Raw genomic sequence first — 72,089 nt, forward strand, 5'->3', positions numbered from 1 at the left:
GCCCATATTAGCCAGCACTTTTAAAAGCGCTGCTAAAGGGCTATATTAGGCAGCGCTTTTCTAAAAAGCGATGTCTAAGGTCTTTTTAATTAAAACTACTAAAAAATAGAATCAGTTCTTATTTTTCAAAAAAGGGTTTTTCCCTCTCACGAAACCCTTTTCCCTCTCACGAAACCCTTTTCCCTCTCACGAGCTTTTCAGAAATGACGGGAACAATTACTTCAAGAAAAGCCGTTTTGGAGCAGCAATCGATGCTTACACTCAGGTTCCCTTCGATTTTCTTCTTCCACTATCGTTTACCCTTTTTTTTAGGTTTACTTTTTTGAAATGTTTCGATTTTGACTAACCGATTTTGTTTTTTATCGTAAAGATGAAAACATTGTTCAGTTCCTTACATGGGTTTTTTCTTTTGTTGTTGTTTTTACAGTCAATAACGTTTTGCCTTAATTTTCCGGTTTATTATACCAATCGTGCTCTGTGCCATCTCAAGCGCAAGTATGTGTTTTATTCTTCTTTTGGTGTTATTTTGTGTTTAGGGTTTTTGATTTTTGTTGTGATTGGGATTGTGGTTTTTTATTAGGGTTTTAAATTCGGTCTGCAATTGAAACGGTGGTTGAAACATTGTGATTTTGGAGGGTTTATTGACTGCAATTGGGTTCACATTAAATTTTGTGTAGTATTGAATATTGAATTGACTGTAATTTTGAAGCCCCTACTTTTTGTTGTGTTTGGTTTGTTTGTAGTGAATGGGAGAGGGTTGAAGAAGACTCTAGAAGAGCAATTCAGCTGGACAACAATTCGGTTAAGGTTATTGTGGTTGATCAGTTTGTTGTTTTGTAATTCCTTTTGTCTCACTTGTTGTTGATTCAATGGCTTCATTCATCAGTTAGTCGTATTGAATTTCATTTTGAATGAGTTTCGAATGTGTTTGTGTGCCAAACAGACCCTAAGTTAGTTTCACGAGTTCATATGATCTATTCTTTTCAGAATGATCTGGGAACTGTAAATGACTCATTTTATTCATTGGTTGCTTGCATAAATGATAGTTGGACTTTATACTTTGCAGACTATTTATGGGTTTCACAGAGGTGCAAAATAGGTTGTATTGAAGTGCCACTTTAATTAACAAGCAACACATTCTTTTCCTTTAACTTTCTTACTAGTTATTGTTTTTTTTTTCAACTCTACAAACCCAAACTTATACAGGTTGTCTTAGTTCGAGAAACAAGGTTTGTTCTTATTTCTTTTAATAGAAAAATTGGCTAGTCTGGTCTTCATATCTTTTTGGCTTAATATGATGCGTATCAATAATGAAATTAGAGAATGCGTATCAATTCTTATGTGATTTTGATTGCTTATTAATGTAATTGGTTTTATGTGTTTAGGATTATTGGTTTTGATCATAGGAAATCAGTTCTTACAAATGTTCCTTCTGCAAATGAGTATCAAGAGAATGTTATGATTAATGTTAACCTTAACATGAGTAGCTCCAGAGCTGTTTATGAATACTTTACCAACAAATGCAAGGATATTAAAACTTCTAATGTAAGTAAGTAAGAATTTTGATTCTTTTATTCCATTTAGTTTTCTTTCTTTGCGTCTCATGATGTAATAATGGTTGAGATTGAATGATGTTTGGATACTGTTTAAGGGTCCGGTTTTAAGCTTGGTGAACTCGAAAGATAAAGACCGTGTGGAGAATATTCTTAGGTACATTGAGGACGGGGATCTTCGCCGATGGAGCTTGCCTGATATTAAGCCTTTTAACATTGGACTAGGTGAATAGCGGTCAAGGTTTAGCTGCATTTCAAACCCATACATGTTTAAGCAGGTATGATTGATTATCCTTCATGTTTGTCTTTGTGTTTTCTTATTATAGTTGTTTCTAAATGAAAGTTTAGACTTGTAAGGCAGTAAACAACTTGTACCCTTTGGTTGTTGATATCTCATATGTTTGTTTACTGTGTAGGGAGTTTGTGCTGATGGGAACTCTAACTTAAGTGATGAAATTGGCATGCTTCTTAGCGTTAAAAACACTGCTCTTGGTCTGAGGTGAGGTAATTTACTTCGAAGATTTAGTAAATTTATGTTTGTATAACCTTGTTAGAAGGATGTTCTTTTGGAAGATCGTCTAATAGTAATAAAAGTTGGATTAGAATGCTTCTTCTGGTTGCTTGCTAAATTTGACTGTAGTAAGAATTGTGATGGTTCTTAGGGGTTAAGTGAAGAATCAAAATGTTTTCCTAACAACTTCTTATAGACATGATTGCCTACCAATTCTTATTGTGGATTTTAAATTTTTCCTTGGAAGAATTATCAAATTTTAAAATCTGATCCACCGAGTGATTTCATCAATAACAGGCCCATAGGAGCTGTGATATTTTTGCAACGGAATAATCTTAAAATGTGCTTGCGCAACTCTGATAGTGCTACCGATACTTCGGAAGTTGCTAAGGTATGTACTGTTTAGTTCTATATTTTTTTGTCTTACTTATTTGATATTTTTAACATGCTGACATTAATGAGTTTTCTGCACTGTCATCATGAAGGCATATGGCGGAGGAGGTTATGCAAGTTCGAGCTCCTTCATAATCAGGATGGATGAGTATAACCAATGGATTTCAGCAAATTCGTTATGATGGTTTGTGGATTTGAGTATCTATCTAATCTTGGTTGGCTGTCATCCAAATGGGTTTCTCTTTTGTGTATCTTCTTGATTTTGGTTTGTGACATTCTTAATTCTCTGCTTTGGGGTACAACTGTAAAATGTCTTTGTAAGATGACGGTCTTTGTTATAAGCCTTTAACATAATGTGCAGCTGTTTGAATATTCTTGGAGCAAACCTCAACTTTATTTCATATTTAGATTTATATATTGCATTATGCCGAGTTTTGTTTAAATCAAACATAACTTTGGGGAATCTAGTTCATTAACTGCCAATACATGTAAATGTCTTGTTTTAAGTTAATTTTGGAAGGAGATTCTATGTCAAATTATCGACTTTAATACACGTGCATAGTATCCAGAGTTGAGGAAAGCAATTTTTATATAAGGGGAATAGACAGCGCTTTTAATGAAAAGCGCTGTCTAAAGTTGAGGAAAGTGCTGCCTAAAGGGGGGAATAGACAGCGCTTTTAAAAGGCTTTTTCTTAAAAATTTTGTTTGAGAAAAGCGCTGCCAAAAGAGGGCCTTTAGCAGCGCTTTTTATAAAAAGTGTTGTCTAAAGGAGGCCTTTAGCAGCGCTTTATAGGTATAAGTGCTGGCTAAAGGGGGTCTTTAGCAGCGCTTTCAAGGTGAAAAGAAGCGCTGCCTTTACCTACGGCAGCGGGGGAATAGACAACGCTTTAAAGCGCTGCCTAAAGCCAAAAAAAAGCGCTGTCTTTTTACTTGTTTGGCGTAGTGGTAGTCTCTCGAACAATCTCAGGTCCAAGTACTACACTTTCTCAAAATTCATGCAGCATAAAGGCGTTCTACATCTTCGACCATACAACGCTTCCAAAGGTGTCATTCCAATACTAGAATGGTAACTGTTATTATAAGTGAACTCTATTAATGACAGATAAGTATCCCACGAACCTCCCTGCTCAAGAACACATGCTCTCAATAAATCCTCCAACTACTGAATAGTCCTCCCCGTCTGACCATCCGTCTGAGGGTGATACGCCAAACTCAACCTCAACTTAGAACCCAACGTTTCTTGCAAACTCTTCCAAAAATCAGAAGTAGACCTCATATCTCTATCCAAAATAATACATAAAGGAACACCATGCAGCTTTACAATCACACTGGTATAAATCTTCGCCAGCTTTGATATTGGAAAACCGATGTTAATAGGAATAAAATGAGCCGACTTCATAAGCCTATCAATAATCACCCAAATCGTATCATATCCTCTTGAAGAATTAGGCAATCCCGTCACAAAGTTCATTGAAATGCTATCCCATTTTTATTCATGAACTTCCAACGGTTGCATCAACCTTGCAGGCTTCTGATGTTCAACTTTCGACTTCTGACAAGTTAAACATGCATACACAAACTTCTCTACATCACGCTTCATCCCAGGCCACCAAAACAAATTCTTGAAATCTTGATACATTTTAGTAGCTCCTGAATGAATACTCAAATTGCTTCTATGACTTTCCTCAAGAATTATCCCTTTCATCTCCGCATCATCAGGAATACAAATTTGACTACAGAATCTCAACACACCTTGCGCATCTAACTTGAAATCATTATTCTCAGACTGATCGATCCCAACCATCGAATCTACCAATTTCACATCTAACTTCTAAGCTTCTTTGATACTGTCCAGAAAATCATTATTAATCTTCAGCATTCCCAACATAACACTGTGTGGTGTCACCTTGCAAATCAAGCTCATATCTCGGAACTGCTCAATTAATTTCAACTCCTTAACCATCATTGCCGACAAATGCAAAGTCTTTTGGCTTAAAGCATCCGCCACAACATTAGCTTTACGTGGATGATAATTCAAACCGAAATCATAATCTTTTAACAACTCCGACCATCTTCGTTGTCTCATATTCAATTCCTTCTGATCAAATAAATACTTTAAACTCTTATGGTCACTAAATACTTCAAATCTATAACCATAAAGATAATGTCTCCAAATCTTCAGTACAAAAACAATTACAGCAAGCTCTAAATCATGCACATGATAGTTCTTTTCATGAGTTCTCAACTGCCTTAACGCATAAGCAACTACCTTATTATTCTGCATAAGCAAACCTCCTAATCCCACATTGCTTAGATTAGATATCTTGACTAGTTTACTTCATTATATAAGAAAATAATTTGTTTCATTCCAAAACACATTAAAAATTTAGAGTTTTTCCTTCCTCACTCTCATAACCGCGACTCTTGAATTGTCAAAGCGCTCACTTATCTCCCTTTCGTTCTACCAGTTGAATTTTCTGAGTATTTTCTTGAATTCTCTTTAGATAATTATGTTAATTCCTCCTCGTTTGAGTAAAAATCATTACGACTGATCTTTATACTAGATACTTAGAATGGTATTTATACCATATTCGACCTTTTTTTGTACCATTAGATAGTGTATTTCTAGACCGATTATCTACCGTGCAAGTAGTAATCGTATAATATAGAACTAGAGGCGTCGTGATTGAGTTATTGCTTTGCACAACTTTAAAAAGTGATATGGAACGTCTTAAAGAAAGCGACCTAGTCCGTGACTCGATCCGATAATTTTTTCAATGACCATTTTTTTCGAAACCGTCTAAGACAAAATTGAGTCATAAAATGATGGTATCTCATTGAGTTGGAAATAAGTAGAATGTCACGGGTTTGAACTCACGCCTCTTAATCCAGCTACCAATTGAATTGACTTGACTTAACGGATCGTTGGTGTCTTTTTTTATTTGTTGTATTTTAGCACAGTGGTCTTTAGACAACCTTTTATCAAAAAAAAAAAAATACAAAGTTTTTTGTTTAAAGATATGAATACTAAATGAGATATCCTTCAACTAAGATGAAATAAAAAAGACAGAAGCCAGAGACAAGTAGCATCTGCTTTTAAGTTTTTAGCTACTGATGCAAGAACCTCCGCACTCAGCAGCAAAAATTACAAGCAAAATGTATTATTGAAACTTGTGATCCACTACATCATTTTGAATCGATCATGATTCTACCATTAAGTACTACAACACCATCTTTTCTTTGAAAACAATCAATCCAAAATGAGATCTACGCAACCGAACCAAACCTCAATTGTTTGCTTCCTTCTTTGCTCCTGAAACATATTAAAATATTTGATATAAGAAAAAAGCATGGTAGTTTCGTCGAATTTAAACAGGAAGATAAGATCGGAAAAAAAAACTAACCACTGGACTTTTCATCTATAAAGTTAGCAGCTACGTCAGTGAAAAATGGTTTTGTAGCATCTGCACAATCAAGAGAACAAAAAATTATGTGATATCATAGGTAACAGGTATTGAAAAGTAAAAAAAAAAACTAATTACTCTAATGATGGATTGAAGTGAATCTTATAAGCTATATATAGTTAATGGTGTAGCATAAAAGGAACTGCATGGCTAGATTAAAGTTTTCCGGCACATTCCATAAGAATGTCATGCGATAAACATAATTTCTGTCAACTATGAATCACCCTAGTCCTCAATAATATGGAATGTTGTTCAAAGGTTTGCTTACCATGTTTCATGGTTAAAGCCGGGTCATGCTCCCTTAGACCACCAATAACTTTTGCCGGTATTCCTGCCACAATGCTTAAAGACAAAGCAAGCAGCGTTACAGAACAATAAAAGAGTCATCACCTTGTAATATGAAAGAAATCGAATTGCAAGGACTAAGAATTTATTAATAGATAGTTAGATATTCGTTAATACCTGCGTGGAGGGGCATCTTTTAAAACAAGGGAGCCAGCAGCGATCATCACACCTTCACCAACTTTTATATTTCCGAGTATAGTTGAACCAGCTCCAATGAGTGCCCCTTCGCCTATTTTAGGATGACGATCACTTGTATCCTTCCCCGTGCCTCCCAATGTTACAGCCTGCCAAATCATACATATATCATCTAAAGAGCATAATGAATCTACGAGTTTAAAACTTCGTTAAAAAAAAGTTTTAGACATAAATCTCTTGCAGTATTTAAGTATCTGATGAAGCAATTTTGTAAAAGTGAAATTAGATAAGCTTTCAATATTGTGTAGAAAAACATAAAGCTGTTGAGTAACTATTTTCCTCTTATGCAAGAGTCAATTTATTAAACATGTGATGTATGAAATTGTGAAAGTACTAATTTACTTGAGATTAATAACGGCTTCAAATAACTAGATAATAAATAGTACAATAAAATATATTAATGAAAAACACACTCACTTGCATCAATGAAACTCTGTTTCCAATAACAGCAGTTTCACCAATAACCACGCCTGTCCCATGATCTAATAAAATTCCCTCCCCGATTTTCGCAGCTATATAAAAAACCATAAAATGTAAAGTTCAACAATAGTAATTAAGCAATAACCAATGACCAAAGAGCTTTCAATATCTTCAACGGAAGAAAACAACATACCAGGATGAATGTCAATTGCAAAAACCTGCGAGGGAAAAGACAAGGACTTGGATTATCAGTGACAGAAACATAAATATGAAATCTTCATGTTTATTGGATTTATCAAGTTTAACCAAATAGTAAGCTACCTCGTTGACACGGCTTTGCAAAGCCTGGGCCAAGATTGTGCGTCCCTGATGCCACAATACATGCGCTACTCGATGGACTTGCAGCGCATGGAAACCCTGTTGCCAGATCACAGTTGAATGTCAGTCCTATGAGGCTATTATATGCATGAAATAGCCACATGTTGAAGACTTAAACACTAAATCCACAATAAAACTCTCTGGATGTTACCAAATGAACACAATGATACCCAAGCAAATACAGTAAATTGAGTGCACAGCAAGTTAGTGGGTGTCAGGCCAAAATGGAGTAGAAAATTGAAATACTATATGTGGTAGGTCCCTGTAAACATGTGGTGCTAGCATTTTGTTAATATAAAATGATTTGAGAACAACTTTTTTCTTAAAGTTAAAAAAAATTCCAAATAACTTTTACAAAAAGGGTATGGCAGAATTATTTATAAAAAAGTTCTTTATCCCTTTATAATGGAAACTAGAACAAAGTGCATTATGAGCCACAATAAAAAAACAAAGTGCATAATTAGAAGTAAAAAGCAATAATAAGTCTGAGTCAGAAACAGAAAGTAGACTAAAAAAGCAAAGAATTATCACCTTCATATACAAAATTGCAGTGCAATATGACAAACATGCAGGGTCCCTTTCTTTGAATGCCTGTTTACAAACACAAACAATAATCAAATCATATCATCATTCATTCAAGACACATCAATCCCACCTTCAAACACTCCCAATACAAAATTAAAGAATAAAGCAAAATTAGAGATAAAGTCTCGAATTCGACTTTTATCTTTTTTTAGCTTAATTCCACTCATGCCTTCAAATTGTTCGATTTTGGTTTCCACTTTTTCTTTTAACGGTTTAGACCCGTATTTCTTTTTATGTCAAATGCACATTAAAGCTACGTCAATTATTGTCGTGAACATGCCAAATCACAAACATAAAAGGACAAAATCACTCGCGACAAAAAAGTGGAGACCGAAATCGCGTTATAGTTGGGGCAAACGTGCAATTAAGTACTACCACTGATCCTATTTTATATGAGAAAACTTACTTTTTCAATTCATTGAATAATCAATGTATTAAATGAATATATAATAGAACGGATACATTGACTATTCCATGAATCTAAAAAGTAAATTTTCTCTTATAAATAAGTCTGGAGAGAGTATTATTTTAGACTACCTTGATCTTCATAAACCCTTAACCAGACACACAATGGATTTAATTAGCCTAACAAACAATTAAACGCGTATCCAATTGAATCATGCCTTAGATCACGCATAAGATATGATTGAATAGTATACATAATACTAGACCACACATAAGATATGGTTGGATAGTTTACATAATACTAGATTACGCATAAGATATGATCGGATAAGTATACATAATACTAGATCATGCCCGATTTAAACTCAAAATTCAAGTCAGTAAGACCCTAGTTCAACTGAAAAAATACGAATACCATTAGGTTGAACATATTATCCCGAGTTCAACCACTTCATTTCTTGACAAACAAAACACTCAAAAGTCTAACATTGTTAACCTTAGCATAAAATAAAACGACGAAACTACCTGAGCATCAAGGCGAATGGATCGCTGAATCCCTTTGTCATGCATGATGACATTGGACATTATGTCCATGAGCTGAGTAGCCAAAAGAGTAGGACTCTGAAGCCTATTCGCAACCACAAAAGCCAGTACCTGCTCCAAACACTCATGTGACAGAACACTAGCATACAAAAAGCTACTCAAAATCGGTTCCTTCTCAGCCTGCAACAAAAATTCAACACAAACACCATGATCACAATACTGAACTGACCAAAATGGTAATCGAGAGTAAAGAAAAGAATGAACCTCGAGCTTAGCTTCATGCTTAACCGCTTCCCAAATGGGGTCCGACCCGTCGAGGATGGAATGAGGAACCGGGTCGGGTAAACCCATAGCGTAAACAGGAAAAACTTTGTCGAGACGGTAAGAGGGAGAGAGAGGGTCAGGGAAGGGTTTTTCAGAGACCATTTTGGGGAGGCGAGAATGGTAATTGTGGCGAGATATGCAAGCCATGAGGGGAGGGGTTTAAGAAGAGTAACGGAAGTAGAGGAGGGAGAAAAGGGGGGTGTGAGTAAGAGAAGAGGTGGTGTGAGAGTAGTAAGAAGGAGTGAAGAAGAGTGGTGAGTTTGGAACATGATGAATGTTTTGGGAAATGGAATGTGGTGGTAGCTTGAGGTTACACGCACACGGAGATAAGGGGAAAGAGAGAAGAATAAAAAGTGTGTATGAAAATAATGAAACACAAAATGAGGCACGTTGAATCGATGCGCTTTTGTTAACTTGGTTGGTTACTTTGTGTTTTTTTATCGATTCTCAACGCTTAATCAAATCAAAAACTCATACTCTTTCTCTTCAAAATTAAAATAGATGAGTTAAATGAATATGACATGTTGGTTTAGGTTTATTTATGTTTGGATATGATGAAAGGAATGGAGTGTAATGAAGCGAAATAGAATGGAGCAGAATTAAGATACAATTTTATTATTTGTAAATTTTATGATAGAATAAGGTAAGTTGTTCATTCCGTAAGAAAATAAATATGGTGATAAATGATGAAATAGAATGTAATACATATCATTCAATTCTGTTCCGTTCCATTTATTTTTAAAATATTTAAATAATGAAATATGATTTTATTTGATTTCATTCCGCTCTGCTTAATTCGATTCCATCTATCTAAACAAAATCTTAAAGCTTAATATTAGTATAACATCAACATTCTTTAAGAATTTAACATTTATTAGAAAGTATTAAGTCTTTTAAAATATTACTATTTACTAATAAATTATCTTTTTATCCTTTCTTAAATATTAGTCTTTTTAATATTAGTAAATATAAGATCTATTTGTTTAAGTTTTCTTTTAAATATATATTCTTAAATGTTGTTTTAGATATTTTATCTTTTTGTTATAATTTTTTTAATATAAAAAATTCAAAAAATCATATATATTTATTCAATTTTTACAATACAATATCTTAATTTATTACTCAATTTTCATTTTTTTTAACCATTGATAAGTGAATTTAATAAATATATTCATGTTTCAATCTTCAGGTAGCATTGTTTTCATAATAATTAGTAACATAATGTTTTTAGAATTTATAAATCACAATTACTAGAAAGTATAAAGTCTTTTAAAATGATATTTATTAATGAAGTAACTTTTTATCCTCGCTTAAATATTGATCTTTTTAATATTAGTAAATAAATAATATCCCATAATAAATTTTTATTTAATTTTTCTCCCAATTGTTTATAAAAATATATTTTTAAAAAATAATTAGTCATATTTATTTTACACAAATATATTAAAAAGTAGTTAGTCACATTAATTTTAATAATAAAATTTATTTTATTTATTAATATGACTAATTATTTTTTAAAATATTTGTGTAAAATCAACATAACTAATTTCTTAAAAATATTTTTAAACAGTGTTCATAAAATATTATGAGAAATCTTAACCAAAACTTAATTGTAAGATATTATCATATTTACTAATATTAAAAAGACCAATATTTAAGCGAGTATAACAAATTACTTTATTAATAAATATTATTTTAAAAAATTAATACTTTTTAATAAATATGACTAATAAATTCTAAAAATTCTCTTATATATCAATCTTAAGTTGATTAAGTGGTGGTTGACATTGAATTTGGTAGAAAGAATTAGAGTTCAATTCTTTATAAATATGATTGGAAGAGAATTAAAACCTGTTTGATATTAAAACTGACCTCTAAATTAAATTAGAGATCAAATAAATCAGATATTATAATTAAAAAACAGTATATTTCTATAATTCATAACCTATTGGCCGAATAATAGATTAATAATTTAAGGACCAAAATTAATATGAATGAATGTTTTGGTTGGTTGTATGGTTATACTTTAACTCTATTTGACTTGATAGTTGATAAGTTAAGGAGATATTTTATCTTGATGTATATTTTGTATTGACATGAATAATGATGGAGGCCATTTTCTCATTTTTAATAATTTGGTTGGCTTTTTAGAGATACATTTGATGCAGAAATTAATAATATTTTTTTAAAAAAAAAATTGTGAATTTATAAATATATAAATAAAAATATATACAATTGTGAGAGATTAAACTATAAACTAGACTTATACATTCATTTAACTCAAATAAGACATATCACACACCCATAAAAATTGATATTATTAAAGTAATGAACATTTGTAATCTACTAGTTTTTGGTCAAGAAATGGAATATGCCAATAAAACTGCAAAATGATGATGAATATGTCTCTTATTCGAGCAGTGTGAGTGAATGACACTTTATGTTGGTAATCTGATGCTAATCTGAATGACTGTCAAGTGTGAGCTACTGTACAAAAGTGGTTGCTTTTGTTTTTTAGCTCTTCGATGATTATGAATGTGACCATGTTGAATGTGGTCTTTATCACGACCAAAAACATTCTTCAAATAAAGACAAAGGGTCTTCTTCTTTTACTTCTTCTGCGGCGAACATGATTAACTAATAGTGTCACATGGCAAAAACTACACCGTACGAGAGTCATGTTCGCCAGATGAATTCTTTTCACACTAAATTTTTTGTCGTATATTTTTAATTATTGCTTTTATTTCGGGGAGTGTTGGTGTTCAAACCTAAATTGATTTGTTTATGAAACAATACTGTAAATTCATAATAAACTACTAATTGATATTACACTTTAAATTGTTTGTTTAATTGATTCAATATAAACTTTGTTTTAACAAAAATCCTCATATTATTACTGTCAATTATTGGGTTTGGGCCATTGTTAATTACAAAGAGGTTTTTGTCACTAATGGCTTTTTGAGCTAAGTATTGGGCCTGTAAATTATTGTTCCTGCTATGAGTCTATTCTATGTCATAATTTTTGTCATTCTTTGCTATGAGTTTCTTCATGTCCTTGGCTGTGGTTTGTTAGAGATTAAGGATTTTATCTGGCTTGGTGATCTCATTTTCAGTTGGTTTATCTTTCTCTTCTTTTTTAAATGGTGAATATTCTTCTATCTCTTCATGCTTGATGTGGGGTGCAGTTACGGTGCATAGATAAAAATCTATGCGCCGTGCATAGAGTATTATTGACCATTGGATCATTAGATCAAATTATAATTATTACTCAATACTCAATACTCATTACTCAATAGTCAATACTCAATACTCAGTACTCAATACTCAATACTCAATATTGGATTAAAAATATGATCCAATGGCTTAGATTGACTTATGCATGGTGCATAAGGAAAATCCTTATGCATATTAGCCAATGCCCTTGATGTGTATTTTAATCTCTTTTAGGGCATTATATGTTATCCTATGGCCAGCTAAATCTTCTGCTTCACCGATTGTGTCGACATTGAAGGTGGCTAGAAGTTTTGTGATTAGTGGATCATATGTAATCCTGCAGATGGATTTTTCCTACATCATGTCATGTGGTTGAAAATGCTCTCTACCTAATTTGTTGGGATCTCTTGGTTTAGGTGCATAAGGGTACTACATCTTCCCTGATTATATAGCCATGGTTTATGTTCCTTGGGAAGAGGATTCTAGTGAGTAAAGTAGTGGAGGATCCTAACTTTTGGTTTCAAGTGAGTAGCTTTGAAGGGTATTTTCTTCTTTTCCATGGAATTGAATACGAGGTGGTTGATGATGGTGTAATGCTTAAACTTTTTAAAGATAATGGGTTTGTCGAAAGTGTATGCCATTCCATCAGAGGGACACTCAAAAGTTCTCCCAAAGTGGTCTTTGTGGATGGCAATCTCCATACCTCTTACAGATGTTCTTAGAGAAGATCTTACAAGTTTTAGATTGAGGTAAAATTCTTTCACTAAGTTTGGGAAAATCCTATCTGGTATCTTTGTGAAAAGATATTTGAGGGAAGCCTAACAGATTTGGTGACAGAGCATGTGACTTTTCAGAAGGCTTGGTTCAAGTTACCAGAGGTAGATGACCTTTTTGGATAGGATTATCCTCTTTTCTTCTTGCTTCTGGTTTATTAACCATGCAGGGAAGGTATTTGTTCTAGTTGTGTTTCTAGATTTTTGGCTTGAGGAGGCCATTATGATACTTATGACAAGAAAAAGAACTCACAAAAGTGAAGATGTGAGAAAGTATGAGATGCAAGAAAAGTGAAGAGAGGTTTACCTATTTATAGCGTGTCAAATGAGGATTTAAGTCCGTATTCCATGAAAGTATTCATTGTAGATTGTTCTGATTGAAAATCAAATCAAAATATTTCCTTTATAGGCCTTCTAACCGATTGGTTAGATTTGTGATTTTCTCAAGATTTTGTAAAAGTTTCATTAAAGTTGAGGTATTGCTTGAGATGCAAGATAAACTTGGATTTGATTTGGGAATACTCCTTCCAAGCTTTTCTAATCGGTTATCATAACGTGTTAACCAATTGGGATTTCATAATTTTGCCTCCTTGGTGCAAATTGGGCCTTTGTGATTTTTTTTCCTTAGAGCACCCCCAATTGCCAAGGTTTTCACCCCTTATCTAGCAAACAGTTAAATACTCATCTTTATGGGTTATAACATATTTTAATTTGATGAGCAAAATATTAATAAATTTTATCTTAAGGGGTTAACCAGATATCCCTAATTATTTCTGTAACATCTCATTTTTAGTATTTATTGTTTTATTAACAACTTTGTTGTTTGTTTATTTTATTAATTATTATGTGGTGTGATAATTAATTAAATATATGTTTTACGATATATTTGTGATAATTATGTTTTGGGTTAGTAAGTGTGAAAATGAGAAAAATATTAATTTGGGCTAATGTTGGTTAGAATGAGAAATAAGGGAGGTGTTAAGTATTAAGCCCATTAATTAGTAAAATGAGAATTAGTAAGGGTCTGTTTGGTTCAAATGAGGGGAAAGGGAATAGAGGGATTTTAATGGAGGGAAAGGGAAGGGAGAGAAGGGAGGAGAGGGATGTGGAGAGATTTTTATTAATTATATGTATGTTTGGTTCAAACGAGGGGAGTGGAGGGGGGAGGGTTTTGGGTTAAAAATATATTTTGTTCACGAAGGAAGGGAGGGGGTTTTATTAATAATTTACATTTTTATCCTTATGATTTTATATAACTGATATGATATTCAAAGGTGAAAATTTCATAAATAATTTTTTGGAAATAATATGTGTAATATTGAGTGATTAAAAATTTATAACTTACCACATAACGTTAAAAAAATTGAATACACTTGATACGTATTGTATAAAATAAACAAAATAAATGAATGGTTTAAAATTTTATATAAAAAATATATATAATAGAATACATAACAAAATTAGAAAAAATTAATATAAATACACATAAAAATAAAAAAATTTAGTGATTATAATTTTTATTTAATAAAAATAATAATTTAAAGGTAAATAATAATTATAATAAATTGATATAAGCAATAGAGAAAAATCACAAAAAAAAAAGAAACAGACGAAAGAAAATAATAATTTTGAAATAATAAAATAAAATTGAAGGTATTTTAATAAATATATTAATTTATTAAATCGAAGTGTGATTTGGAGGGATTTTGCTCCCGTCCCCTCCTAATAATTGAACCAAACACATTTTATTATAAATATCCCATCTCTCCCCTCCCCTCTCCTCCATTTACCTCGAACCAAACACACCCTAAGGATTTCCACAAAACTAGAGAGAAAGAGAAAGATGGTAAGAAAAGAGAAGAAAAGAGAAAAAGAGGAAAAGAAGAGAAGAGGAGAGAAAGGAAGAAGAAGAGAAACCTAGAAGCTTAAATTCTATGGTATGAGTGGATTTTCTTCATTATTATGGATTTGTATAATGATTATTGCATGGGTAGTAGCATGAAATTAAGTTGTTCATCTTTTCATGAGTTTTGAATGTTAGGTTTGAACATGAAATGATGAAATCAATGTCATGAAATCTTGTTTTTATGATGTTAAATGACCTTATATGTTGTGTATATGTTAGAATACCTTGTTTCCATGATTAAATCGTTGTTTTGGTTGGATTTTAGTGGAAAAAAAATTGTGTTGGACATAATGCTATTCACGCATGAATTTTTCTGCAGAATCACAGTCGCGCTTAGCACGCCATGTTTTGAAAAAATTTATATTTTTGATAATTGAGCTAGGTCTTTGGATGCTTATGATTTATCATGAACTGTGGTAAATTTTCTATAATTTTCTAGAATCGTTTGGTGTGGTTTTGAATCAATTCTTTAAGATAACATGATACTTGAATTTCCATGTATGCATGTTGTGAATTGTGACTACTTGAGAATAACATCGTTGAGCTATATTTTGCTACTTGTTATTTGGTGAGTGTTGTGGAGATGTTTTCATGTGTATTTGATAACATGAAATTGTGTATGTTTGTGCAAATGTGTGGTGACTTCACATGTGATGAATTGGTGAGATATATGTTGGTATATTAAGATTGAGAGATGGTCTTAATTGCATATGGTTGTCGATATTTGCATATGCATTCATTTATCAGGTGAGAAAAAGGCATTGTTTAGTAGTTCCGTTGGGAGCTATTGACTTGTCCCAAATCGTGGAGATGGATTTGAAGTTTAGAGGACGGACTTATTTTGGTGGTTATCTGTCTGGAGATGAGAGACGCGGAAAATCCATTAAGGATAACATTAATACTATATGCATTTGCATTGAGTCGCATTGGAGTCACGTGTGTCGATGTGAATTGTATTCTGATGTGATTATGTGTTATTTGTGTGATTTGTACGTTGGTGATAATTGTGATTGGATTTGTTGTGTATCTTGAATTTTTTGTGCCATGTTGTATATGCAAAACATGCGATATGTATCTAAAATGGTTTAATACATATTTGTTGGAAGTGTGGTGAATTTGTTGTTGTATAATGTTATACTTTGCTTATAATTATATATTTTCATAATGATATGAATTCTCATCCTTCTGTTGAAATGATGTTTTGTACGACATCACTTAGGTGACGAGAAGTATAGGTGCTTGTGTGCTTACGAGGATATAGTCAAGAAGCTTTTTTGTTGTTTTATCATTTTCCTAGGTAGAGATAGTCTCATGCTCTGGTTATGTAAACACATTGGGGGATTTCGTTTGATTTCATGTTTATTGTTGTTTTGAGAGATATTGTATTACTCTCTTTACATTTTGGATTTATGTTGAATTATGTGATTTGACAGTAGTGCCCAACTTTGTATGCAATGATGATATGCTATGAGATCTAATAATTGGTATCATTTTATTATTCCGCTGTGATGTGCATATGAAACATAATATTCTAATGTGTGTTATGAACATGACCAGATGCATAATGGCGGATCCAAAAACTTTAAAAGATGAGGAAAAAATAATATAAATTTTCACTATAGAAAAATATAACAAATTTTATAAAATATATAATTATAATAATAAATAAATTTAAATTACATAAAAATTTATATAAATTACATTTATTCTCTATAGATTTTTATATTCTAAAAAATATTTAATAATATTATTATTATCAATTTGTTTAGGTATACTTTTTAGTTTAAAAATCTACTATCTAATTTATGTGAACTGTCAGAGTATAGTTCACCTAAATTTTCTTATAATTAAAAATATTTATTTATTATACTATAATTAAATAATCGTTTAATCATGCGTCTTTCATTTCTCTTCAAAATTCATGACAAAGGACAAATTTATTTTGATAACATAACTATTAATATTTACTAACTTTTTTAACAAAGTATCAAACTAATTCTTTTCTATAAATTTACAATTGGTTGAGAAAATAAAAAATAAATGTATAAAATTTATTATTATACAAAATTGTAAATATTAGTTGAGCGGGAATGCATTAATAAACAAAAGTTATTTAATACTGGACTTCAAGTGAAAAAATCTAAACTTTAAATATTATAGAAAACATTACAGGATAAATAGACCAAAATAATTTACATTACTCTCTTAAAGGAAGATGATGATCATATGTTTCAATAAAGAGACTAATAACTAATTCGTGCTATCGCACGGGTCCCGTCTGAATTCACATCACATGTTTACCAAACCATCATTTATAATGTTTGAATTCATTCTTCAATTGATTAACATTGACATAGTTACAAATATATGCTAATAATATGCACAGAATTTTAAGCATTGATTCATACTTACAATAAATCGTACAATCGATTATCTAACTTCAATTATTTAAAACAGCTGCATGGGAAATATTTAAAAGATGAACATTAAAATGAACAGTTTACATCTTATATCTCTTAGATGCATTTACATCTACCCGTGAATCTAGATTAGTTAATAAAACTCAGTTGAATCCAGATGAGTTAATTTTAAAACTACAAATTTGAATAAAATAAATTTTCCAATTCAAATAACATTACCTTTTAAATATTAGTCAATTTTTCCAAACTTAAAATTTATAACAGTTTCCCATCAAATATCTGTTTTAAATCCTTCTTATTCTATCATATTTATAATTTTTACAAACCTACAATATAGGATAGCTCCCTCTCACATTTCAGTTCTAAACGAATATCTACACTCCATGCTATATTAAAATTTTAGTTCTAAATGAATATTTTCTCTATCTTTTTTATCTAGGAGAATTTCATAATAAAAGTTTAACTCTACTAAATTTATAAAATTTTGTAAATTTTAAAAATTTTAAATTATTTGATATTTCATTGAATAATTTTAAATAAAAATTTAAAATAAAAATTTTAAAAATGTAACTAATAATAATAATTTTAAATTTATATAAAATTTAATATGTTTGATACTAATTAAAAATTAAATTAATTGTTTATAATAACTTCTTAGAGATAATTTTAAAAGTCTAACATATTCTCATTCTTAAATGGAAACAGTTGGTGAATTCATATTCTCACTCCAATGACATTTTCTTGAAACCTTTCCTAAAATGAATTTAGTCTTGAACCTCTCTAAAATGAATTTAGCCTTAACCTACAATTGTCTATAAAATGAACATATTTTCAACGTATAATTTACGTACAACTGACTATTAATGTACTACATCTATTATTAGGTTGTTTTGCCAACAAAAAATATTCAATTTAACATAAATAATATTTTTTATTTGATAAGAAACATATATGATGATTAGAGGAATGGATTTATTTAAAGTGTAACCAAAATATTGGAAAACATTATTTGCATATTTCAAGTATTTTGAATAAACCAATAAATTTAATAGATACGAAAACATAATTTGCATATTCCTAATATAAAATTAAAATATAGCTTAAAATATTAGGTTGTTTCTCAAGGAAAAGTAATTTGTTTCTAAAAAAAATATAGTAAATTAAAATAAATTCGGTATTGTGTATTATCATATTTATATACTAACTCTCTGTCCCTATTATCCATCAATCATCTAAGATGGAGTCATTATAGTAAATTAAAATAAATTCGGTATTATGTATTAACATTGCATTGTTACAATCCGGATCATTTTCTACACATAAAGATAATGAATCTTTAGATGGAGTCATTGCAATGTTACAATCTGGATCATTTTCTACACATAAAGATAATGAATCTTTAGATGGAGTCATTGCATTGTTACAATCTGGATCATTTTCTACACATAAAGATAATGAATCTTTAGTGTTACAATCTGGATCTGGATCATTTTCTACACATAAAGATAATGATTGTAGGAAATATAAAAAAAAAAAAATTAGTCACAAAATGGAGTCATTAAAATCAAATAACATTATTGTATGAGTCAAAATTTGTTGACATAGAGCATAAAAATGGACTAAGTTTAAGACTGATTATGAAAATATAGAAAAACTTAGGTTTAAAAAAATCAATATTTCATATTAACTAAATATAATAATTGAATCCATTAGAACAAAATAGTGTAATATCATACAGTTGAATCAATTAAAAGAATCTTTAGATGTTCAATTCCCTTATTATTGACAACGCTTCAGACATCAATAATTTGAACCGCAAGACACCATATTTCTTTTGAATGGTTGATAACTTAACGCAATCAAGCTTTCTACCCAATTCCATTTTCAGTGCAAAATAAAACAGAAACAGTAAACATCATATTGAATCAAACAATATTATTGATATTATGAGCACAATAAAAAAATTGTTCATAAATGTTATAGAAACATAGAAACACCATTGGCATTCATAGAATCAACAGACCAGTTGAATATTTAATAACAATCACAAATCCCACAATTTATAGAGTTCCGTTTTCATCAAATACATGTTCTGCATCATGAATACCATTCAATAAAATCCTAACTCGTTTCAAATTCTGAATCCATCAAAATGTACCAAAATTAGTTTTAAAAAGTATGATTAGTCACCTGCGGTAGAGTTTTCAAACTTATAAATCACGTTACAGCAATAACTGGTTGAGTGGGTGAAATTTCTTCAGGAACATGGACAGACTCTATAGTGAACAATCAAAAGCAAAATTTAAAATCCATTAAAATAACACAGATTAATTTTGCAACATAAAACAACAGAAATCCTCATATCCATTCTCTTCCCCTTCACCATCTTCTTCTTCTTCTCCCTCGCCCCTGCCCTTCATTCTTATACAAATTCAAACAACGAATCAAGAGAAAGATATGTGAAACTGCATCAATATCATGAATAATTTGGTTATGGAGTTTAAATTAGGGTTTTAGAGTTGAGGGAAGAAAATTACCTGAGAAAATAGTGAAGCGGCTAGGGTTTGAAATGTATGGAACCATCTTAATATCCTCAACAGAAAACCAATGCTTTTACTCTTGGGAAATGATGTTTTGGCTAGGCAAACGTGACACGAGGGAGAATGCATCCAATTTCGGTTGGCTGCTTATATTCGGTAGCCAGCATTAATCTTGTATTATTATTTAGCGTGTAATATATAATCAGAGTTTATTGGAACAAATTTGTAGAATTAAAATAATGTAAAAACCAACAAAAAAATAGGGTTGTGCCACATCAACGACATTTAATGCCAAATGAATATAAATCAAATAAAGTTTAAATAATCAATAATACCCCTTGTAATTAGATTAACAATGGATTTTAATCAGAGGGCTTATCTTGTCTTTTCCAAGTATTTTACTTTTTATTTATTTATTTATAATAGATTAAAATCTATAGAAAATTAGCGTGACAATTTTAATTAAAGAGTGAAGAATTTTAAGATAAAAGTTTAGAAAGGAGATATTAAATAAAATAACTTAAAAGTAAAACCAAAAAAGTAAATTTTTTGTGAATAGATGTTATTAGTATTAAAGAAATACATGAGGTATGGGGGCAATAAAAATTATAAGTTATTAGCCTTAAAGAATTTTTTTTTTAGTTTGTACGTCCCTGCACATGCATTATGTCGTTTTGTTTTTTTTTTTGTTCTCTGTATTTCAACAAATGTGACACACTTGAATTGATATGCATGATATATTACCCTGATTTATGTTATATTTTACCCGGGGTTAGAAAGGGGTGTTACAATTTCAACCTTAAAATAATTCTTACCTCTTTTATCAAGAAATCTTGATAAATACTTCCTAATGGTGAAGACACCAAATGGTGTATCCTTCTTCACACATTGTTGGATGCAAGAGTTGGTAAATCCATAAAATAAATAAGACTATCACAAACATATTTATTCAACTAATCACTATGGATCATATATTTTGAGATAATCTCAGATAATTTGCTTTGATTACAACAATTGACACTTGCCAACATCGTTCATCTTCAGGATTATAGATTTTATAAATACTACATACTTTTAAAGTATACTATTGCTTTGAACGACTTTTAATAATAGTCGTCAAAAGTTCCAATCTACAAAGTGTACCTGCAAAACACTAGGGTTTTACCTCTGGTGCCCACATCATCTTCTTGGGCCCAAGTGCATTAGTCACAGAAGATCTAAGGTGGTTACCTTTATATCCTTTTAATTTATCAAAACAAAAGGGTTTTAAGTGTCGTGTTCTCTTACGGTGTGTGCAATTATGTGGGGGATACTTCTTCCCTTTATGATCAATGTCTTTTATAGTCTTTCTTTTCTTTTTAAGTTCTAGACTTGTTTTATTTATGTGAGAGCTCTAACTAGATAGCATTTTGCGTTGGGTGAACTTTCTTAGGGTTTTTCGTAGATAAGTTGTTTCTCTTGTATACTGCTTACATTCTTCTTTTGAACTTTTAAGCTAGGTTATCTATATTTTATTTATTTCTTTAAGATTTCTTAAAGATTTTTTAAGACTTTGAGTACGCTCTCTTAGTGTGGCATTTTCTTTCTCCAACTGTTTGTTAAATCTATAGAGTTGAGCATAAGATGCACTACAAGAAATTTGACTTATAGCGACAATAGAATTCCATAGGTAAAGTTCACAAAACCGTGGGTATTGACTGTAAAACCTATATGGATGTTTTGTTCCGTATACTTCAATTAACCTTTACCCACGAAAAAATTTCGTCCCAATTGTTGCACCCAAAAAAGCTCATAAGAATTAGAAGTTATGAAGTGATCAAGTTGGTGTCTCAAAGTTGTGAAATGTCAAAAACTTAGAAATATTTCTAAGTGTCAAACAATTTATTTCTTCAATTTTGATGGCTAGTTTTCTCCAAGATAAAAATTGAATCTCTTCAAGTGTTCAACATGAAAGTTGTAGAGGATTATCTCATCTTTCCATTGATACCAAGAGCGGAAATTTATAATGCTTGAGCATGACGTTACGGTGGAGCAAAGTGACCATGGTGAAGCAGATTTTTAAGCAAAATTGTATATCATTTTTCATGTCTAACCAAAGTTTGACCTCATAATCCATAAAACCCTTGAATTGCACATCTAATGCTCAGAATATTTGATATTTAGAATGCTTAAATATTACATTATACAAAGCTACCAACCATTATCCAAGAATTAGGCCATAAGTGGAAAAACCAATTTTGCCAAAAGTGTACCAAAACCAACTTCCACACTAAACCTTGCACACAGCCTTGTGAACACAAAATTTATGTTGCAAACACTCTACATAATCTCTTAATACACTCCACCACCATCAACTTTGTCTCCTTCCCACACAAAGTTTTCCATTTACAACACTTGAAACATTGACATTTTTGGACAAAATCTTCAACAACAAGCAAGAAGCATTCTCATAACTTTTGGAATCATCACAAGTTTGTTTCAAAGATCTCACAAGACCTCTATAAATAAAGAGTCAAGCTCAAGACCTCAACACACCTGAATTTATCAACATTCTCACTCAAAACTCCATTAAAGCACCAAAAAAGTCATTTTTTTTCAAAACTCGCTACTCTTGCAAGATTTTGTTGAAATCTTCATTCAAACACCATCCATATATCATCATTAACTTACTATAAACATTAGTTTCCTACTGTAACCACTCAAACACCATCATCCAACTCCACCATCTTCCACTTGCAAATTAACTTGTTCAAGGAGTTTCAAGGCATCTCAAAGCATTCTAGGCATATCATTGTGTTCCTAGGAGTGCAAGAAAGCTAGAGGATCATCATCTCACTTATATAAGTGCAAACAAGAGGAATTGGACCTACTCCAATAGGTACATGCTTTCTGCAACTTTGAACTCACTCATACATGCATTATTTTGAATGATTCTTCAAGCAAAAATGCAGTCTCTAATGTAAGGAGTGAAAGCCCTATGCTCATGAGTTTTGGTTGTGTTTGAATACTATTTAATTTTTGTTTGAATTTTTAACGTGTAGAACTTAATCTGTAAAATTAAAATTAATGAGTGATAATTAATTTAAGTTAATTACATATTTGAAATCTTCTTGAAATTTCAAGCAAAATGGTATATTTACTTTTTATTTTTGATGCACAAATGAGAAAGTTAGAATTTTGCCATTGTTGAAAAAGTTACAGTGACAAAGAACTGAGGAAGATGAAGTTGTAAATATTGTGTGCATTGTGTTTTGAATTGTTTCTCACCTATATAAGTTGTTTCTCACCTTTAGAAGTTGTTTTCCACCTTTAGAAGTTGCCTTCTCACCTTTAGAGGTTGTTTCTCACCTTTAGAAGTTGTCATCTCACCTTTAGAAGTTGTTTCTCACCTTTAGAAGTTGTATTCTCACCTTTAGGAGCTGCTTCTCGCCTTTAGAAGTTGTCTTCCCACCTACATAAGCTTTCTTCTCACCTTTAGAAGTTGTCTTCTCACCTTTGGAAGTTGTTTTCTCACCTTCAAAATCTTCTAACAGTTAGAAGCAGTTTTCCACCTTTAGAAGCTTTTAACAGTTAGAAGCAGTTTTTCCACCTTCAGAAGCTTCTAACAGTTAAAAGCAATTTTTTTGCAGTCTGAAGCTTCTAACAGTCAGAAGCAAATTTTTTTTTATTTTTTAATGAAATTTTTCTTTATTTATTTGTTTATCCTCTTTTATTTCTATGTTTTTATTATTTATTTTTTTCTTTCTGATTTTATCTATCCAAACTTGATATTTAAAAATCTCTAAAAAAATATTTATTGCTTTATTAGGTTTATTTATTCATAATTTTATTTTAAATCCTTAAATTTTGATTTTCTTTTAACCTATTTTTTCACCATGCTTTTTTATTCAATCTTTCACATTTGTTTATTTTAATTTCTTGATGATTTATTTTGTGCCTTGTTGTTGATAATTACTTGTTTGATTCACTTGCTCCCTTAAAGTACTCATTCAAACTTAATATTTGATCAAGGATGAATGTGAGTTAGACTTTAGGATTCCTAATTCAAACATGACAACATTAGGATAATTATTCTCATTCAATCCAAATTTTAGGACAATTGATGCATGACAACATTAGGTTTGTCCTCCCTCTTCAATCTCAACTCTAAGTTCATCATACATGACAACAATTAGGATCAAGTCTTACGTTAGATTTTGTTTCCTCCTTTTGCATTGCATTCTCTTGAGACTAAAACATTTTCATAATCAAAACCCCAAAACACTTAATCATATATCGAAATCTTTCAAAACTAAAGGAGAAAATGATCAAGTATCCCTTGTTTAAGGGAGCCACTTGAGATAATTCTCCTAACAAAACCACAAACCGAATCTAAATCATTTTTTCCATCTTGGGCTTTTCCATTTAAAACCTTTTCAAAAAGGATGTGTTAAATCTATTCTACACAATACAACAACACGTAAGTCTCCAAAGGTCGAGCGAAAAACGCTAACTGTTAGAATGCGAACTTAACACCATCCATAAAAAAACACCAACAAAAAAACCCTTTTAAGACGCACTACAAAACTCTGACTTCTTCATTGCACCACGAGGATACATAGGCCCAAGATGCAACGTCTTGGCGAGCTCAATAGTAAAAAACCTTTTCTTTTTCCCTAATTAAATCATTCATGCATTGCCCCTTAGCAAGAAAGTTATAGATATACACACTCATTGATTAGAACAACAATAGTGGATCCCGTGGAGTACCAGAGACATGAGGGGTGCTAATACATTCCTCTTGCGTAATCGACTTCCATACCTAGATATTTTATATGGGTTTTATCGATATTTTCCCTTTTCCTTTGTTGGAAACAGTAAAGTTTGGTGGCGACTCTTGCTCATTCGAGTTAAGTTAATCAATAGCTAAACTACAAAAAAAATTCTCGCCGCGACAAGTTCTTCCAGTGTATAGCAACCTGCCCTAAAAATTTAGATTTTTAGAGTCGCCACCTATTCTACCAGGGCGAATAGGAAACCCTACGAAGTTTTAGAGAATTCTGGGTAAGTTATTATATTCAGGTCAAGGGAAGGTGTTAGGCACCCTTAACCCTTTCCTAAGGTTTGCATTTAAGGTTTATAAGAGTATTATGGCAAGGTTTAGGATTTATAGCTAAGAAAATGAATAGGGTTAAAAGTGAGATTTAAACCTAAATTGAGATTTTGGGGAAGCGGACTCGTCTTGGTTATCCAAGTGCCTACGTACCTCCTTAGGGAGGATCAGAGTCAACGTAGTTCGGGGCAGGGTTGTACGCCTTAGAATTAATATGAGGTTGTTTGAAGATATTTTGAATTACCTTATCATAGTTTTGAAATTCGTAATTTGCAAGGTATTTTGAATTACCTTATCGTAGTTTTGAAAATCCGTAGTTTGTGAAAGGGATTTGTTTTGATGTGGCGTACAACCCTGATTATTATATGTTCCATTAATTGCGATGATCAATAGGTTTGATCACCATAATTAACAAATAAAATAGGAATTGTTAATTATTCTAATCGATTAATTCGATTATCACCATTAGCAAATTTATGTGTTTTAATGGATTATTTGAATTGTTTTGGGAATTGAATTATTTTATTATTAATCATCGTAATCAATTGGTTTGATTAGAACGATTAATAAATTAATGAAGGATTGTTAATTATCCTAATCGATTGATTCGATTATAATTATTAACAAATAAATTGTATTTTAAATGGATCATTAGTATGAAGGAAATTAATCATCGTTAATTATCATAATCAATAGGTTTGATTAAAACAAATAACGAATTTAACCTTTCATGTGCATATAAAATTATATTAGATTAAAAATTAATTTGAATATTTTTAATCGTAAAATCCCAGTTAATCCAAGCAATTTCACCTGTAGAGGAAAACCCTAAAACGAAACCCTAAGATCCAACAATGGTGAATTACGGTATAATCACACAAACAACGAATTAATTGCCCAGAATCATTCAAAACATCACCACAAACCATAATATGCAATCAAAATTAATGTATGATGCGTGAATCATAGTATTCGACCTTAGATTGTAAGTGACATACCGTGGCTTAAATGGAGATGATTTTGGGGGTGTTGATGTCGTGTGATGATCCAAGCAGCTTCAGGGACCTTCAAGGATTGTATTGCAACCTTCAGAATGCTTTAAAACCTTTCCAAACTCCAAAACCGAATTTGTGTTCTTGAGTGAAAATTTTTCTCTTTGAATAGGGTTCTTGCTTCAGAATTTCCTCCCCTTATTGCTAATAGGTCATGGTATTTATAGGGAATGAATTAGGTTTTAAAACTTGGAAAGAAAGTCCTTGATTGATAGGAGAAATATTTGATTGAAAATAACATGTGAACTTGCTATTTTTATTCCAATTTGATACCAATCTTTCCAATATCTATTTTCACGAAATTTGGTTTATTATGAGGCATAAATGATGATTGGATTTGGTTACAAATATATTCCCAATCAAATCTTTGATTTTTCCTTTATTTATCTGATTTAAATCACCTTTTTTGAATGAATAAAATCCAAATAAAATCAAATATTCATAAACAATTCGTGGCCTTGAGATTGGATGTATTTGATGACTTGAGGACCAAGATTGGATCATAAAAGATTGGGCTTCTTTGCAAAAAAAATCCAAATTTGGGCCTTATTTACTTCACATGTTTCACCCAAAAAATGTCCAAATTTGACAAGGCATATCTCCCTCAATTTTTAAGATATGGAAGATTTTTAGGACTTTTTGGAAACCTCAAGATGTCCTCTAGAAGCCACTTTGGAACCTTTTTCCCATTTGAAGATTTTATCTTGATGATATGGCCTTTGACAAAAAACTGCTTTTGGTTGACTTTTGAAAAGGACCTATAATCTTTTGTACCATATCTCTCAAATGAAGCATTTTGGCCTTGGCATGTGAGAGAAAAAGTTGTAGGGAATCCAATTTCCTTAAAAATAGGCTTTGGGTGAGAAATTTCTGATATTCTATGTGAAAGTTATGGTTGGTCAAAGTACAGTTGACTTCTTGCACCAAAACCCTAATTTAGCAACTTTTAAATCTTGTTGATCTTGAAGCTTTCCTTGATGAATCATGATAAACCCTTGATCAAATGATGAATGATACTTCAAAATATTGATATTAACAAAAAATCAGGAGTTTTGACTATAATTTGACCCTAGTTGACTTTTAGGTCAAATTAGTCGATTGTGGATCATCTGAGCAGTTGAATGAGCAATCCTTGGAATTGAAGCTTGACTTTTGACATGGAGATAGTTTGAAACATAATGAGCCATATGAAATCCATTGGAGACCTTGATTCATCAATTTTCTTAGGAGAATGCAAAACCCTAGTTCAGGAGGCCTTTGATTAGGAGTGTGTGACTTGAGTTAACCCTTGAGCCTTGAACCCTTGCAGATGAAATGAGATGGGAAAATTTTGGGGTATGACACAATGATTTTGAAAACTGTGAAAAAATGCATATATTTTACCGGATATTCCAAAATATATGGTAACAATGCATAAATTCAAACATACATTTCAAAAAAACTGTATTTAAAGTCGGATATTTAGAAAAACCCAAAAGTATCATTTTGTTAGTAATTGCATATTTTGAAATATTCGGAAGGTCCATAAATTTCGGATATTTAAAAAGCCCAGTAGGTTATACAATTTTTTTGTTTTTTTGTTTTTGCAGTGAACATTAGAGGCGCAAATGGTTAGATTGTTAGTAGATATCGTAATTTAATAGCTGATGCGAGGGGTCTAGATAGAGGAGTTGATGTGGATGACTTGCATCTTAGGGCAGGTAAAGTGGCACCGACCGACTCTTATAGGAGGCGGCTGGCTGATCGTGCTCAGTTTCGTGGACATTTTAATGGTGGAAGATGTGCCCCCATCTGGCAGAGGTGCCTCATACTTTTGAGACAGTGATTACTCTAGAGACAATTATTGAGGTGCATACTCCGCAAGCGGATGATGAGGTGCCACATGCTAATGATATGGATACCACTATTGTAACACCCTTCTAAACCCCCGCAGCAATTAAAATAAAAATCAGAGTAAACATAAAACAAGGGTGCCACAATTAATAAAAATAATGAAAACCATAAGTCATTCGTCATGCTTTATTAGGAACGATTCACAAAATTATCAAAATACATCATCGACACAGCGGAATTTCATTCAACGGTATCGTAAGACATCACCAAAACATAAACCAAATGATACATAATCCAAAACAATAAAATAGAGTATCACAAGTAACTCTTAAGTCTATCGTTCCCCAGTGTTACAAATCAGAGCATGACTCGACACGGACTACGGACTAGCCTATGAGCTATCCTCACCAAATCAAGATGCCGCTACTCCTTAATCTGAAAATATCAACATGTAAGGGTGAGTCTCATTCGAATTAACAAGTATTATACAGTCATAAGTAATGAAACATCATAGCATTATCATTCACCCAATCACAACATGTATTCAGATTTAATAACAACGGATCACACACCAAAATCAACACATCACCAAGTATAATAGACAACCATTTGATCATACTATATTATCATGCACATGAATGACCGACGCTATGCATGTGGTACCAATACATGGGCTAAACCCATCCAACTGATCTTTCATCATTTAGATACAGTCCAACCGGCACAAATTCCACACAATGGGAATTATGCCCACCATCTGATCCACAACATCACCGGGATCCATCACAAAAATGCATATGAATGAATGAACACATATGTCATACTTATAACATCACCGATCCGATGCTTTGCATCGTCTCATTACAACTCGCCATTTCATCACCAATAAGCATGCACATGTATTAACAGTCATTCAGTCATATCACATATAATCATGTCAAAAACACCACCCAAATCAATTGAAATTCAAGTGGCTACACCACCACAACAACAACACATTGTTACATTCACACATATATGTACACAATGATATAGTCCATTAATTAAATTAAATCACCATTTAAAATCAAATATGACTACTATCCATTTCATCAACTCATCACATAAAGCTTTAAATTAGCTTCGCAACGCTCAAAACGGATATACGGTTTGAAAGTTATGCCCTTTAGAAAATCTGTCAAAAATTTGCTGCCATGCGTCGACGCAAACCCCCCTTCAGGTCGACGCATTGGTTTTCTGTCACCCTCGGGTATGCGCACGCTGACCCTATAGGTCGACGCATGCTGTCACCCAGGTCGACGCAAACTGATACTTAGGTCGACGCATCCTGACGCTTAGGTCGACGCATTCATCGCAGATGCAGAATTTTTCTGCGATTTCAACAAGTTTCTCCTCCCAATTTCATCCAAATCGCACCAAAACAGTCTCATACTAAAAACATCATCAAATAACATATTATAACACAAATATAACATGTTTAGAAGTCATTTAACACCAAACCACTCATCAAATTCATCAATTGCATCAAATCAACATAAACAACCTAAATCCCCAAAAACCCCAAAAACCAAAACATGCAATCGAATCAAACAACAATCCTAATCAGTTCACTACCCCTGATTATATAATAATCACTAACCCGAAGAGTCCCCCCTTACCTCTAGAGTCGAATCTTTGAAGGTCCTCTTCTTCTTCTTCTCCTTTTCACGTATCTCCTCTCTTCTCAGACTTCTCTTTTGCCTCTAATTTCTTCTTTTCCAATTTCCCTTATTTTATGAAAAATATAAAATATCTCAATAAGGCTTACATAGTTAACACCTCCCTTTTGCTAATCACTACACTAAGCCCAATTGTTTATTTTCTACAATATTCTTCAATAATTCACCAAAAATGCCAATTAATCCAATTACATAATTTAAAATTCAATTAAATTAAATAATGGAATATGGGGTGTTACATTACTCCACCTGTTGAGAGACATATTAATGATCTCACTGCATCGGCTTTAACAGACCCGTCTGTATACACTAGTGAGGGGTTACCCGGTGGTCCCATTGACACTTATGTTCTCACAGGATATGTGGATCAAGTGACTTTCACGTTATGGCAGGGAGACATGTGTATATGACATGCCTATAATGTAACTTTATTTATTAATGATATTTTGAAATTAACTGATATTTTTTCTTTTGTTTGTTACATGACCGTAACCCACTTTAAGTCTCCACCCATGGGATGAAGCTGAAGAAGTTCTATGATGTTGTGATGCCACCATATGTGAAGGCGATAGTTGATGAGTGTGGTCTTCTTCCTTTGGTGGATTGTTCTCCAACCATACTTGGTGCTTCATTTATGATTACCTTTGTTGAGCAGTGGCACAATGAGACATATGCATTCCATATTCCATTTAGTGAGATGACGATTACATTGGATGATGTCTCATGACTTTTCCATATTTTGGTGGCAGTTAGTTTCTTCACTGCTCATATCATTAGTCAGGAGACTACACTTTTGACTTCTATACAACTCTTGGGGATTATAAAGGAGAGGTGATTAAGGAGTTTAGTTTTATTAAGGGTGTTCACTTTCACTTATCTTGGTTGCGAGATAGGTATGACGAGCTAGTGGGTCAGAGTATGTTTGAGGAAGTCGCTAGGGTATACATGCTACATCTTATAGGATGTACTATCTTAGTCGATAAGTCTAATGTATACATCAATGTGAAGTACATATGGCTGTTTAACAGCCTTGAGCATTGCAGATGGGCATGGGAGTGTGCTGCATTGACAATTCTATATGCTTCCCTTAGAGAGGCGACTGTTTTTAAGACTAGACATCTTTCCAGTTATATGAGTTTGTTTTAGGTATAAATTATTATTTCTCATTGTGTTAGTTATTTTTATCAAATTATCTCTAGTTATATGAATCTTTGTTATTGTGTGCAATGATGGATTTACGAGTATTTCCCGTCCATTTGTGACAGACAGGTTGTTGCTACCATCCTTTGATTCCCCACAAGATAAGAGACGGAGGATCAAGCATGCATATATGAGAGGTGTTGTGGAGTATAAGAAGAGGCTTTATGCGCTGATTATAGATGATGTCATATGGACACCCTACACAAAGCATAGAGCGGATATACCGGATGAGGAGATAGGGGATGCTATACTTTTTTCTGGTTACCTGCGATGAGAGAGGTTCATGGCTAAACACTTACTTGAGAGGTGATTGCGCCATTATGGATATGTCTAGGATATCCCACGACCAATCCATACTACTCTATCTGGGGGCATTGATAGCTGGTTTCATGGTAACATTACGAGCTCTACACGTGCCATTAGAGATCGTTAATTCCTTACAGTTTGTATGGATGGGTATTTGGATTGGTACCTTACTGTATCACACCCTCGCATCATTGCACACATGCAACATGGAGATTATGCTTGACTTTCTCGTGTTGGATCCTCACATGATGGATCTTCTCATGCTGATTCTGGGGTACCTTCCGATGACATGGCGCCGCCTCAACATAATGCAAATGACGCTCAACGCCTGCAGATGATAGCAGTCATTATGGATAACTTCATAGATTAGGTGAACCTAAATGGCGAGGTTCATAGTTTGGCAGCGCATGCGGCACACATTGCCCTTGGGGGCCTATTTAAACATTATTATTGTTTTTAAATATTATTTGTATATTATGTGTAGTATTACTCAGACATTTGCACAACATTGTTTATTATATAACATTTTGACACTTCCATTGATGTATGATGAACGTAACTTAACATTTGACAAATTGTTACATAACTTAGGAAAACAACAACAACAACAATAATAATAATAATAATAATAATAATAATAATAGTAATAATAATAATAATAATAATAATAATAATAATAATAATAATAATAATAATAATAAGAAAACCTAGGCACTTCCAAATGATTATGGACGTTTCAACATCTTGATTATGTCTTCCACAGATCTATAAATTGTCGCATCAAATTCGACTGGTCTCTTAGTTAGCTTATGGTGATATGATTTTCTCATAGCTTTCAAATCTTCATCGGTCTTTAACTAAATAAGGTTGTATTTCACCCGTCCATTAGTCTCAATCCAGTCTTCGCGAAACTCGATCTTTCTCACCTTTCTATTATCCGTGTCGGGCAACAAATCATTCAGCTTGGATATCAAGACAGCGAGACATGCGCTATCTGTTGGAACCCGAAACTCTACTGGAGTTTCCGCTCTGTTGAAGTACACTTCTGCCCTAGACAAAAATTGAGGAAGAAACGTTGTAAGATGTTATTTGAACAAGACCACATGACCCAAATTTATACAACTTTGGAGTCATTTAGGACCGTACAATACGATCGGTGCAATCATAGCCGTAAAAAAGTGTCGGCAAAATCGTAGTTGTTCAATTATGAACCCTTTAATAACTACTCCCTCCGTCCCAAATTATAAGAGAAATTCACTTTTTAGATTTATTGAATAATTAATGTATCTGGTCTGCATATAGACCAGATACATTAATTATTCAATGAATCAAAAAAGAGAATTTCTCTTATAATTTGGGACAGAGGGAGTACCTGATTTTTCAATAATAACTAAATATCTAATAGGTTCCAGATTTTATAAAAAATCCAGTACATCACAAATGTTCTGAATATATTTACATATTCGGTGAACCATATAATTCGTATAAACAACTGTATATTTAAGTAAGTATAAGATATTTTGAATAAACGACCGAATATTTAGGAAAGTACAAAATATTTTGTTTAAACTAATGATTTTTTTTTTTTGACTTCATTTACCCAAGAAATAACTTAGCCATTATTGAAATATGGGGTGCCAGATTTAAAAATACGGGTGGCAGGAAGCATTCTATAAATTTTTATTTGTAGGTAGGTTCAATAGCAAGGTAGTTCATAAGTTGGTCATTAAACACAACCAAACAGATAATTTAGTATGGATTGAAGAAACTCAGTCCAATTAAAATAAAATAAGTCCGATTTAATTCCAATGCTTTAGTTTTAAAAAAAATTTTTTTTGATGTTTTTCTTACCAAATTGTTTAAATATTACTAATAGTTTCTTGGTAAAAAATGAGTTTAAAATTTGTTTTTCTAAATCAATTTTTTGTTCTTTTATCTTTAACTTTTATATTTAAAAAACTTACATTTAATTCATTTCAGGTTTAATAATTCTAAAATACATTAAAAAATCATTTATAAATTATAAAATTTATAAATAAAATATATTTTTTATTTTTTTTTACAAACAGCAAAATTAAACAGAAGATGAAAAATTAAAGAAAATTTAACAAGTTTAAGAAATCGGACAAAATATCATCAAATAAAATAACATTCAGTTTATTGCTCAACATAACTCGGAGAATGAAGAATTTATTATTTCAAAAAAGTCCGTAATTAAATAATTAATTTGTCCACCGATTTGCATCAAGCACCATTCAACTTGATGTGCTAATTGTTTTAAATTATTTATCTAAGAATTTAATTTTAAAATATTGACGGTCTAAAGAAATTTCCGTCTGAATCCCAATCGTTAATTTTTAAAAGTTATTTGACTCTTAGTTTAATTTTTATTAAAATAATCTATTTAAATGATGATGATATATTAATAGTATAAATTTTTTACACCGAAAATAGATATCAATTAATCCCTTCATCTAACTCTATGGTCTTAAATTGAAAAAGTATGATTGAGATCTATGGTTACTTTATTTTATTTTAGGCAAACCCCAATATTTAGGTACCGGTACCTCTAATACAAATTAATTAAAAAAATTAATTTATTTTATAATAAAATAATGTAAAAGATGACATGACAATAATTAATATTATTTGATTAAATGAGCTATTGATGTCCAATTAAATTCAATGATACTGGAGTACTCACCTTTATTTTATTGTAAATCTGAGTAGCTAAAATTTTTGTAGAGAAAAATTGCAATTTTTTATGAAATGGAAAATCAATTTATTAATTATATATGGAAAAAAAAAATGTTTTCATTTGGTTTTTATTTAAAAATCCTATATTAAAAAATAAGAACGAATTACACTCTTTCCTTAACTAGTTCAAAATGGTCATAACTTTATTCTTCTTTTCTACACTTTCCATGGCTTCTCGAACCTCATTCGACTCTTATACTTAAAGTTACATAAAATTCAAAACCACCGAAACACACTCAAATTTTCAAAACCCTAGCACACGCCACAACCAATGGCGACGCGAAAATCCGCACCGCACTTTCTCAAACAACTCTACGCCTCTCGCCACCACCTCAACCCAACCCGCTCCGTCACCTACATGCCCCGACCCGGAGACGGCACACCTCGCGGCGTAACGCTCATCCCCGGCGACGGAATCGGACCACTAGTAACCGGCGCGGTGGAGCAAGTAATGGAGGCCATGCATGCACCGGTGTACTTCGAGAAGTTTGAAGTGCACGGTGACATGAAAGCGGTGCCAGGTGAGGTGTTGGAGTCGATTAGGAAGAATAAGGTTTGTTTGAAAGGGGGACTGGAGACTCCTATGGGTGGGGGAGTTAGTTCGCTTAATGTGCAGTTGAGGAAGGAGCTTGATCTTTATGCTTCGCTTGTTAACTGTTTTAATCTTCCGGGGTTAACTACGCGGCATGATAATGTTGATATTGTTGTTATTAGGGAGAATACAGAGGGGGAATATGCTGGACTTGAACATGAGGTTGTTCCTGGTGTTGTTGAGAGCCTCAAGGTAGTTTACCTAACTTTTTTTTTGTGAGAAAAATGTTATTTTGATCTTGAATGTGTTTGTTGTTGTTTGTCAATATAATCTTGATTGAAGTTATTACGAAAACATCACATTGTATGTTCTTGGCTACTTGCTAGTAATTTTATTAACCAAGTTGACTAAGGGAAGATACATTTGATTATCAAACAGACCGATGAAAGACACACTTGATAACCAAATTAATTAACATTTAAGAATTATTGTGATGAACTTTATTTTGTAATCAAGATAATAGATTTAAAATTAGAATTGTTACTATGAAAGGATTTATTTTCCGTTGTATTTGTATGATTTTGAACGTGTTATTGGTAATGGACTTGTAGAGATTGAGAGAATTTGTGGAGTTTATGGTTTTTGAGTACTTAGGCATTGACTACGTTTGAAATTTGAATTGGTTTATGATTAATAGGATGCATTGCTGAATTGAGTAGTTACTGGTTTGTAAGAATTGACTTGAAATATTTGATCTGTTCAACTCACAAGAAAATGGATTTCTGGATTAGATGAAATGGAAATCAGTGAGAATAATTTGTTGGGGTATTTGTGGTGAAGATTCTTGATGATTTACGTGTAATTTATGCAGAGTAGATAACTTAGAATGTACTTAGGATGTGACGAATTTTTAGACATGTTTTGCATCGGAAACCCATTGTGAACTTCTATCTATAAATTAGTTAGGAGGTTTTGGAGAGTTGATCATTTGGTTTTGAAAGAGTTCGGTTTGTAAGTTTAGCATATTTGGCTCTCTAAAGCAGGGATAGGGGATGCTATTTGGTAAAACGGGTTCATTTTACTTATGTTTCTAAGTCCTTAGAAATTGGTGTATTTGAATATAATAATTCATATTTACAGAAGTTGCCAATTCATCTGCGGAACACTTGTTGGAAATGCTGCTAACTAATAGAAAAGTAGTAGTGCATAGTAGTTAAATTAATTAAGAATATATGTTTCTTTTGTATGCAATGTGCACTTGCTACCCCACTATTGATGTCCTTTAAATGTTGTTAATTGTAATCATGCTCAAGATATATCCCGTCTACTAGAGGCTATCCTTTTGATGGAGAAGTTATGTTCCTTTGTAATCTATAAACTTTTCTTGTAATCTATGAATGTTATGTATCTCATGATGTTAGCAATTTCACATTGTGATTTGTGAGTTTCTGTTTGCACCTTATACTAAAATTTTGCTAGGTTATAACAAAGTTCTGTTCAGAGCGCATTGCTAAATATGCTTTCGAGTATGCTTATCTAAATAACCGAAAGAAGGTGACTGCTGTGCACAAAGCAAACATTATGAAACTCGCAGATGGTTTATTCTTGGAATCTTGTAGAGAGATTGCCACAAAGTATCCTGGAATCAAGTATAATGAAATTATTGTAGATAACTGTTGCATGCAGCTTGTTTCAAAGCCTGAGCAGTTTGATGTCATGGTATGTATATTTTGACCTTGAATCCCAATTATTTATCAACTTTTCGTTGATATGTTTATGAGTCCAGCACTTGTTTAAATGTATTTTTTAAATGAAAAAACATAGTGCTATTAGTTTATTGGTGATATAATATAAGCAAGTAATCCATTTGTCTATTTGTTGTTTCTTTTATTTCTTTGGGGAATTAGTGCCATATTGACATGGGTTTGTCTTTTGCTTAATTTGATAACTTTTGCCATGGAAATCGCTGAATAACCAAAGATAAGGTTTTTTTGTTGTTGTTGGTATTTTCCCCCCTTTTTACAAGGTTTTCAATTGTGGATTCAATCAAAAGATGACATTTTAAAACATATTAATAAGAGCGGAGCTAGCTATTTATTTTTCTCTGGGGGTGAAACCAAACGCATAATAAAGGAAAGGTATTTATCAAATATTCTAAATATTCATTCATTATACTCGGTCTCGAACATAAAGGAAAGGTATTTATCAAGATTCATTCATTATACTCTATCCATAATAACTATATAGTAAAAGGATTATCAGTGTCTTTCCGGCTGGGAAAAGCTAGTAATTTTTGCAAGAAAATCAACATCTGTTTTGTCTAGCTAAAAAATTTGAATTGCTTAAAATGCTCTCTCTGTAGTTTCTATAAGGAAAGAAATTGTAAGAGTCGAATCAAGACAACAATCTATCATGAGTTAAATATTTTTTTACCTTTCTGTTTCTGCTAATTTAAGTAGTTTCTGGAACAATTTAAAGTGTTGCAACATCTTGAAAGATTTGAGGGTAGAAATGTCAAACAAGTAATGTTTTAGTTGTAATATCAGATGAAGTCTATTCTTAGTGAAATCATAGAACAAAAAAACCCTGCTAACCTGCAATTATTTTCAGCATAACAATTTTTTAATGTTTGCGTTCGATATCCAATAAATATACAACATGCCACCCCAGAACATTAAAGTAAAAACATTGGGCCGAAAGAAATTAACCGCATTTGAGTAGGACATGCCCTTGGAAACAGCGATGGCATGCTAAATTTTTTAACGTAGTATCCCTAGTTTAATTTATTTATATGAAAGGATTAATATGATAAATTAGTCATCAACTTTTGTGATTTGAAACAGATGGATGTTTTATTTAATCTTTGGTTGAAATCTAATTGGAGGAGGGTTTTAAATAGCCATATTATGCTAGTTGGAACTTGGAAAGAAATATATACTTATTACTAGCTATCTCATTATCCCTCGGGGAAGTGTAATTATGGATTCACAATAATGAATACTAGAGGGACTCATATTCTGCCTTTTTTTATTAATGCCAGTATGCCACTATGAAGTTAAGAAACATTGAAAGAAGTTGCTGATTAGTATGATGTTTCTTTCTTGCAAGTTACTCATTTTTTCCCAGTCAATTTGCTTTTGGTTTTAAATTCAAAGAGAGGTAATGAACACTATTTCCACTTGCAGGTAACCCCCAATCTTTATGGAAATCTTGTTGCAAATACAGCGGCTGGCATTGCTGGTGGAACTGGTGTCATGCCGGGAGGTATGTATAACTATCACTAATGTGTTGAAATTCTAGAGCTCTCATTTGATAATGTTATGCCATTTTTTTTATCAAGCAGTACTTTGCTTCCATATAGTCATTATTTTTGTGAAATGTGTGGGAGCAGTGGCGGAGTCAGAAAAGTTATAAAGCCTGGGCAAAAATTTAAAGACCACAAATTTACATGATATATAATATATAAATAATTATCAATTAAAATAAAAGAGACTCGTCATTTTGTCAACAAAAATATAGTTTAAAATAAAAGAGATAAACATAATCTTACAATAATGGGTCAAATTAAAGGTAAACACTTCGGTATCCTTGAGTTTAGTTGAGTATTGGTACCCTTATTTAATCAAATACACGTCATTTATTACAACTATTTTATTTTAAATAAATTCAAATATTAAATTAATTTACATTTAGAGTACCGATACCCAATTACTTATCATGGGTACCTAAGAATTTACCTAAATAAAATTACGAGTGGGTACGGGGTACCTAAGAATTTACCTAAATAAAATTACGAGTGGATACCTAAGAATTTACCTAAATAAAATTACGAGTCAAGTGTCATTTCTGAGACTTCTTTGCGATGAATATTCGAATAATATCAATATCATCAAGTGACTTAAATATCTCACACTCGGTATAATCAAAACAAAACAGTGTTTATATACCAATTTAATAATAATAATACTAATTTATGAATAATCTAAAAAAACTCCTCATCAAATTAAAACATATTATTAATTTAAAATAAAAAAACATTTAAAACCACTACATTAGTTTTAAGAAAATGAAGTTGCTGATATGTTTTCAAGTTATGGTATATAACATTATATTAGTTTTAAACTTCACTATTTTAATTATGTAGTTATTTATTTATTTATAGGAAATAATTAGGTTGAAAAGTCCATTGATATTAAAAACTAAGTTGCAAAATTGATGCCTTAATCACGTTGCTGCATTGCATATGCTGAGTGAAAACATTATTCACTATAATTTCCTGTGGAGCCCGGGCATAGGCCCATGCTGGCCGTAGGGTGGATTCGCCTATGTGTGGGAGTGACTACTGCTCAGAACTGTTGAGCCTATTATTTAGAGTGTATGAATCATATTTGACTAGTTCGTTCCGATGATTATTCCTGGAAAAAAAAATTGTTCTTTGAAAACTCTGCCAAAATATAGTGATCATTAAATTAGATATTGTATATTCACTGAAAAGAAAATATAGGTGGTACAGAAATCAAACTGGAAATTCATTTATCTTCCTCAACAGGTCGCTGTCTGGAGGCAACAGCAGTAGTTTTGGGATAATGAAGTTGTCAAATGGTAGTAATAATGTAAGTAAGAGTGGAGAAGTCAGTAAATTGACATTTTTAATCTTCTAGGGAACAATTCACTTTAGACGATAAAGTAAGATATTTCAACAGTTAATGGAAAATCAAGATTCAATATTTTATGCATGTATAGTAGTAAATCATGAATCAACAACTGATTTTCTAATCAATCGTTGAGGTCATGTTGTACTCTCTAGAAAGAAAGTTCACTAAACGAAGATGGGTTGGAGCTTCTAGAAGTGGCAACGTTGTTGGCAGGATGGAAATTTTAATGAAAATATCAGAAGGCTGTTGGTCTTGTGTTGAACCTGAGGGTGTAATTTGTGGAAGGGTGTTTAGATAGAAGTGATTATTGAGTAAAACTCCACTTTATCCTTAATCTTGAATATCTCAAATCATGGATGAAATGTCTTTGCAGGAAATGTTGGTGCTGACCATGCTGTATTTGAACAAGGTGCTTCAGCAGGTAATGTGGGTAAAGAAAAAGTAGTACGACAAAAGAAAGCCAACCCTGTGGCACTCCTCCTTTCATCGGCAATGATGCTTAGACATCTCCGGTTTCCTGCATTTGCTGACCGATTGGAAACTGCTGTGAAGCGAGTCATTTTAGAGGGCAAACACCGGACCAAGGACCTTGGAGGAACAAGCACCACCCAAGAGGTTGTTGATGCAGTGATAGATGCATTAAATTAATTATATATTCATTTTATTTGCACATCTACAATATGAAGTTAGTGTTGCAAATTTTTTGCCAATTGTCCATAATCTATTGCACCCGTTGAAGGTGAATTGCCAATTTTTGGCCATGATTAATGTTTATTCTATTCATAAATCGACATGATAAGAATTTTGAAAAGAGCGTCTTCTGTGGGGATTTCCACATATCAATGTTACATTATTACCTTTACCTTTGGAAGGCAAAACATTGGATTGTGTATCACATGCCAGTCATTCCTTTTTAGTTGGGACCAAGTTAAATTCTCACGTAACAAATGTTTGATGAATGATGAGATTTTGGAATGATAGTTGATACAGACATGCAATATTCCGGCAGATGTGTTTTTGGGGGGGTCATCAGATGATAATGACTTTAGATTTTATTGCTTGAATTATTATTGTAAGTGACAATCAGTAAAATAGAATCTGATAATGTTTCCCTTTCAAATTCTCTTACAAAGAGGATTGCATTTTGTCATCTTTTAATGACCAAAAGTTCCCCTGCTTCTGTTAGAACTCAGTAGGTAATTTGTACAAGTTCTAACCACTGTTTGGAGAAATTAAATCAAGTTTCATACCATGGTAAAATCATAACATTCTATAGTTAGAATTAGGACGAAACCTTGTAACTATATTTCCTTGCATAAGAATCAAACATTTTTTGCACACCCAAACTTTTCTTAGAGAAACAGAAGCCCAATTAATTGTATCATTCAACACAACTCATAATACATAGATTGTACATGTCTTTAGGAAATAATGACATCAAAGTGTCTATTATATAACTAAATTTATTTAACATTATTACAGACTGGTTAGGCACCATGCCAACCTGAATGAGATAATTTGAATGTTTATCCAACTCGAAAGATTAACTTCTACTCAAGAGATTCCGGATAATCTCATAATACAAACCACACCCTACCTAATTGAGTCACACAACCCATTACTTTTAATCTTTTCTCTAATCACAAACTTTTGCACCTTCCCAGTTGAATTAAGAGGCAAATCACCAAACACCACACTCTTAGGAACCATATGAGCATCCAATTTATCTTCACAAAACTTGATAATATCTTCCACACTAGCACTACATCCATCTTTCAACTTCACAATTGCACAAGGTGATTCCACCAAACCCTCATCCCCAACAACAGCCACTTTCAAAACCTTTGGATGATTCAACAACACAGTTTCAACCTCTAATGAACTCACAAACTCACCCTTACAATAAATAGCATCTTTTGCTCTATCTTTCAAACTAAAAGAACCATTAGGCAACCTAACACCAAGGTCCCTAGTCCTATACCAACCATCCCTAAAAGCTTCATCACTCACTTTTGAACTCTTGAGATACCCTAACATCAAAGTATTCCCTTTGAACATTATCTCACCTATGGTTTTTCCATCCCAAGGAACACTCTTCATTGTATTAGGATCTTTCACATCAAACTCCACCATCATAAAATCTATAACCCCTTCTTCAACATAGTTAAACTTTGTAACATCATCATCAAAATCCTTTTTCCACTTCCTCACAATAACTGGACCTAATACCTCAGTCATACCATAACCGATATTCACATCGAATCCAATCTCCGCCACTTTGTTAAGAACTTCGAACGACGGTAATATTCCCGCCACCGTGACACTAACCTTATGCGAAAAAGGCTTAATCACATCACAATTTGCAATAATTTCCAAAAGGATAGGTGCACCACAGAAATGTGTCACCTTATGAAAATAAATTGCATCAGAAATATTCTTAGCTGAAAAATTATCCCTAACACAAATATTTGTTCCACCAAGAGCAGCCAGTAACCAAATGAAACACCATCCGTTGCATCTAAACATATCAACTGTCCATAGAAAAACCGGCGTAGTTCTCACGTCAAAACGAGTCATCGTCGCGAGCGAATTCAGATAAACACTTCTATGACTATAAACAGCTCCTTTCGGAATTCCCGTCGAGCCTGATGTGAAATTCACGGATATAGGTTCGCATTCATTCCTAGGCAATATAATCTTAAAATCTAATTGACCCTTTTCAAGAACTTCATCATAGATTAATGTACCTTCTGGTAAACCTTTCACTAATTGGTCATAATCTTGGATTAGCACAATTATAGGTGGAGTTAATTTTTTTTGAGAAATTAATTTTGTTGCTTTGAAGGCAGTGTCAATAAATTCATAGTCCACAAATATGATTTTGCAATGCTCTAATTGTTCCAAAATTATTGGTAATGTTGTTGCATCAAGTTTAGGATTGAGTGCAGAAATAATAGCACCTGCCATTGGTGCACCAAAATGAAGCTCATACTGTTCTGGAATATTTGGTGCCAAAGTTGCAACCTGTACATAAAAATATAAAATGATAAAAAGTGTGTTTTAGTTTTTTTAATGAAGTGATTATAAATATTCAAATGGCTTAAAATAGAGTATTTGAAAAACTATGGAGTTTCCATTTTAATAAGAATAACGTGTGTTTTATCTTATTGACGTAAATTTTGGTATGGAATGTCAATGACGCTAACATAGTGTTGAACACGGTACACATCCATTTTCCCATTTTCCACCGCTACTATTTTCTTTTAAATGATAACACCTCTATAAGGACATAAATATTTTAAATTTTTTTTTTTTGGAAATGTGTATATTCAATGTATTTGAAATCGAAATATTGATTTCTTTTGAAAATATTTTTTAAATTTGGAATCATTAAAAATATTCATAGAGTATTTAAAAATCAGACATCATCGACACATAATTGTTTAATCTAATTAGGAAAGATCACGGCAAAATTTTTATTAAAAAAATTGAACACTATTTAGAGGAGTTCAAATATAAAATTTTTTAAAACTGAAAAATATCTGTTTCTCCGGATATAATAATTATTTAGAAAATAATGTATATATTTATGATTTTAGATAATAATAATAATAGTAATATTAATATTAATATCAATATTACTCAATCACAACCGTTGAAAATACGGTTAAATATTAGTCAAAGAGGAAAATATGGATAAACACAGTTTCTGCATGACAATTGATTGGGTTGATTTATATGGTATGGTTTTACACCTGAATTTATATATTTTCCAGAAAATTTAAGGTTGATTTTACAAAATTGTATGTAAGGTGTACTACGACCGACCAATTAAAATCAATTGTATATTTCAATGACAAAAGAAAAATATGTTTGACATAATAGTGGATTATAAGTGGTTGATTTTAATTAGTTGCTGATAAGTTATTCATAATTTTCTAAAGAGGGATTGTAAGTGGTTGATTTTAATTAGTTGTTGATAAGTTATTCATAATTTTCAAAAGACACCTTAAAGATAAAGTTGTCATGTTAAGTCGGTTTAATTGATAATTATCTAGAGATATCATATACAAGTTTCCAAATTCTAACTTATCATATCCTATTTATTTATTTTAAAAAAACAAAGAATTTACTAAACTATTTGAATTTTTTTTTTAAAACTTCACATTATTTTTTATGTTAAGTTAACACTCATTCATAAAAATATTTTAACAAATTTAATTTTTTTACCTTTTAAAATATTTCATTTCGACGTATTTATGGAAACACTTTTTTTATTTAATGTTGAATTATTCCGTAGTTGCATATATAAAACCGTTTAAACAATATTAAATAAAAATTCCGTAGATGCACCTACGGAACAAATTAATGTTAAATATAAAAAAATACTTCCGAAAATATACTTTTGAAAGTCGGTAATATTTTTGAAAACGCACGTGGTGTATGAGAAACTCCAAGGACAAGGATGAGAGATTGTCAAGTAAAATATATTATATATCATCACAATCTTAATCAATTACATATATCTTTTATTTTTAAGACCATAGCTTTTATAAAACGATTTACATTTATATTGTAAAATAATTCACATAATATTTTGTCAAAGAAAGAAGATTCACATTAATGTAAAATGATTCACATAATATTTACAAATTATCCATCAATAAAATTATCGGTGTTTAAACATTTCTTTTTTTAATTGTACTCTCGTTAATTTAGTATTTGTTTATAATTAAAAAAACTATCATCTGCAACAAAAATCACACAAACTGATATATTTGAGAAATGAATAACTTACAATATCACCATGAGAAACTCCCAAGTTGACCAAAGCAGAAGCAAGTTTGAGACATCTTTCATAGGTTTGTCTCCATGAAAATCTAACATGGTCACCATAGATGATGGAAACCTTGTCACCATACAACGTAGCTGCTCGTTCTAGGAAACTAAGTGGTGTTAAAGGTACGTTTAAGCCTTTAGAACACTCAACCAGATCTTCTTTCATTGTAACGTCCTCGCTGGTTCTATATAACACTTCATTTCTACAACATATATTTATAGAGCACTTGCATTAAAAAAAATCAACACGTCATTTAATATTTTCAACAAAGGTTGATTCTATTTTAGGAAATAGAAAAAAAGTTACACTATCAATACTTTTACATGTGTCATTGCTAACTAACAAGTGTTCATAAAAATATACTACTATTTCCAAAGCAATTTCTTTTTTGACTTCTTATTAAGTGCTCTTTGACCATTTGTTACACTTTCCCATTAAAAATTAAAAAATTAATATAAAATTTTTAAGGTTAAATATGTTATTGGTCTTTGTAAATATCTCAATTTTAGTTTTTAGGCACTATAAAAAAATGTTGACTTTTAGTTTCTATAAAATTACTTTTGCACGCAGTTTTAGTCCCTCTACATAGACTAAAACTACGTGCAAAAATAAATTTATAGGGACTAAAAGTCAATATTTTTTTATAGGGACTAAAAGTCATTTTTAATAAATTTATAGGAATTAAAAGTCATTTTTGATAATTTTATAGGGACTAAAAATATATTTAACTCAAATTTTTATTAAAAGATGAGAAATAAATAGTAAAGTATGATACATTTAATAAAATCCGCACATACCATATTTTAGTTTTTATTAATATAATATATTATATTAATCGAGTATGCTAAACACTGCCAAAATTATAAATAAATAAAATATTTTATATTTATAGATTAAATATATATAATATTTTAGCTTAATTGTAATTTTGGTCTTTTATTTTTTTATTGATTTCCCATTTTCAAAACTACAATTTTAGTTTTTTTTCTAATTTTTTTTTGAAAAATGAACAAAGAGGCTAATTTTTTTATAAAATAAAAATAAAATAGTATTACGAAAATTGCATAAAAAATTTTAAAATGGGACTAAAATAGTGATTTTAAATGAAGGAATTAAAATTAAGAAAAAGAGACAAAATAGGAGGACTTAAATTGCAATTAAATACACATGTTTTCAGTACATTAAATACACATTTTTTTTAAAAACTTATTTTTTAATCTCATTTTAAAAACTTATTCAAAAAAAAAAAACTCATTTTAATCTCTTAACCATTATTTCGAGTGCACTAGTTAGCATTTCTCTATATTAATTTATTATTTATTAGTTTTAGTATTTTTGATAAAAATTAGAAGTTTAATAAAATTTATTTCTTTTACTTTAAATGTAGACTTTTGATGTTACGACCTAGTAGTGGTTTATGTGATGGTGGACATATTCAAACTTTGGTTGTCAACATTCAATTCTTAAATATTATTTTTAAATGTAAATTTTTAGTATATTATACATTTTATATATGTTTGTATTTTTGTATATAAACCTCGTATTATCTGCACGCAATTGCAGAGATTAATTTCTCGAATCTTATAAAACTGATGTTTGTTCATAATTAAATTAGAATTCAAAATATCTGATTAAGTTGAAAGAGACTCTGTCATCTCATTCAAATACTTTTGAATTATTTATAATTAATATTATGGAAAATATCTAAAAAATTAAATTCAAATTAATCTATATTTAATCAAATTGGACCATATTTTGTAAATGGGTCATCTAAATGCATCTGATTTGTCTGGATGAAATGAATTATTTTCTTCTTCTTTTCTGATAAAGGAATGAATTATTTACTTTAGAATGTTAGTATAATATGATATATATGGTGAATGGTGAATTCCAACTCAGAGTCATTTAGCAAGAATGAATTAATGCGTTTTATATAAATGTTAGTCTCTTTTTGACAAACAAACAAAACGTGTAAATTAAATTAATGAAAGCGTGAGTTGATTGATGACGCAACTATGTGATTAATTGAGCATACATCAGCTGCTTAATTAATTTCTTTGTTTACTGCATCGCATCTTATAGCGAATTTGTTCGTCCATTCATTAATTTTTTATTTATAATATAAAAAAATTAGATTTTTTTTTAGGAAATATCATTTTAATTTTTTTTTGTCCACAACTTCAATTATTTTGAGGGTATTTTGTGTCTAAAATTTACTTTTAACAACTAAATTATATTTTTAGTTTTAAATTATGCTTTTGTAACTAAATTATATTTTGATTTTAAACTGTACGTTGCAACTAAATTGTACTATTTTGAGGGTATTTTGTGTCTAAAATTTACTTTTTGTATGTGTGAAATAATTATACATTTTTTGTGTATGATTATTATTCTCTTTTTTTAATTCACAAGTAAATTTGTTTTTAAAATATAAGTTATTAGTCTAATTATGTGTCAAATGTTTGTTATGGGTCAAAGTCAAATTCTATTATTAATTTAAATAACTTTATAAAAGATATGTCAACAAAAAATAATATTTGTGTACGGTTAAAATTTTATTATTGATCTAAATATTTTTAAATACGAAAGATGATATTTGCGATCCAAAAATAGTATACGGGAAAAAATCTATTGTTGATATAAATATTTTTATATACGGAAATTTACTATTAATCCAGTTATTTTTGTAAATGATACCTAAACATAAATTATATTTGCATACGGGAATGAAATTATTATTGATCTGAATATTTTTATATATAAAAAATGATATTTATGATCCACACAATTTTGATTCAAAAATGATATACAGAAAAAAATCTATTATTGATCTAAATATTTTTATATACGAAAATTTACTATTGATCCATATATTTTTGTAAATGATGCCAAAACATAAATAATATTTGTATATAAAAAAAATTATTATTAAAGATGGTATTTATGATAAAAAATAATATACGAAAAAAAATTTAATATTAAGTTAAATATTTTTATATATGAAAAAACTTATTATTAATTTAAATATTTTTTTTCTTTTATAACTTTCTATTTAAAATAAATATATTATATAAACAAATACGAATATCAAGCCAAAAACACGTGCGTATCCACATAGTTATGAAATTATAAATTGATTTTTTTTAATGCCATGCCATATGAAATTAAAGTACCAAAATGTCATATATTAAAAAAAAAATCTTAGGATGTCACATTTGTATAGCAGATTTGTTTTGGATAGCAGATGAGTATTTTAATAATTTTATTTTTTTCTTATTATTTTAATAATTTTTATTAATTTTCTATAAATAATATTGTATAGTTATTTGGTACTCACAGAGTAACGCCCGGAAAAATAATTATTGGCTTAATTTAAATATTTGTGATGCTTATTGAATTTTCGCGTTTTGAGACGATTTAGTCGGTATTAGTTCGAGATAGCGGATCGATATTCAATCGAAAATTTTAATATTTTTAGTATTAGAAATATTAATGAGCTAATATTTAGCGTTTTGGGAATTTTCCGAGTAATTGAGATTAGACCGGAAATGTGAAACATTGATTAATAAATCAGTATATTAAAATAATCAGATTTTTGTTTTAATGAAATAAAAGTGGAATATCGTTAGAAATAGTATTTTAATTCATTTTTGAGTTAATGAACTTATTGGGCCTATTTTGACTAAGTGAAGAATAGTGAGGGGTGTTAATTATTAAGCCCAATGTTGTAGAAAGAATAGGTTTTAGTGTTAGTAAGAGTGGGGAAAGTGTAGAGAAAACCAGAAGAAAAAAATAGAAAGTTATTTAGAAGAAAGGAGACTAGGTCTTGAAGAGGAGGAACAAGCTTAGAGAGATCCCAATCCAAGTGCTAGGATTTGTGGAGTTTTCTTCAATCCAAACAAGGTAAGGGCAGGGTTCTCTTCCTATAATGGGGCTTATGAACAATTGTATGTTGGGGATTAGGGCATAGGTTATTCATTGTGTTGTGCTGGATTTGTTGCTGTCACGGTTTGAAATTTGATTTATTATGATAATGGTGCTGCTCATAGAAAGTGTCATTAGAACATTAAGTTGGTTGGTTACTAAGCATTTCGTATGCCAAGGAGATGTATTATATGACCATGAACCTGGGCTGCATAAACCAAAAATAGGCTAGGATATGAAATGAAATTAGCAAAACAGTGAACAGTGTCACAGTGACGCCCTTCATGGCCTTAGGTGATGATCCCTGCGACGACCGGCAAGCCTTGGGCGACGACCGGCAGCCTGTGGGACGGACAACATTAGTCATAGGTTCATGGCTTATTTATTTCCAATTAATTAATTGATAAAGTAATAAAGAAGTAGCAGTTAGAAACTCAGAACAAGAACAGTGGCATGATATATATGTATAACAGTAGCCTAATACTTCCCTTGTTTCTCTGTTTCACTGTAGCAGTAAGTAGTGAACTTAACCGAATGAATCGGATAATCGGTGAAGTAATTAAATTGTGTCCGATTAATCGGTATTGAGTTGTGATTATATCTTATGGATTGGTTGTGGATATCTTTGTGATTATTTCTTAATGGCATTGACCGTTGATTATGTGAATTGTCGGAATTGTCCTGTTGTTTATATGCGGTGGTTGTAATATGTGTGAAGTGTTATTACCTTTAGTAATCGGTAATGATTGTGATATGGGTGTGTGCCTTATAACGAATATTTTGTGAAGTAAATGATGATGATGATGTTGTGTGATGTTCGGTCCATCGAGTCGCATACATTTGCATATATATTGTGACGGCCTGGATTAGAAAATTAGTGACGAAGGCTTTTGCCTTGTGCCTCTAAATTGGGCAATTGGTGACGGGGGATGAAGCTCTGATTGGTACCACATGCATATACATGAGTCATGTCCCATGTGTCTTATGTGATTCATAGTTGTGACGTTTTGTGACTACATAACGATTGTATTTTTATGACTTATTAAAATGATGGAATTATGTGAAGATGCGAATTTGTGATTTAATGAATAGAATGATGATATTAGTACTTGTGAATGTGATTAACCGAATATGTCTAATTTCTGATATATGATTTATCATGCGCTCAATTATATGAATTGATATCTCACAATTTTCTTTGTTTCGCTGTTGCCTTTATATTAGTAAAGTGCAGGTGATTCACATTGAGGAGAGGTTAGCCGAGTTGGTCTTGAGTCGTTGTCGCTCTGATACGTAGCACTCGGGAGGACGAACGCGTTGATTCACTTGTCTTTAGATTGTTATGTCTTGACGAATACTTGAATTGTTTTTTGAGATTGTCATTTTAATTTGTGTTAATTGTTGAATTAAGATGCTATGAATCCTTGAACTAATTGTTGAGTTTCCGCTGCACTTTTATGAAAGTTGATTCACGTTAAAGACTATTATTTGATGTTGTCGGTTCTTCCATATTTTGTAAATGCTATGTATCCGTTTTATGCGACGAGGTGATTTGTCCTTGAGAATGAATATGTGATACCTCAATTGTTTCGTTGTGAATTTTTATACTCTGGTTTTATTTAAATTTCGTGGATAGAATTGAGGTGTTATACACATCACTTATCACCTATATTTTTAAGAATGCTTCCAATATTTCCAAAATCAAAATGAATCATTTAAGATTTTTGTTGACTATTTTTTGTACGGATTAAAGAATACAATAATTTTATTGTAAAATAATATATTTTTATTAAATTTACATTATTTTAAACCTTAACAACATAATGTTTCATACAAAAATATTAGATGATCATCCATAGTGTTTATAGTGGTCTCTCTTTTACAATTACAAAATCATACTCCCTCTTTTAAAAGGACACTCGTTTTATTAGATAAAATTTATTTTAAAATGAAGTAATTTTTACTTTTCAATTTAGTAACGATTAATAAACCAAAATTAGAGAAATATTGTGATTGTGTTAAAGATTCAAAATTTATTATTTATTTAAATACAAATAATTATATAAAAAACAGAGAGATGGGGTAAGTGATGTGAGTATCAAATGAGCATACAACGCTATCTATAGAAAATTAATAAAAACTATTAAAATAATAAGGAAAACGAAAAAAATATTTAAAAAAATAAAATATTTAAAAAAATAAAATATTTATCTGCTCGCCCATATAGACAAACATCCAAAACAAAAAAAAACCAGCATTGACTCGTCCAATGGATGGTTGAGCAAGTTCACCTGCTAAATTTTTTTTTTAATATATGACATTTCAGTGCTTTAATTTTTATTTTTTTTTTACTGAAGTGCTTTAATTTTAAATCTATGACAGAACAGTAAAAAAATCTTATAAATTAGTATATCCTAGAAAATGATTCATACATATCACGTATTAGTTTATATCTTTTAGATTAGCAGATTATGTGTTGTCATGCCTCATGGATATAGGTAGGGGTGTTCGCGGTGCGGTTTGGTTCGGTTTTGAGCATAAAAGTCATCCTAACCGCGAGATAAAAATGCATGCGGTTCGGTTTGGTTCGGTTGATTTTTAAAAAGTCATCCAAACCAAACCAAACCAAACTAATGCGGTTAGATCGGTTCGGTGGACCGCGGTTTACACTATAAAATAAAAATGTACTAAAATAAAAGGAAAAAAAGAAAGTAATTCAATGTCAATATAATATATGATATTATACCATACAAAAGAAATTATATTACAAGAGCAATTATATTACAAAATCATATATTATATTATATAAATGAAATATATATATATATATATATATATTAGATAGTAGAGAATTACATATATATGTAGCTCAATAAAATACAAAAACTATGTGGATTATGTCAAAACTTAAGTTAATAAATTAATTATTAAAATTCAAAACGTGAGGTGTGGTTGTGTGCAATTGGATTTGGAAAGATAATAAACTAATTATTAAAATTCAAAACTTAAGTTAAATATGCGGTTCAGTTCGGGTTGGTTCGGTTTTGTGAAATAAAAACCGCAAACCAAACCGAACCGTGCGGTTTAGTCCAAAAATCATCCAAAATCATCCAAACCAAATGCGGTTTTTTGCGGTTTCGGTTTGGATTGGTTCGATTTGCGGTTTTGCTTTTGGATTGGTTCGGATACGATCACCCCTAGATATAGGTGTCCATGTCTCTCCATTTGAAACAAGGAAAATGCGAGTAAATGATATTAAAACTTACACTATAAAAAAAATAGATAATTGGTTCTTCCTTCCTAGGTGGTCGATAAACACCTATGAAAATTTGAAAATATTTTAAAGAATTTAGAAGTGTATTTTCGAACACATTTTTCACACTAAAACACGTTTTAACTGAGTATCATCCTGTTTTTTTCTCCAATATTTAATCCATAAATATATCTATAGACTCACCCCTATTAAAGTTTTTCTAATTTAACGACTCGATGACAAATCCGGAAGTATACTTCTAGATTTGTGAAGTGGGAATTTAAACATGCCACATTTGCATGTGAGTCACAATTCTGAAAATGCATTTCTTGATTTGTCAAGTGGGATTTTTAATAAAATACCATCATGCATGTTCTTATTTTTCATGATCAAACACCCATTTTCTCTCAAAACCCTTAAAAACATCCTACCATTCGCAATCAAGTTTGCTTTTCACTCATTTATGGAAGTCTAAAGTTTCAAGTAGGATTCAACTTTTTGGTTGGAGGTTGATTTGGATTAGGCTCCCTACGAAGACGGAGTTTTCAAAGCGTGGTATTTTAGCTAACTCTAATTGGTTGCTTTGTCCTTTGTGCTTAGAGGTTGAAGAGGATTTAGATCATCTTTTTTTTGGTTGCGCATTTTCTAAGTTGTGGTGGAATAAGTTGTTTTCTTGGCTTCGGTTGGTAAATGTTCCTTCGGTTGGTTTTATTTTGGAACATCTCCTTTGATTGGATTCTTCTTGTAAAGCGGCGTTTCCGGTAGATTTGGATTGACTTTTTGGTTTGATTTTTTGTTGGGTCATGTGGAAGTGTAGGAACAATGTTCTTTTTAATAGCCTAGTGGCGTCTACCTTTGATGGTTTAAGTTTGATTGAATTGATCTCTTGGGATTGGCTATTAGTGTTCTTCAAGGGAGTTTGTAATGGTTCTTGGGTGATTGGTGTCTTGATCCTAGGCTTGTTTTAATTTGATTTTGCTTTGGTTTGTTGGAAGGTAAGGTTGTGTCCTCGCCTTTTCTTTTGTTGTATTTTGGGTTTTAGCACCCCTAGTGCTTTTTAATGTTACCCTTTGCTTATAAAAAAATCAAATTTTGCACTCCAAAACTTCATTCTTGTGTTTTATCACATCAAAAGAAGCTGGAATTTAAGGCCAAGTTCGTATATTTTATTCCTCATTGCTCACATTAATCTGGTTTTTGAGGTGAAAAAGGTGACATTGCGTCCGGAAATGCACTTTTGGATTTCAACGGAAATATATTTTCGGAATAATTCAGAGTACAATTTGGACATTTTTTTTTTATTGTTTGCCTTAGATATGGTGAACCCTGAAGTTATCCCCAAACCTATTGTGTCTACGGATGCAAAACATTTTGATGTTAACGAGGTAGATGTTGGCAACCAATTTACAAATGGAAAAAAGTTTGATGTTCGTGATCATATGCTTCAATGGACCGCCCAGAGAAATCCAATTTGGGGTTTGGTGTTGTAATCGGAACTTCTAATAATGATTCAGATAGAAGACTTGAATTTGTGACACTAAGATTTAAAAGTGGCAAGTACAAAACTTCTCTCCGGATGTTAAAACGAGATGACACCGATTCGAGGAAATGTGAGTGTCCCTTTAAGTTGTGTTGTTATCCTTTGTCTATGTGTTTTCATGTTTCTTGATGTTAATCATCAGAGTCTTTGGAATAAATGATGGGATGTTGGTCATTGACAACATGGGATTGCTACATCTAAATTCTTTGGGTCTCTGGAAAAATTACATGTTATTCTCACATTTGCAGTTATAAATTATAATTATTAGTTGTCTAGATTATTTTGTAAAAAATTGATAAATTTATTTATCAATGTTGACATTATAATTTGTTATCATTCGTGTTATCGATGATATTTTTTATTACAATTATAAATTTAATAGTTTTCTCATTTAATTGTGATATTTTACTTAACAAAATTTTATTTAATAGTTTTCTCATTTAATTGTGATATTTTACTTATCGATGATACCATTTTTTTAGAAGTTTTCAGAACTTACCTTTTATATATATATATATATATATATATATATATATATATATATATATATATATATATGAGAGATATTCTTACTCCAGGAGTAAGTTATCAAGACTTACTCCTCATCATGACCATTGATTATTTTCAATCTTATGGTTAAAATTAATAAGTAATTAAATGTGGAGAGAGAAAAATAATACTCATTAATTTTAACCATTAGATTGAGAAGAATCAATGATCGTGATGAGGAGTAAGTCTTGATAACTTACTCTTCGAGTAAGATATCCCTCCTCATATATATATATATATATATATATATATATATATATATATATATATATATATATATATATATATATATATATATATATATATATATATATATATATATATATATATATATATATATATATATATATATATATATATATATATATATATATATAAGTCATTAAATGTGGAAAGAGAAAACTATTCCTTATTATTTTTAACCATTAGATTGAAAATAATTAATGGCCAAGATGTGGAGTAAGTTATTATAACTTACTCTTGGAGTCAATATAACCCTCCTATATATATATATATATATATATATATATATATATATATATATATATATATATATATATATATATATATATATATATATATATATATATAATGAAATTATGTATTTATAGCATCATTGTTCGAAATAATAAACAAAATCTTATAGACATTAATTTATAATCCACCCTTCAATATTTTACTTCAATCATTCTGGGTTATTATATTGTTCTAGCTTTTATTAGAAATTATGTTGATATATTTTAAATCCCAACTTATATCGTATATGGCATGAAAAACGTTAATTCCTGCTTACCATATTAATATACAAAAATTGTATGATCGGGTTAACTATGCATTTACAAGAATTACTAAGGGTGAAATAGATATATATTAAAATTTCAATAAAATTACAAGATAACAACACTAAATAAAACCTTTTCTTTTTGACTATTTATCCATTTCTTTCCTTGAACGTCTTATTTTTTCAATCTCCTCATCGTTCATTTTTCTTTCGTAACAATAAAATTAAATCAATTAGGGTATTAGATTTTTTTAATAGAAAATTATTAAAAATATAATTATTATTTATTATAAATCAAGTAAAATATAAAGACGAGTTCTTTCCTGATTTTGTTAAAAATATAATTTATACTATTTTAATTGATTTAATTCATATACTCTATAATAGAACTTTGGCTTAATTGCAACTTTGGTCCCCCTATTTTGTCTTTTTCTCGAATTTAGTCCCCCCATTTTTAAAACCACGATTTTGGTCCCCTTTTTGAGTTTTCTAATGAAAAAGAGACAGGAATAGGGACTAATTTTGCAGAAAAAAACAAAATAGAGGGACGAAAATTGCACAGAAAACTTAAAAAAGGACTAAAATAGTGATTTTTAAAATAGAGGGATCAAAATCAAGAAAAAGACAAAATAGGAGGATTAAAGTTGCAATTAAGCCTAGAACTTTTTATATCTCACATAAAAATAAATGAAAGACACAAATTAATTATTTTTTATATTTAAAACAAAAGGCCAACGTGAAAATATGTTCTAACACTATTATTAGGTTTATTCAATATAATAAATATATTTTCATAATCTTAATTGTCATTTTCCATCCCTAATTATTACATTCCTATTAATTAATTAATTAATTAATGCTGACGGTTCCATTTTCTTATTTCGATTAGGCTTTTGGACTACCTATCCATTTCTTCCCTTGAATGTCTTATTTTTTCAGTCTCCTTATTATTTAACAATAGTAAAATCAAATCGATTAGGGTATTAGATTATTTTGTAATAAAAAGTTATTGAAAATCTATTTATTATTATTTATTATAAATTAATTAAAAATGAATTTTTGAAAACATGATGGTAGGTTAAATCAATTTTTTGGTGATAGGAATTAATTAAAAAAGTGGATTAATTAGATACATTTAAAACATTAATTTTACGCGATTTATTTAAAACATTAATTAATTAATTCAATTTTAGTTTAGTTTTTAAAAAAAAAATCACTTAGAACGAAATTTTTTTGGACCACTTCTATAATAATTAATTCAATCTTTATGATTTCTCATATATTTTTCTAGATAAAAATATAACATACACTTAATAAAAATATATATGATATTATGACATGATACAACAAAAAACATTAACTTTTTTTTATGATAAATGTTAGCATTTATACTAAAAAAATATACAAATATTTGTTTTTATTAAAAAAACATGAGACATTTATGATTGGTGAATACAAAAATTTGTTATTCTTTTTATATTTTATATACATTTTTAACCATCACTATACTATATTTATTTACTATTTATAACGATATTGTGTGACCCGTGCGAACGCATGGGTAGATAATTACTTAATTATTTTCTTTATTTTTCTAGTAAATATACATCTTGGACAGGTCGGCACTGTATTATTTATATATCTTAACCATCTAACTATTTATAATGATATTGTGCAACCCATGCGAACGCACGAGTAGATAATCGATTTTATATGTGTGTGTGAAGTGTACTACACCATATTGTTATATATTTTTCAACATAATTTTTATGTATATCTTGACAACTATTACAACTTAATAAATTAAATTAATATTTATATGACAATCATCAGTGAAACCTTTTTTCTCTTAATTCGTATATAATTTTATATATTTTTCTTAACAATAATTATATAATATTTATTTGGTATTTATGTCGAATTTACGCGACCCGTGCAAACGCACGGGTCCTTGACTAGTATTTCTCAAAAATTCTATTCTTAATTTATTTTCTTCTTATTCTATAAATTTTATAAAATTTATTTATTATTATTGTTAATTTTATAAAAATTTATTTGTTAATTTATTGTTCTATTTTATTAATTTTTGATTTAATTTATAAATAATTTATTTTATTTTATTTATCAGTTTAATTTCAGTATTGTCTATTTAATTTTAATTTTACTAAAAAATACTAAAATATTTTAAATAAATTTTTAATGTAATTTAGAGAATTATAATTTATTTAATTTTGTAAAGTTGTTTACAATTTAAATAAATTTTTTTTAAATGTAGTTTTTAATATTAAAACATAATCTCTAAATTATTATAGGCAACTATAGAAAGTACAGCGCACGGATACAAGATAAATTGTAAACTAGCTACACTTACCACTAAGGGTGGAAATAGGTCAGGTCGACAACAGGGACCTACAGGCTAGTCCATATAGGCTCAGGTCAGGCCACACATTATTTTTAAATGGAAAAGGCCTAGGCTTTTTTATAAGTCTATTTAGTTAAAAAGGCTAGGCCTCAGACCCTAAAAAAAGCCTTTTAAGCCTATCAGGCCGGCCTATTTAAATAAATATGAATACTTTTTTATTATTATTATGTTATGTTTTGTACTTTGAATTAAAATACATAAATAAAACTTAGTTATCTTGAAGAACTTGTGAAAATAAGATGAAAACAATGATGAACATTGTTTTTATAAGTTTTCTTAAACGAGTAGTCTCCTAGAACTCATGCTAATAGGTAAGTTAAAATAAGTCAATGCAAACAAATTTTTAGTCTCTTGGTCTTTTAGTTAGTTAGTCTATTTAAACATTATTTTACTTGCTTATTTGCATATGTCTAAAACAAATAGGCTTTTATGTAGGCTAACCAGACCTTCGAAAAGGTCAGACTCAGGCCTAAAAAATAAGCCTACGACAGGCTACAGGCCAGACTTAGGCTTCAATTTTTTTGATAGGCCAGGCTTAGGCTTGGCAAAGGTTAGCTCGGCCCATCCTATTTCCACCCCTACTTACCACCCTCAACAACAACGACAAACATCACTACCGCCACAACGCCAATACACTCAAATTCAGGTACTTGAATTTAGGGTCACATACACCCCAAACCATCACCAACATTTTACCTCACCATCAACATTTCGCGGTAATGTTTACGTTCCATAATTTGAGCAAAACTTACCACCATCCTTCCAACAACTAGGACCTTCGGGAAATTTATGTCCTCTCACAGACGAACAAGTTTCTAATATACCAAACATAATTGTTTTTAGTGATTTTAATTTTCCGGAAGTAATCAAGACAAAGATCTAAGTTTTGACGATACTCCTCCCCCGTCTCCGTCTCCTCCAACACAACAAGTGGTTGCCAAAAATGTACGCCTCAGACGAATAAAAATAAAAAACCATGGTGAAACAAGAAAAAAAAGTTAAATTGTAAAAATTTATAAATATAATTTAATTTTAGTATTATTAATTATTAGTTTTATTTATTTTATTTATAAATTGTTATATTTATAAAAAAGATTTAATTTAAAATTATAAATTTATCATTTAAATATTCATTTTATTATTAATATTAAAAAAAAACATAAAGTAGTTAAACATTTAAATAAAAAAATCGAAAAATACCCTACTTTTTTCCATATTGAATTTGATTATTATTTTTTAAAAATTATGTTTTGTAATTAAACTTTCAAAAAACTTACTAATCACTGTAGCAATGTTTCAGTCCCCCATGCTAGAATCAATTTCAATTTTAGAGGTTATGGGTTTTGAAGAGCTCTTCCATGAACAATTTTTTTTATCAAATCTCTTCCCTCTCCAAAGAGAAATAAAATCTCCTCTCCTCAACATCGACATGTATATAAATTGTAAAGGTAAATTGACAGTTATTTGTGATTAGGATTATAAGGAGCACTTCAGATAATCTGTTCCTGAAAATTCACAATTCAATTCGTTCGTTCAAGGTATAGTTTTCGTTTTCATCTATCTTGATTCATGATCTTGATGATTTTTGTCTATACATCTATCTATGCGATCAGATCTATTTCATATCATTTTCATTTTCATCTATCTTGATTCACGGTCTATATGATTTATGTCTACACATTTATCTCTACGATTAGATTTATTTCATATCGTTTTCGTTTTTATCTATCTGATTCACAATCTTGATGATTTCTGTCTATATATTTATCTCTGCGATCAAATCTATTTAATATCACTTTTGTTTTCATATATCTGATTCAAAATCTTGATGATTTCTGTCTATACATCTATCTCTGCGATCAGATCTATTTCATATCGTTTTCTGATGTTGGTGAACTGATTTGTTTATTGATTTTTTTTTGTTTTATTCAGATGTGGAATGAGAAACTGGAATGCCTCTTCAAAGAAGCTTATCAACTATACTTTGACCAAAGTCCTCTCTGATCCTAAGTTCATGGAATTGGTAGGCTCATCATCTTTTGATAAAGATACTTATATGTGTAGCAACCGACTTAAAATTTTAAGAAAAATAGTCGCCACTATTACTTTTTAACCTAAAAGGAAGGGAATGTAACAAATAAACCTAGATTCAGATATTCTATGTTCGTGATGCGGAGGGAAGGTGGCAGGCACTCTTTGTCTCCCTTTATTCAAGGGACCCCTTTTAGGTTTAGGTTTTAATAAGTTTAAATTTGAGATACGGTAAACGTCCATCTACCCCTATCTTTAAAATAGTTATGTTGATATTTTAAAAAAGAAAAATGTTCATATTTTTTATGGTTGTATTCGCTAGGGTATCAAAACTCTATGCCTACGTATCCTCTAGTGCAATGAGGAAGTCAGAGTAATCGTAGTTCAAATCAAAGTTGTTGGTTAGTTGTTTTTTATGGATTGTGAAGCATTTTAGAAATCTCCTTAAATTTATTCAATATATTTCAGAGGGTGTTAATAGCAAGATAATCTGGCCCAAAAGCACATTTAGGGTCCAGAATATTAGGGGGTGTAGTCTGTATTAGGAACAAGTAAAGGCATTGGTCGGGGGTGTGAACAGAAAGGTTTGAGGCCCAAAGAGAGAGTCTATGATCCATTCGGATCAGGTAGACGTCAGGTGCGTGGTTTATGGTGGCTAACAGATTTATGATCGTTAGATCTTAATTCAGATTATTTGATTTAGTTTATGTATTTGGACTATGATTTGTAGTTTTGTACTACTATTCATTCCATGAAGTCCTTCCTTTCCATTTTCGAAATTGACTCGTTTTGATCTGTGAATTGGGCTTGGATCTAAATTTTAAGATTTGTGCAAGGATGATGGATGGAGGCGTCGCTTGGCCTCAAGGTTGGGGACGAACCCTAGTTGACTTGGTCAACTCTTTCAATGAATAATTATTTAATTAAAAACAATAATATAAATAATAAGAATGAATAATATTAATTTAATAATAATCAATAAAAACCAATATGTGGATAATAGTAGATTTAGATGTTAATAATAATACTTAGGGATGGCAACGGGGGCGCGGGTTTTATACTACCCAAACTCGCACCTGAAATCGGCACCCGAACCCAAACTCAAACCTAAATGTTGTTTGTGTGGCAAAATAACACCCACGCTCATACCCGTTGGGTTCGAATTTTTTCATCCAAACCCGGACCCGCAGCAAAATACATTTTTGCTACAACTTTCCACAATATATATATATATATATATATATATATATATATATAAGCGATGTGATTTCGGGTTTCGATTGCGGGTTTCACACTATCCAAACTTGCACCTGAAATATCGGGTGGCACCCGAACCCAAACCCAGTTAACTCGGGTTCGGATGCGGGTAGACCCTGCAGGTTTGGATCTGGTTGTCATCCCTAATAATACTAATTACTTAATTGATAATAGTAACAATAATTCTAATAATGATAATACTAATTTAAACAATTTATGAAGTAAAGGTTGACTTCGGTCAACCCTTCCTACTTAATGGATCCTTTGGATACAACTTAGAAATAATAAACCCCTCTACAAAAAACTACACCTCCCTTTGCTATGGATTAAAACGGGCTTCTTAATTATAATTTAAAAGGTGATAAGCCCAACAGAACATAAATAATACAAAAATAAATCTAATTGATTAAACATTATTATAGAGTAAAAACATATATAAATATACACTAAGATGAACTACTAAATGAAAAGACTCGGCGATTGACAATAATATAGGCAAATATGGGATATGACTGTTAACAATAGTAAACGTATACAAACATAGAGAATGAGAAAGACTTATTGATTTAGGGTTCCAAAATAGAATGAACACACTAAACTAAAGAATAAGGGTTACACCAGAGTATAAATATTAAATGCTAGAAAAGACTAAACTACCCTTACAAAGATACAATAAAATAATATGATATTATTATTAATAATAATAATATCTAACATCTCCCCTCAAACTCAAGATGTATTAGCAGAGAGCATCGAGAGTTTGTCAATTAGAAAACGAAAACGTTTAATGGAATGCGTCTTCGTAAACAAATCAGCAATCTGCAAAACGGATGAGACAAACGGTAGAGTAATTGTCCCATGCTGAAGATGATGACGAGTAAAGTGACAATCAATCTCAATGTGTTTGGTACGTTCATGAAAGACCGAGTTGTGAGCAATTTGAGTTGCACTCTTGTTATCACAATACATAGGCGTTGGTTCAGAAAGAGTGATGCCCATATCAGAAAGTAACCAACGCAACCAAACTATTTCTGTAGTGGTGGATGCCATAGCACGATACTCAGCTTCTGTAGAAGAACGGGAGACAATATCTTGTTTCTTACTCTTCCAAGAAATAAGAGAATCTCCAAGAAAGACACAAAAGCCTGTGGTAGACTTACGATCTGTGGGGTCTCCAGCCCAATCCGCATCTGAATAAGCACGAAGTTCCAATGAGGACGATGAGGGAAAGAGAAGGCTCTGAAACTGAGTTCCTCGAAGATAACGACATATGCGAAGAACAGCTGCCCAATGCACTGTAGTAGGAGAGACAACAAACTGACTAACAACATGAACAGCATAAGCAATATCTGGTCTAGTAATTGTAAGGTACACCAGACTGCCAACCAAAGTACGATATAAGGTGGGATCTGGAAGAGGAACACCATCAGATGGAGCATATTTCACATTCAACTCAAGAGGACTATCTGCTATTCTAGTATCAGAAAGACGAGTCTGTTCAAGAATGTTGGCAATATACTTGGATTGAGAGAGAAGATAGCCTCTAGGAGAGTAGGCAACTTCAATGCCCAAGAAGTAGCGCAGAGTGCCTAAGTCCTTCATCTCAAACTGTTTTGCTAACTCTAATTTCAAACCATTTGTTAAATATGCTTTGATCTCAACCTCAAAAGCTAGCTCAAGAGGTGAGGTTGTCCTCACATATTTATACACCCAACAGTCCGGGAACCTAAGCAATGTGGGACTTCAAACAAACTCACAAATACCAACTTCAACACCCACCCTCACGCCTAGCGTGGGCATGGGCCAAACGCCCACATTGCAGTCCTTAACCCGGCTCTGATACCAAGAAAAACACATATAGCAGACCGAGAAGACAACTTGCTACGTTCTACTTGTGGGCGAAGAACAAAACAAGTAGAACCAAACACTTTCAAAGAGGAATAATCAGGGATAAAGTTATACAATTTTTCAAAGGGAGACAAACCTGATGTGACAGAAGATGGAATTCTATTAATAACATGAACAGCAGTAAGAACAGCTTCACCCCAAAATTCACTAGGAACCGAAGCAGACAACAAAAGAGAACGAGCAGTCTCAATAATGTGACGGTGTTTCCTTTCAGCAACTCCATTCTATTGCGGTGTATCAGTACAAGATGTTTGATGAATTGTACCATCAAAAGCAAGCAATTCAGAGAATTTATTAGAGGTATATTCACCACCTAAATCACAACGGAAGCACTTTATAACAACATTATGTTGAGTCTTAACCATAGCACGAAACATACAATAAATTTCAAAAAATTCAGAACGATTTTTCATAAGATAAACCCAACAATAACGAGTATAGTCATCAATAAACGAAACATAATATCTAGATTCACCCTTAGTAAGAAGCGGTGATGGACCCCATACATCAGAGTGAATTAAATCAAACGGTGCATATGAAATGGAAACACTTTTACTAAATGGTAAAGCTGAAAATTTAGCAAGTTTACAACCACAACAGTCTGAGATATCACTGGTTTGTAACTTTCCTAAGGCTCCAGTAGAAGCCAAATACTTTAATCTAGAAGCAGAGACATGTCCAAGACGGTAATGCCATAAATAAAAACTAGAAGACGAAGAATTCAAACGAAAAGAAGATAATAAATCAGTTGTGGAAGTAGAGGTTGAGGCTGCAGTATCTGAGACTTTCAACTCATCCAAAACATAAAGTCCCCCCTGTCTACGGCCTGTCCCAATCAGCCTCCCGGAATGAGGATCCTGCACACAACAAGAAGTGGAAGAAAATATAACTGAGTAACCAGAATCACACAATTGACTAACAGAAGCAAGACTCAAAGTAAGGTTAGGAATATAATAAACATCAGAAAATGAAAAATTAGGTGTGGAGACAGAGCCAATGCCTGCTAATGGCATATCAGTGCCATCAGCAGTCATAACTGACATAGATGATGTAGTATTCAAGGACACAAATGATTTTGCATCATATGACATATGGTGTGATGCTCCAGAGTCAAGAATCCATATGGAAGGAGATATACCTGACAAACAAGAAGAGTTCAAACCTTTATTAGAGGAGGCAGACATGGCACGTGACTGAGTAGCAAGAAGCTTTTGGAGCTGCTCTGCAATATCAGATATTTGAGAAGTAGTCTCTGATGGATAACCATGATCAAAACCAGAACCAATGGTAGTAGGAGCAGCAGCAGCCACATTAGATGATCGACTCGTGAAATTTTTCTTATTTCCTTTCAACAATTTGGGACAATGTGCTTTCCAATGACCTTTCTCCTTACAAAAAGCACATTCATCACTACCCAATCCAACTCTACCTTGAGGTTTTCCTTTGTGAACTGGAGCAGCAAAAACAGACGGAGGAGTGGGGAGAACTCCTTTATCTGGAATCAAACTGGAGTGGGACTTGAGTCTTATTTCTTCTGCCAAAAGTTCATTAAAAACTGAATCAACATTGGGAAGAGGGTTACGATGCAAAATACCCCCACGAAGTCCCTCAAAATCATCCCTAAGCACCATCAAAAATTGAACCAAACGCTGCTCTTCTCTTTGATCAGTGTACGCCTTGACAACTTTCAATTCAGTCGATTCCATAAGAGCCAATTGATCCCACAAATTACTCATAGCTGAATAGAATTCCTGAATAGTCATATTATTCTGTTTTAGAGCTCTAATGTCACTCTCCAGCTGGTATCGTTTTGCAAAATTAGATTGAGCAAACAAACGTTTCAAATGGTCCCAAACCTCCTTAGCAGTATCATATTTTGCCAATTGCACACCTATTGACTGAGAAACAGAATTATTGATCCAAGTAAGGATCTTAGAATTACTAACATCCCATGTTTCCAACTCTTTTGCATATTTTGCTTCATCATTTTTATCTGTAGGTTTAACGGAGGTTCCATCAACATACCTCCACATCCTTTTTCCTTTCAAAAAATTTTTCATCACATAACTCCAATAAGAATAATTTTCTCCATTGAGTTGAACACTAACAGACTGAAGAGAATCATCTTTATCATTACTCATTATAATTAATTATGAAGTAACAAAAACACCAAATTAAAGAAAATATTAAATAAAATTAGTCCCAAAGAAACAATACTGTCACGTCAATGCATCCAAAAAATAATCCTTCTCCAAATTAACAATTTGTTTCATCAATCATACCATTATGAAACAAGTACCAGTAGCTTACCAAACAACATGATTGATGACGTCATGGCTATTTTATAGGAACAGTGAGAAAACAAGAAATCATTACCAAACCATTAGTAAATTTCGGCCAACACCGTAAAGAAGAATATGTGGCCGCTTTGACTGTAGATCCGAAATTAAACCGAGCTCTTTGATACCATGTTAAATATGCTTTGATCTCAACCTCAAAAGCTAGCTCAAGAGGTGAGGTTGTCCTCACATATTTATACACCCAACAGTCCGGGAACCTAAGCAATGTGGGACTTCAAACAAACTCACAAATACCAACTTCAACACTCACCCTCACGCCTAGCGTGGGCATGGGCCAAACGCCCACATTGCAGTCCTTAACCCGGCTCTGATACCATGTTAACAATAGTAAACGTATACAAACATAGAGAATGAGAAAGACTTATTGATTTAGGGTTCCAAAATAGAATGAACACACTAAACTAAAGAATAAGGGTTACACCAGAGTATAAATATTAAATGCTAGAAAAGACTAAACTACCCTTACAAAGATACAATAAAATAATATGATATTATTATTAATAATAATAATAATATCTAACAATGACAATCTGGTATGGTTCTTATGTTATTATTATTATTTTTTAATTAAATTATGTAACACTATACAGATATTTTAATTAAATTATTTAACAATGTAGGCTGATCAAGGTTAAGCTGGAAAGAAATAAAAGAAAGCGAAAGAGTATGAAATTCTTTTGTTTTCTTGAGAAATATTGACATCAAATTGAGTAAATTCTATTGGCTTCATTTTTATTTTAGAGACTTGATATTTTTGTTTTCTAGGTGGTGAATGAGTTATCTAGTTATTGTTTTCTAAATTTTAATAGAATAATGCAAAGATGATGTGTTTTATCATGGCGAAGAGCATTCACTTACCGGAATGCTGAGAGTGAAGCCTATTTAACAAATGATGTGTTTTATCATGGCGAAGAGCACCAGAGTTTTATGGTTATACCCAAATATAAAGTTTTTGGACTTTTTGATCAAAAATTCATCGAGGTAAATCATTTATATGTTATATGTTTTTATAGGTTATAATCAATCTATATGTTTAATTTACTTAGAAACTATCTGATTTTTTTACAGAGATCGTCCTATTAGAATTCGCATTCAACTGAGGACCTCTACTAACCTCAGGATATAAGAGATAAATTAGTTACACATAGTGCTGACAGGGTACAAATAAGCCCAATAGGATCGGGTACAAATAAGCCCAATAGGATCGGGTGAGTATGATAAGTTAACCGTAACGGATGATTTCGGCTATGTCTGTAACATTGTGCGACCTGACCTACCAAGTGCTTGAATACTTGAGGGGATTGGGCAACCGAACAGGAGACTCAAATTTTATACATACTGAGTAAAGTATGGTAAGTGTGAAATGTCAACCTAGTTTCCATATTATCTTGGAACCTCTCGGCCTTTAGTAACATTGTTGAAGTGAGAGACACTAGGGACCGGCTGATTGTATGAGACACTATGGACAGGCTGATTGTGGTGTATGCTCTTAATATCAAGCCATAACTTCTTTCTTGTATTAATTATACAACTCTCATGATCGGAAGGGGATAATAAGTAAAAAGAAAGTAAAACTACATAATAAATTCCACCTTCATATAATATAATATAGTATAATAGTATCAATCTTATTATAGTATAGAATAATAAAAAGAAAATAAAATTAATAAAAACAATAAACTATCATTCTACTCTCTTACAAGTTTTTTTTATAAATTTTTCTACTAAAATTGGATGTTTCAAAATTTACATCGACAGAATAAACATAACTAAATATCAGCAAACAATAAAATTAGGAATAGAAGAAAATAGGAATAAAAAATGAAAATAAGACACAGTATAATGAATTGAACACGCCTTTTCTTTTCTTTTTTTTTAAATAATAAATAAACAAGAATGAATTTTTCCATTGTTGTTTCAATTGTTACTATCTTATTTACATATAAATGAAAATTGAAACAAAAATACTACAATATTAGATAATAAAAAGAAATTAAAAATAATAAAGTATAAGAATATTTCAATCTAAACTCTTACAATCCATTTTTTTCTAAATATATGTACCAAAATGTGATGCTTTCAAATTTATATGTATAAAATAAACACATGAAATAATAAAAATATTAAAGTATAAAAATATTTCAATCTACCCTCTTGCAATCCATTTTTTAAAAATATTTATGTCAAAATGTGATGCTTGAAAATTTATAAATATTAGAAGAAAATAAGAAATAACCAATTTATGAAAAAAAATTGAGACGCTGTAAAAAAAAATCTTATTTAAGTATTCAAAATACACTTAAAAAATCAAAATAAACAAATAGCAAACATCTATGAATATGAGAATAATTTTAAGAAAAGATAATATAACATATAATATATCACTAATTTTAATATAAAAAATCCATTCTAAATAACAGATAAATCATACAAAATTGATTTCCATACATTCTCTTAAATTAAATAAGACTATGTGTCATGCATTTCACTCACAAAAATCAACACAAACTATATGTATCAACCCCATATAATATATCATTAATTTTAATTTAAAAAATTCATTTTAAATAATAGATCAATTACGCACAATTAATTTACTTGCATTCTCTTAAATTCAATATGACTGATTGTGTCATGCATTTCACTCACAAAAACTAACACAAACTACATGTATCAACCACCAAATATATCTTGCGAATAATGCATATCTCCACCTTATTTTTCATTTATTAAATATGTTTAAGTCATGTATTTCATATGACAATGAATATTATATATATATATATATATATATATATATATATATATATATATATATATATATATATATATATATATATATATATATATATATATATATATATATATATATATATTAGTAACATCCCTTATAAATTAGTAATAAAAAAAATACCGTCGAAAATGCCTTGCAAAACAAATTTAGCTTGAGCTCTTTGAAAAAAACAGATTTAATACATTCACCAATATCAGAATCACCAACATCACCTATGTCCCATAACATACATCAGTTGGTAGCTAGTAGAATAAAAACCATGATAATAGCCAAGACAAAAATAAGAGTTTTAGAGACAAATAAAAATCATTAAGGTTTTGTGATGACAAACTCTAAAATTAGAAATCACAAGAAATCGGAAATTAAAAAATTGAAACTAACTGTTGAAACAGAAATCGTGTAATCTTTGGAGAAAGGGGCGGCATCGGAGGTAGGGTTTGAGGAGAAAGAGAGAAAACGGGAGAGACTGGATGAAAAGAAGAAAAGTGATGAATAAGATAGGAATGAGTTTTGAATTGAGAAAGACAAGAACGGAGGGAAAGAAAAGGTTAGGGTTAAAGGTGTAAAGGGAGACGCGATATATATATATATATATATATATATATATATATATATATAGAGAGAGAGAGAGAGAGAGAGAGAGAGAGAGAGAGAGAGAGAGAGAGAGAGAGAGATAGATAGAGAGAGAGAGAGAGAGAGAGAGAGAGAGAGAGAGAGAGAGAGAGAGAGAGAGAGAGAGAGAGAGAGAGAGAGAGAGAGAGAGAGAGAGAGAGAGAGAGAGAGAGAGAGAGAGAGAGAGAGAGAGAGAGAGAGAGAGAGAGAGAGAGAGAGAGAGAGAGAGAGAGAGAGAGAGAGAGAGAGAGAGTTGTGTCTTTTGGGAGGAAATAAGTTTTTCAATTTGGACCAATGAGAAGTTGACAATGGGTGAGTAAAAGAGAGAGGAAAACCATTGTAAATGGGTTATAGTTGCTAGTTGACAAAAAAAATTGGTTTTCATTGAATAATGAAATGTGTATTTAGTCGATTACATAAAAGGACATCAAGTAGTGTAAATGAAATTTGAGTTAAAGGGTAATATAGGGTATTTAGTGACATGTTCCCAATCTTAGGTAGATAACTAGTCAGAGACCCGTGCTGTCGCCCGGGTGCATTATTTGTAGTGTAATAGTTTTTGAACGATACGAAAAAATGTGAAGTAAAAAAGTTTGACTAAATTGTATATATAAAATGAAAATTAACCACTAAAAAAAGTTTTACTAATAAGATATTAGTAGTATGAAAGTTAGGTTATACAGCAAACTTAACAACTATTTCATAGTCAATTTCATCCTGCTTTACAATTTCAACAGCGTGGATTTTGAGGATGGGTAATTAAATGATGAAATAAAAAAAAATAACAACAATATTTGATAATGTGATAACACATGAATGAGTCTTAATGTCACGACCCTTAAATAATAGTCTCAAATACAAATGTAAAATTTTAGATATAAATGCAAAATTTGAAATGATTTCCTTTTTAAAAAATGAACGATAATCATATAGGTTTAATTATATTAAATAATCACACACAAAGAAGAAGAAAAAAAATATAATTATGAGATGGAGAAAAATTAAAATTTAAAAATAAAGATTTTGTCTAAAATAATGATTGATTAAATTAAAATAAATATTGTCTTGTTAGTGACCCGTGAGATAAATACATTTTTAATGTTATTAAAATTTTAAAAAAAAATACATTATACAATCAAGCAATTGATATGATATATAATTATTAAAATTAAATTAAATTAAATTTAAAATAAATTACTTAATTATTAAATAATTATACAAAGAAAAAATTGATCCATGAGACAGAAAGAGAATAAAAAGAATTTTAACATTTGAAAAAACAAATAAAATATGTATTAGTTGATAGTGACCCGTAAAATACAGTCTAATAACATATAAATTTATTAAATGTGGTATAAAATATATTTTAAAACATGTAAATTTAAAATGAATGATTAAATTATAAATGAATAGTAATCATAAATATTTAACTATATTATATTTTCAATTAAAATGTTATTTTATAAAGAGAGAGCATAATTTGAGCGAAACTGAAAGGTGAATTAAAAGAGCATAATTTTATAGTCATCAATGATCAAATTTAAGTACAATATACTTTAGGTACTGTGCATATCTAGTGTAAAGCATTTTAATGATTTTACAATGTAAAACAATTACTAGAGTTCTCTACTACAAATTTTAACCAACTCAAAGTGTATCTTTCTCAATCTTAAACCTTAGCTATTTAATTAATTCAATTATAAAAAAATAAATAAATTCACATGCTGAGAAAAATCTATTAAAAATATTATTTTTTTATATAAATTTATTGATTAAAATTTTAACTTTTTTATAATGTACAAAGCTTACAAATAATCTAATTTTGTGATTTTGTTTTTTTAAATTTATAAAGCATACTTAGAGATATATTTTTCTCTAAAACGTAATTAATAATACTAATTGATTATTTTGATTTATTTAATAAATTAAGCATGCGATGTAATATAATTTCTAAAATACATTAAACAATTAAGTAGATTTGATTGATGTAATGGATAAAGCTATTGGTATGTATTGGCTATAAGAGTAACAAAATATTATGGTTTTAATGATATATTGTTGATAGGTGTTTACCACTTATTATAAATGATCTTACCGGGATCAAAAGGATTTTTACTAACTTGCAACATTTGATTTGTGGTCGGTCCAAAGAGAAGAGGGTGTACCTGCAAGACACTCTGATGCCAAAGTGAGGTTCAGAGCGAAGAGAGCAAGTACGAATTAGAGAATGAGAATTGAATACATGAACCTCTTATGAAACATGAGACTGCTAGGATCCTACGTGGGTAGGGCAAGATCAGCACGTGATCTTCGTATTTGGTCGACTACCCGTGAACCTCGAAAGGTGGAGGACTGGTTCTTTAGAAAATCATTTGGCCACTTGTCCTTGGAGGGGCACATGGTGAGAAGTTCCCCAATGTCTATGTCCATTTGGATCGCTCGGTTGGGCCTTCATTACAGTGACGGTGGACTGGGCCTTGCCCGACGGTGGGCCAGTCACAGGCCAGTCCAGAACAGGAGCCCCTCAAGTCGTTGCTCCTATTCGAATGAGTCATGACTTAGAGTAAGCTCGTGTGTTGAATAGAATCGAATAATATATGTGAAGTGATTCATGTACGAGTAGTAAGTCATATACAAGCTCGTGACGACGGATTCGTGTTGTCATAGACGTTGCCCGACAGTTTCACTTAGGTCAGGAAAAATCTCCAATGCAGCAAGTGTCTGAGTACGCACAAGCTCATTGTTGGAGGTTTTGTAAACCACGTTGAGGAGACAACTTCAAGTTGTAACACCCCTCTAATACCCCACGGTGATTAACAAAATTAAATCAGAGTAAACATGCAAAGGGTGTCACAATTCAAAAATAAAAGAAAACATACGTTCGGCATATGTCATGCATTCACTGAAACATCTGAATTATAACTCATTAGATAAAATCATGTTTACACAGCGGAATCAAATCATCAAGTCAACATTACATTGTTAATGTATCAGACTTCAAATAAAATAAACAATAGAGTTATAATCGAAACTCAAAACATCGCGTTCCCAGTGTTACATCTATCAGAGCATGACACCGACACAACAACTAAACCGACTTATGAGCTAATCCTCACCAAGTCGAAAGCAGCTATCCTCAATCTGAAAATGTCAACAGTAAGGGTGAGTCTCATCACAGTTAACAAATGTTATTGCATCTTAAATAACAACACATCATAGTTATATTATTCACCCAATTCATCATATTCAGATTATCAGGAACATCCATCATTTACACAAACGTCAACAAAACACATCTTTCAAACAGACAATCATACTCAACATTAATTCAACAAAACACACAACCAACACGTCATCAATATTTATAACACTGGAATACTTCCAATCATGTTATAAAAGTATGCATATGTATGAACTGACACTATGCATGTGGTACCAAAATTCGTGAATCATATTCACAGGACTTCTCTCTGCGATACTGCCCTTCAAGTCGCTCCCACCCCACATGGGCACACGACTAACCTCATCGCTCACACCCCCATGGGCACACGATGACTGCTTACTAATCTCCGCACAATGGGAATTAGCCACCAACGATCCACTCATCAACGAGATCCAATGTAAATGATTTATGAATGAATGCACACATATCACATACTTATATCATCACCGATCCGATGCTTATCATCGTCTCATTTCATCTCACCAATATCATCACAAACAAGTATGTACATGTCCAAGCATCATTCAATCATTCACATACATTCACCACAATCAACATATTAATATTAACAACATATTAATATTCACAAATCATCAATCATCACCATATAATTCTCAACAATCATCACATCGTAATGTTTTCAAAACAACATCTTATATTGTCACATTTCATCATATATGTCAACAATACATCATCCAATTAAACAAATCGTCACATGATTAATATTTCAACATAGCATGTATTTAACACATCTCATCACATATATGTACAATACATCATTCACCAAGAAATAAAATCATATTTAAAAATAATTGGATTCACACCTCATTCCATCATTTAAACACGTAGACTATCTCGTAAGATTTATCGTGCTCGAAACGGCACTAAAAACGGACCTACGGTTCGAAAGTTACACATCATTTAACTTTTCCAAGAAAACAACTAACGCTACAGCACGCGGCGCAACCAAAGTTCGCGGCGCGACCTGAACCACACAAAACACGTTCGCGGCGCCAACCTATGCACGCGGCGCGATGCGAGAAAACAAGTACGCCTTCGCGGCGCCAACACTAGGACGCGGCACGAACTGGCGATTTCACAGACTTTCAGGTCTGCGTCAGATCCTGCGATCTCACCCAATTTGAGTCCAAAACTGACTCTAAACATCATATTCAGGCAGTTAATCATCAATTGCATCATTATTCATCATCACACATCAAAACAACACATAATCAATCAATAATACATGCAATTTTCATCAATTCATAACCTCCCTAAACCTAACATATAATCCAATTGACTCAATAACATCCCTAATCAATATTATTATCCAAGAATACGATAATAGATGATAACCGGAGAGTCCCCCCTTACCTTAGCCAAGAGTTATTGATTGGTCTCTCCCTCCATTGCTCCTCTTCACGTACCAGCTTTCCAATCCCTCATCTCCTCTGCTCTGCTTTTCACGTTCCTTTCCCTTAT

At 31.1% G+C, this 72,089-nt stretch overlaps 4 protein-coding genes across 5 annotated transcripts; 2 read left to right on the plus strand and 2 right to left on the minus strand.

Moving 5' to 3' along the window:
- Positions 1–5,478: 5,478 nt before the first annotated feature.
- LOC131651971 (serine acetyltransferase 2-like) lies at positions 5,479–9,525 on the minus strand. The gene is made up of 10 exons (XM_058921720.1): positions 9,057–9,525; positions 8,775–8,972; positions 7,791–7,850; positions 7,203–7,298; positions 7,075–7,099; positions 6,879–6,973; positions 6,384–6,550; positions 6,190–6,263; positions 5,862–5,921; positions 5,479–5,770 (listed from the first exon to the last, which is right to left on the minus strand). Exons 1-10 carry the CDS (start codon positions 9,261–9,263, stop codon positions 5,745–5,747), a joined length of 1,008 nt encoding a protein of 335 aa, XP_058777703.1. The 5' UTR covers positions 9,264–9,525; the 3' UTR covers positions 5,479–5,744.
- A 20,365-nt stretch (positions 9,526–29,890) lies between these two features.
- On the plus strand, positions 29,891–31,137 carry LOC131649928 (protein MAIN-LIKE 1-like). The gene is made up of 5 exons (XM_058919665.1): positions 29,891–30,065; positions 30,167–30,355; positions 30,413–30,494; positions 30,557–30,798; positions 30,929–31,137. Exons 1-5 carry the CDS (start codon positions 29,891–29,893, stop codon positions 31,135–31,137), a joined length of 897 nt encoding a protein of 298 aa, XP_058775648.1.
- A 2,920-nt stretch (positions 31,138–34,057) lies between these two features.
- Positions 34,058–39,956, plus strand: LOC131651974 (isocitrate dehydrogenase [NAD] regulatory subunit 1, mitochondrial). 2 transcript variants are annotated; one of them, XM_058921722.1, is made up of 4 exons: positions 34,058–34,710; positions 35,938–36,177; positions 37,644–37,722; positions 39,487–39,956. In XM_058921722.1, the coding sequence occupies exons 1-4, from the start codon at positions 34,198–34,200 to the stop codon at positions 39,759–39,761; spliced, it is 1,107 nt and encodes a 368-aa protein (XP_058777705.1). In that variant the 5' UTR covers positions 34,058–34,197; the 3' UTR covers positions 39,762–39,956. The 2 variants fall into 2 exon arrangements, with proteins under 2 accessions (XP_058777705.1, XP_058777706.1); XM_058921723.1 differs by having other exon boundaries at positions 35,950–36,177.
- Positions 39,957–40,476: 520 nt separating this feature from the next.
- Positions 40,477–44,154, minus strand: LOC131651972 (butanoate--CoA ligase AAE1-like). The gene is made up of 2 exons (XM_058921721.1): positions 43,912–44,154; positions 40,477–42,137 (listed from the first exon to the last, which is right to left on the minus strand). The coding sequence occupies exons 1-2, from the start codon at positions 44,116–44,118 to the stop codon at positions 40,707–40,709; spliced, it is 1,638 nt and encodes a 545-aa protein (XP_058777704.1). The 5' UTR covers positions 44,119–44,154; the 3' UTR covers positions 40,477–40,706.
- Between the last annotated feature and the right edge of the window lie 27,935 nt (positions 44,155–72,089).

The sequence above is a fragment of the Vicia villosa genome, linkage group LG2 (genome assembly GCF_029867415.1).
Source record: "Vicia villosa cultivar HV-30 ecotype Madison, WI linkage group LG2, Vvil1.0, whole genome shotgun sequence".
NCBI classification, from domain to species: Eukaryota; Viridiplantae; Streptophyta; class Magnoliopsida; order Fabales; family Fabaceae; genus Vicia; species Vicia villosa.

What these genes read in the sequence shown, in the direction of transcription:
- LOC131651974 (XM_058921722.1), top strand. Translation starts at nt 34,198, where the DNA reads ATGGCGACGCGAAAATCCGCACCGCACTTTCTCAAACAACTCTACGCC. An exon ending in CTGAGCAGTTTGATGTCATG is followed by an intron (nt 36,178 to 37,643) that starts GTATGTATATTT and finishes TTCCACTTGCAG; the next exon opens with GTAACCCCCAATCTTTATGG. An exon ending in AACTGGTGTCATGCCGGGAG is followed by an intron (nt 37,723 to 39,486) that starts GTATGTATAACT and finishes ATGTCTTTGCAG; the next exon opens with GAAATGTTGGTGCTGACCAT.
- LOC131651972 (XM_058921721.1), bottom strand. Translation starts at nt 44,118, where the DNA reads ATGAAAGAAGATCTGGTTGAGTGTTCTAAAGGCTTAAACGTACCTTTA. An exon ending in GAGTTTCTCATGGTGATATT is followed by an intron (nt 42,138 to 43,911) that starts GTAAGTTATTCA and finishes TTTTATGTACAG; the next exon opens with GTTGCAACTTTGGCACCAAA.
- LOC131651971 (XM_058921720.1), bottom strand. Translation starts at nt 9,263, where the DNA reads ATGGCTTGCATATCTCGCCACAATTACCATTCTCGCCTCCCCAAAATG. An exon ending in CCATTCGCCTTGATGCTCAG is followed by an intron (nt 7,851 to 8,774) that starts GTAGTTTCGTCG and finishes GTTTGTAAACAG; the next exon opens with GCATTCAAAGAAAGGGACCC. An exon ending in GGCTTTAACCATGAAACATG is followed by an intron (nt 5,922 to 6,189) that starts GTAAGCAAACCT and finishes TTGATTGTGCAG; the next exon opens with ATGCTACAAAACCATTTTTC.
- LOC131649928 (XM_058919665.1), top strand. Translation starts at nt 29,891, where the DNA reads ATGGGGTGTTACATTACTCCACCTGTTGAGAGACATATTAATGATCTC. An exon ending in TTGGGGATTATAAAGGAGAG is followed by an intron (nt 30,495 to 30,556) that starts GTGATTAAGGAG and finishes GTTGCGAGATAG; the next exon opens with GTATGACGAGCTAGTGGGTC. An exon ending in ACATCTTTCCAGTTATATGA is followed by an intron (nt 30,799 to 30,928) that starts GTTTGTTTTAGG and finishes CATTTGTGACAG; the next exon opens with ACAGGTTGTTGCTACCATCC.